The sequence below is a fragment of the Gossypium arboreum genome, chromosome 7 (genome assembly GCF_025698485.1).
Source record: "Gossypium arboreum isolate Shixiya-1 chromosome 7, ASM2569848v2, whole genome shotgun sequence".
NCBI lineage: Eukaryota > Viridiplantae > Streptophyta > Magnoliopsida > Malvales > Malvaceae > Gossypium > Gossypium arboreum.
The window spans coordinates 17,212,091-17,284,179 of record NC_069076.1 but is presented as its reverse complement, the minus strand read 5'-3'; the positions used below and the strand labels follow the sequence as shown (position 1 = coordinate 17,284,179).

The window sequence follows — 72,089 nt, the reverse complement described above, 5'->3', positions numbered from 1 at the left end:
GTAATGGAACTTAGATTATGATTTGATTAGATCATGTTTTAAGCAAATCAAAATCATGCTCTTTGTGTGTGGCTATTGAGCCGAAATTGCAAGTGTGATAAGTGCCTTGTGTTTGAGTTTTGCTAATGAAAATGAAATACGAATGTGTCATGATTTTTTTTTTGATAAATGTGCATGGTTATTCGAATGATGTCCGGGCTAAGTCCCGAAGGCTTTGTGCTAAGTGACTATATCCGGACTAAGATCCGAAGGCATTTGTGCGAGTTACTAAATCCGGACTAAGATCCGAAGGCATTTGTGCCAGTTACTAAATCCGGACTAAGATCCGAAGGCATTTGTGCGAGTTACTAATCCCGGGCTAAGCCCGAAGGCATTGGTGCGAGTTACTAAATCCGGGTTAAGTCCCGTAGGCATTTGTGCGAGTTACTATAACCGGGCTATGTCCCGAAGGCATTTGAACGAGTAGCTATATCCGGTTAAATTTCGAAGGTACGTGATTCGGGAATGAATGATCTTGCTGTAAAAATTTCAGTTAATACGCTTGTAAAAATCCCAACAATGAGGTATGTTTCGTATGTGCTTTGGAATAATTGATTCCTTGAATAATATTATTTCATTGATAAATGAGCTACCGCCTTTGGCTAAGTTGATCTTTGTGTATGAATATAAGGGTTGGTAATGTGAAGTAAGTATGATATTGAGAATTTGGGCATATGAAACTATCTGTTTAGCTACATGAATGCTATACTTTGGTTGTGTCTAAATTCATGACTCAAACTTACTAAGCATTAAATGCTTACTCCGTTTCTTGATTCTCTGTTTTATAGATTTTGGTTCGTCAGCTATCGGACTCGGGATTTTGAAGTCGAAGTCGCCCACACTATCAAGGCTCCTTTTGGTATACTTTTGGCTGAACTTTAAAATGGCATGTATAGGACTACCCTTTTGTTGTAGGTCATGTACCTTTCGGTTTTGTGTAAATTTGGATAGCCATGCGAAAATGGCTTAAGTATACTTTGATCATAGCATTATAATCGTTTTGTATGTTGTCCGTCGAGAGGTATGGAAATGTTGGTAACGGTTAGTCATGGGAATGGTTATTCATGATCACTTTTGGTATATGTATGACAAACTCTAGTTGATCCATGGAGGATCATGAAATAGGTAAAGTTTACCTTAAAAATAGATGCTGGCAGCAGCAGTGATGTGGATGTGAAAAATCTCTAAAAATATTAGGAATGGAATTAAATAGTGAATAAATTATGTAAACGAACCTCGATGAATCTATTTTCATAGGAAAGTAATGAAAAGATCATATGAATAGTATGTTAAGAGATATTTAAGTTTTCGTGAGATAGGGCTAGAACGGTTTCTGGAGTCCCTGTTCCTAATTTAGAAATTCATTATAAATTGACCAGAGATAATTAGAAGTCATGCCATATATTTACAGATTCCTTTTCGAGTCTAGTTTCTGTAGAAACAAACGGCATCAGTATTGAAGCCCTGTACAGGGAGATATCCAAGTCGTAATGCGCAAAGGTCAGTGTAGTCGATCCCTGTAACATGGGAGAATTTAACTAATAAACTGTACTAATTGGCCTGACCAAAAATTATAGAAAAAAATTTGTAGATGCATATATGAGTCTAGTTTCAGGGAAAAATCACAAAACTGATTTTCGAGTTGTGGAACTCAAGATATGATTTTTAAGGTGACAGTGACACGCTTAGCCGGTTGTCTGGAAATTTTAAAATGAACTGTGAAAGCAAGTGATTTAAGTCTGCAAACCCCTCGTGTCCGACTCCGGTAACGGTCTCGGGTACGGGGTGTTACAATTTTATTAGTATCAGAGCCACGGTTTAGTCGATTCTAGGACTACCGTAATACGTTTGGGTCTAGCTATACATGCCATTTTGTGATTTTTTTTATAGTGTGGTGATTTCTGACAATTGAAAATGTGTTTATTTATAGTAATGGATCCCGATCCCGACCGAGAGGTAGCTGATGATCTTGAGAGTGTAGCGCCTGCTCCCGCACAAGGGTCAGCTCTGGCGGACTCTCAACCTATCGCTAGTAATCCGAATGATGAAGCTAGACAAGCTTTCTATAGCGTGATGAATGATTGGTTCAACCAATACATTCGAACTAATACGGCTGTTCCACAACCTCCATTCCCGAAAGACACAACCCCCGCACCTACCATACCTCCGGTATCTGACCAAATAAGGTCAAATAAGCCCCTAGTTGACAGAATCCGAAAACACGGGGCTACTGAATTTAAGGCTACGGATAGCGATGATGCCGAGCAAGCTGAATTTTGGTTGGACAACACTATTCGGGTACTCGATGAGCTATCTTGCACACCCGATGAGTGCCTAAAGTGTACTATCTCCTTGCTACGTGATTCTGCCTACTATTGGTGGAACACGTTGACTTCTGTCATGCCCAGAGAGTAAGTAACTTGGGAGTTTTTCCAAACCGAGTTTCGAAAGAAGTATATCAGTCAAAGATTCATTGACCAAAAACGGAAGAAATTTCTTGAACTCAAACAAGGTTCCATGTCGGTTACCGACTATGAACGAAAATTTGTAAGGCTTAGCCGGTACGCACAAGAATGCATTTCCTAAGAAGCCATAATGTGTAAATGTTTCGAGGATGGACTAAATGATGATATAAAGCTGTATGTTGGCATCTTGGAAATCTGAGAATTTGTGGTACTTGTTGAGCGAGCTTGCAAAGCCGAGGAGCTCAGTATGGAGAAAAGAAAAGGCGATATGGGAGCAAGGGAGTTTCAGAAGAGGTCTTTGGGAAGCCCTTCCCACACCATCGAAGAAATTTAGAGATGGCTTAGGCCGATCTAGAGACACTACGGGCCTTTCTAGACGAGATCGCGATCGACCCCCTGTGAGCACACGAGTCACTTCGATCGTCAGTGTTGGAAATGACCGTCGAGACAGAGCGGAATGCCAGTATTGTGGTAAATGGCATTCGGGGAGTTGTAGGTTCCATGACCGCCTGTTATAAGTGCGAGTCACCGACCACTTTATCAAAGATTGCCCGAGATTGTCTGAACAGAATGTAAATCAGAGTGGGAAACCGGGTGCTACCACTGCTCGGGGTAGACCATCTAGGAATACGGGCAATGCTAGCGGCGGTCAGAGAGGATCTAGAGATGCTACCACTAGATCTGAGGCTCGTGCTCCTGCTAGGGCTTATGCCATACGCGCACGCGAGGATGCTTCCTCGCCAGATGTTATTACCGGTACTTTTACTCTCTTTGATACTAATGTGATTGCTTTGATTGACCCTGGTTCTACTCATTCTTATATTTGCGAAACCTTAGCATCCAGTAAGACTTTACCTATTGAGTCTACTGAGTTCGTAATTCGGGTGTCAAATCCCTTGGGTCGTTACGTGCTTGTTGACAAAGTGTGTAAGAAATGCCCCCTAGTAATTCGAGGTTCCTGTTTTCCGGCGGACTTGATGCTTTTGCCGTTCGATGAATTTGATGTTATTCTTGGTTTGGATTGGTTGACCGTGCATGATGCGGTTGTGAATTGCAAAAGCAAGACTATTGATTTGAGGTGCGCAAATAACGAGATAATCTGAGTTGAGTTTACGGACTTAAAGGGGTTGCCAGCTGTAATATCAGCAATGTTGGCCCAGAAATATGTAAGAAAGGGGTGCGAAGCATACCTTGCGTATGTACTTGATGACAAGGAATTTGAAAAGAAACCCGAATCTGTGCCGGTGGTTTGTGAATACTCGGATGTTTTTCCCTAAGAATTACCGGGTTTACCACCTGTTCGGGAAGTAGAGTTTGGTATTGAGCTTGTACAGGACTACGCCAATTTCGATAGCTCGTGATCGTATGGCACCAACCGAGTTAAAAGAATTGAAAGCTCGGTTGCAAGAGTTGACGGATAGAGGTTTCGCCGACCAAGTTTCTCACCTTGGGTGCACCAAGATTGTTTGTGAAAAGAAGGACGGAACCATGAGGATGTGCATTGACTATCGTCACCGAATAAAGTGACGATAAAGAATAAATATCCGTTATCGCGTATTGATGATTTGTTTGATCAACTAAAGAGAGCCTCAGTGTTTTCAAAGATAGATTTGAGATCGGGTATTACCGATTGTAATTCGAGATTCGGATATACCCAAACCGCTTTTAATGAGGTACGGTCATTACGAATTCTTAGTGATGCCGTTTGGGCTCACTAATGCCCCTGCGGTATTTATGGATTTGATGAATCGGGTCTTTAGACCGTATTTGGATCGGTTTATAGTTGTGTTTATCGATGATATTTTGGTCTATTCGAAAAATGAAACCGAACATGTGGAGCACCGAGATTAGTATTGCAAATTTTACGGGATAAGCAATTATATGCTAAGTTCAAGAAGTGTGAGTTCGTTAAGAGAGGTTAGCTTCTTGGGTCATGTGGTATCCGTGACGAGTATTCGAGTTGACCCGAGCAAAATTTCAGCCATACTTAACCGGAAGCCTCAGAAATATTAATGAGGTTCGAGCTTTTTGGGACTTGCTTACATTACCGACGGTTTGTAAAGGTTTCTCGATGATAGCCACACCCATGACAAAGCTACTTCAAAAAGATGTTAGGTTCGAATGGACAAAAAAATGTCAGAAAAGTTTTGATCAACTGAAAACTTATTTGACTAAAGCTCCAATTTTAGTGCAGCCCGAATCAGGTAAAGAGTTTGTCATCTATAGTGACGCCTCCCTACATGGGTTATGTTGCGTATTGATGCAAGAAGATCGAGTTGTGGCCTATGCGTCGAGACAATTAAAGCCACATGAGAAAAATTATCCGACCCATGATCTCGAATTAGTCGCCATCGATTCGCTTTGAAAATATGGCGACATTACTTATTTGGTGAGAAGTGCCATGTATTTTCGGATCACAAAAGTCTCAAATATTTGATGACTCAAAGAGACTTGAATCTGCGACAAAGGCGTTGGCTTGAGTTGTTGAAAGATTATGAGCTGGTCATTGATTATCACCCGGGAAAGGCTAATGTGGTTGCGGACGCCTTAAGCCGGAAATCACTATTTGCTTTCTGACGATGAATGTACACTTGTGCGTTTCTACCCGACAATGTGTTAGTAGCCAATTAAAGGCCAAACCATTATTGATTCATCAAATTCGTGAAGCTCGTAAAGTCGACGATGAGTTGGTTGCAAAAGGGTGAATGTGTTCGAATGTGGAATCGGAGTTTCAAATTGATGATGACGATTGTTTGAGGTACGTAAATCGGTTGTGTGTTCCAAGAAATTCGAACTCATTTCGATGATTCTGAACGAAGCTCATTGTAGCTGAATGTCAATTCACCCGGGGAGTACGAAAATGTACCACGACCTAAGACGTCAGTTTTGGTGGCATGGTATGAAACGAGACATTTTCGATTTTGTTTCGAAGTGTTTAATATGTCAGCAAGTGAAGGCGGAACATCAAGTGCCTACGGGTTTACTCCAACCGATCATGATACCTGAATGGAAATGGGATCGAGTTATGATGGATTTTGTATATGGGTTGTCAGTGTCGGCAAGTAAGAAAGATGCGATTTGGGTCGTTGTTGATAGATTGACTAAGTCGGCTCACTTTATCCCCATACGCACGGATTTTTCAATGGATAAATTAGCTGAATTGTATGTTTCTCAGATTGTGAGATTACACGGGGTACCTATTTCTATCGTGTCGGATAGAGATCCGAGATTCACCTCACGATTTTGGAAGAAATTGCAAGAAGCTTTGGGTACCAAGCTGCATTTTAGCACCGCTTTTCATCCACAAACCGATGGTCAATCCGAGCGGATAATTCAGATACTTGAGGATATGTTGAGATGTTGCATCCTCGAGTTTAGTGGTTCATGGGAACGGTATTTACCTTTGATTGAATTCGCCACAACAATAGTTTTCGGTCAAGTATTAAGATGGCACCTTACGAGGCTTTGTATGGTCGAAAATGCCGTACGCCATTGTTTTGGACCGAGCTCGGTGAAAGTAAAATTTTTGGAGTGGATTTGATTAAAGATGCTGAACAGGAAGTCAGAATAATCCGTGAAAGTCTGAAGGCAGCCACAGATCGTCAGAAATCGTATGCGGATTTGAAACGAAAAGACATTGAATATCAGGTGGGAGATAAAGTGTTTCTTAAAGTTTCGCCTTGGAAAAAGATACTCGATTTGGCCGTAAGGGCAAGTTGAGCCCAAGATTCATTGGGCCGCATTGAAATCTCCGAACGAGTTGGTCCATCGGCAGATAGATTGATTTTGCCCCGAACTTGAAAAGATTCACGACGCCTTTCATGTTTCGATGCTTCGACGTTATAGATCCGATCCGTCACACGTAATTAATCCATCAGAAGTTGAAATTCAATCTGACTTGAGTTATGAAGAGGAACCAATTCGTATCCTAGCTCGTGAAGTGAAAGAGTTGCGAAACAAAAGGGTTCCATTGGTAAAAGTGTTATGGCTCAAACACGGAATCGAAAAAGCTACTTGGGAAACCGAGAACTCTATGAAAGAACGATACCCAAACTGTTTTCAAGCAAGATTTTCGGGACGAAAATTTCTTAAGTGGGGGAGAGTTGTGACAGCCCTAAAGTGACCCTAGTCGGAAAGCGGTTTCGGGACCGCTAAATCGAGTCACCAAATTATTTGAATGTGATATTTATTGTTTAAAATATGTGAATATGAATGCCCGAAAATTTTTAAGCTTTGATTTAGTTAATTGCATGTGAATGGAGTACATAGGACTTATGTGAGAAAAATTAGAAATGTGCTAGGCAAATGTAAAGTGGCTTAATAATGCATGTTATAGAAATGGTGGGTTTGCATGTCAAATTGCCCAATATTTGAGCTAATGGCCGGCCATGCTATGAGTGGAAACATGTCACAAACATGTTATGTAGTGATGTATGTTAGGAACAATTAAATAATGAGTATGGGTAATAAAGAAATGGAAAAAGGAAAAGAATGGAGAGATTGTTTCTCCCCTTCCCCATTGCCGTGAGTGTAAGAAAGAAAACAAAAAAAGTGTCCATCTTTCTTCATAGCTCTTGGCCGAATGTTCTAAGGAAGGAGAAAAAACAAGTTGTGTTCTTTGGTTTTCTTGGCGAATTGAAAGGAAGAAGAAGGAGTGAAGCAATCGGTCATCTTAGGTCATTATTAAGGTAAGGAATATTGTACTAGCTCTTGAAATTTTAGTTGATATCAAGTGATTTTGTAAACCCATGTTGAAATTGTGATTTTGGAATAAGTAAGGTTTTCGCTATGGAGATTAATAAGGGTGATGGTCGTGTTTCATGCTAAATCTAGATGAACAATGGTAGTTTGCTTACATCTTGATGATTATGAGTTCCTTTTTGGTTCTACCTTAGATCCATGAAGTATATTTTTTATTTGGTGTTGTTGGAAGTATCGGCCATGATATATCTATAAGTATGACTAATGCTTATTGCATGGTAGGTAAGATTTATGTTTTGGATATATGTTTATATTTGGTTATAATCAACTTTGTGATTCGGCTCTTGCACATATATATATATATATATGATTGCACACGATGTATTGGTATGACCTATATATTATCTCAAGGTATATATTTACATATGATGGTGTTTCGGTTATGGAGTAAATGATGGATGCGTATTGAGTTATAATATGTAATGCGTTAGTTAGTAAAATGTATGCCATTTATGTGTGGTATTAAGTATATAATTGGCCTCAACATAGACATGCATATTCGGCCATAGGAAGAAGATTGGGGTTGCATGTATCCGGTTAGAGGCAAGCATATTGATGCTTTTATCTTAGCTTAGAAAAATTCGGCCAAGGGGGAGATATTAGCTAAAATGTTGAGTTTGATTCGGGATTCCATATATATATATGTGACTCTAATGCCTAAAGTATATATGGGCTAAGTACCTTAAGGTTTCCTTTTTGATGTTCGAATGAATTGTATTAAATTGCTTGATGTGATTAAAAATGCATATGACCATTGTGTAGTTGAGCTAGAAGGTGGCCATATGACCTATCAAACTCCTTGTCATATTCGGCCATAAGCTAGCATAACGAGACTTTAATAAGTTAACTTTGTTTGAATTAGCTCAAGAGCTTAGAGGACCACAGTTGGATAAGGGAAAGGAAAAAGTTATCGAATAGCCGCCGAAAACGTTCGACCACATCCGAGGTAAGTTTTCGAGTAATGGAACTTAGATTATGATTTGATTAGATCATGTTTTAAGCAAATCAAAATCATGCTCTTTGTGTGTGGCTATTGAGCCGAAATTGCAAGTGTGATAAGTGCCTTGTGTTTGAGTTTTGCTAATGAAAATGAAATACGAATGTGTCATGATTTTTTTTTTGATAAATGTGCATGGTTATTGAATGATGTCCGGCTAAGTCCCAAGGCTTTGTGCTAAGTGACTATATCCGGACTAAGATCCAAGGCATTTGTGCGAGTTACTAAATCTGGACTAAGATCCAAGGCATTTGTGCGATTACTAAATCCGGACTAAGATCTGAAGGCATTTGTGCGAGTTACTAATCCGGGCTAAGCCGAAGGCATTGGTGCGAGTTACTAAATCCGGGTTAAGTCCCGAAGGCATTTGTGCGAAGTTACTATAATCGGGCTATGTCCCAAGGCATTTGAACGAGTAGCTATATCCGTTAAATTCAAGGTACGTGATTCGGGAATGAATGATCTTGCTGTAAAAATTTCAGTTAATACGCTTGTAAAAATCCCAACAATGAGGTATGTTTCGTATGTGCTTTGGAATAGTTGATTCCCTTCGAATAATATTCGCTCAGTTGATAAATGAGCTACCGGCCTTTGGCTAAGTTGATCTTTGTGTATGAATATAAGGGTTGGTAATGTGAAGTAAGTATGATATTGAGAATTTGTGCATATGAAACTATCTGTTTAGCTACATGAATGCTATACTTTGGTTGTGTCTAAATTCATGACTCAAACTTACTAAGCATTAAATGCTTACTCCGTTTCTTGATTCTCTGTTTTATAGATTTTGGTTCGTCACCATCGGACTCTGGATTTTGAAGTCGAAGTCGCCCACACTACCAAGGCTCCTTTTGGTATACTTTTGGCTGAACTTTAAAATGGCATGTATAGGACTACCCTTTTGTTGTAGGTCATGTACCTTTCGGTTTTGTGTAAATTTGGATAGCCATGCGAAAATGGCTTAAGTATACTTTGATCATAGCAATATAATCGTTTTGTATGTTGTCCGTCGAGAGGTATGGAAATGTTGGTAACGGTTAGTCATGGGAATGGTTATTCATGATCACTTTTGGTATATGTATGACAAACTCTAGTTGATCCATGAAGGATCATGAAATAGGTAAAGTTTACCTTAAAAATAGATGCTGGCAGCAGCAGTGATGTGGATGTGAAAAATCTCTAAAAATATTAGGAATAGAATTAAATAGTGAATAAATTATGTAAACGAACCTCGATGAATCTATTTTCGTAGGAAAGTAATGAAACGATCATATGAACAGTATGTTAAGAGATATTTAAGTTTTCGTGAGACAGGGCCAGAACGGTTTCTGGAGTCCCTGTTCCGACTTTAGAAATTCATTATAAATTGACCAGAGATAATTAGAAGTCATACCATATATGTACAGATTCCTTTTCGAGTCTAGTTTCTGTAGAAACAAACGACATCAGTATTGAAGCCCTGTACAGGGAGATATCCAAGTCGTAATGCGCAAAGGTCAGTGTAGTCAATTCCTGTAACATGGGAGAATTTAACTAATAAATTGTACTAATTGGCCCAACCAAAAATTCTAGAAAAAAATTTGTAGATGCATATATGAGTCTAGTTTCAGGGAAAAATCACGAAACTGATTTTTGAGTTGTGGAACTCAAGATATGATTTTTAAGGTGACAGTGACACAGTTAGCCAGCTGTCTGGAAATTTTTAAAATGAACTGTGAAAGCAAGTGATTGATGTCTGCAAACCCCTCGTGTCTGACTCCGGCAACGGTCTCGGGTACGGGGTGTTACATAATATAAATGTTCATACAATAAAGATGGCATGCACAACAGTCATACAACATATAGGGGTATATCCGTTATTTATCTCATAGGCATAACAGTCATAATATAAATTAGGGTTTAGGTATTCTTACCGACCCAAAAGTAGGTCCACAGTCGTCTCGTTCGACTCGTGCAACCTTAACAATTAAACAACAAAAATGGGCCCAAGCCCATCAAATGGCCCATGTGGGCCTACATGCTCGTGTGGCCCAATAAGCCCAAGTAATGGCCTTGGCCTTGTTTACAACACAACCAGCCCAACAGTCTTCATACATCTGCGCGGTTTGCCTGTACGTGCCCATGAGGTCGTAGGGCCCACACAGCCCATGTAGGCCCATCGAAGCAAAAAGCGGCCTAAGCCCATAAAATCTCTCATGGTGGCCTCTTCGGTCGAATGCTTATGTTTTGTGCATTCGGCTCACCACATGAACAAACTTATGCTCATTTGGTGTCAACTATCGAACATTTCCAACTTTTGTCGTTCTATGCTAATAGCAGTGTGATTACACACCTTATTGCGGTCAAAAGCGAATAGCTTAAGTGTTTTCCCCAACCTATAACCATATGATACACTGTCAGTTTTTTAATCTATGGGGGTAAACAATCCCTTAAATAAACTTAACTTAAACTATACCTTATCACTTGCTTGATCCAACGATTAAGAGTCCCCACACTTCAGTCGATACCAAAAATCGATTAAAGGCTCTTACAGACCATCTGCACCCAAACCGAAATCCATTAACCTTAACAAGAACATTCGCAAAAGTAGTTGATCCGGTATATAGCACTTACCCAAAACCTTGAAACTGATTCAAGAGAAGACACAATCGGTCTTCTATTCCAGACGCAAACTCACACCAAAGAGGTAAGATGCGTACCCACGCTTCTAGCCATAAACAATAGTAAAAGAAGGAATTAGAACAATATTATTTCATAAAGAAATAGGGCGAAAGATTAGTGAAAAACCAAGCACCAACCGATTGCTCCAAGAAAACCGCAATAGTCGATATGACAGGAGAGAGAGTTGAGCAATAAATGGCCCAAGTAATCAAATGAAAGGGGGAAGAAGATGCTATCGTGGTTAGGGAGTCGACAGAGAAAGGGAGAAAAGAAGAAGGACCAAACAAAACCAAGACTAAAACCCGAGCAAGTATGATTGGCCAAAGAACAAACGACAAAAAGAATAACCACAAAGGTGGAGAAAAAAAACAAAAGAGGTCGGCTACAAAACACTCTTGAAGAACAAAACCCAATGACTAGTTTCCCAAATGCACACACTCAATTTCAGCTACCAACAAGACCCCAAAACCAAAAGAGAGGAAAAAAGCCAAAGAACAATAGCTAAAAAAGAAAATGGTAAGCAACACTGCCAAATTTTGGCACCCAAAGAACTATGAACGAATTTGCCTAATGAGGAATCCCCCTTTCGACCAACCACTCCTACCTCACCCACTCCTTAATCTACTCCTCACTTCTGTCTCTAAAACTCTCCTCTTCTCCCTCAATCGCCCAATTCAAACCCCTTTCAACCTCATTCTAAAATTCGGCCACACACCCCACTACCCCTCAAACACTCCACCGTCCACTAGCTCAGAGTTCTATTGCCTCTCATCCTCTTACACGGCCCAACAGAAAAAATGAACATCCTTAGTGTATGACAAGACTCAAACCCAAGTCCCTTAGCATTAGTAACACGCCACTTACCACCAGATCAGTAGGCTTTTTATGACACAACCTACTCACACTTATTTAAGACCCCAACTGTCAAGAGACAGGGTTTTATTCAAAGAAGGACAAAATTATGTACAAGCCAAGGCTTGAACTCAGGACCCCTCCCTCACTCCTCAGGACACTTAACCACTGTAACAAACATATGTTTGTGCAACATAACATACAAAAATAAATACTTAACTTTTGGGGCGTTACAGTATTTTTGCTTAAAGTTTAGCCAGAGTTGTGCTGAACTGGAATTCTGAGTGGTGGACGTGTTGTGGGAGTTAAGGGAGAAAATTAAGAGATTAAAATGGGGTAGGTAGTGGGATTTGAGTAAAACAGTTTCCCAAGGATTCTTTCTGCAAAAAAAAAACTGATCATCTTCTCCTCCACTTCTTCTTTTTTATTTTTTTCTTCTTCTCTATTCTCTGTTGAATTTTTGGTTCTTTGTCCTCCCTCTCTATTCAATTTTTCCTTTAGTCTCCATTCTGATTAGAAATTGAAGGCACATGGTCTCTCTTCCACTGTTTTTTCCATCGCCCCTTTCATTCTTTGCTACCAATTTCCTTGTTTGATTCCCCTTCAACTACTAAATTTTCTGTGGCTCATTAATTTAACTTTTGCACGATATCGATAACTTTCGGTTCTTGCCAGTCTTAACATTTTTGGTTGCTTTCTAAGAGGGGTTCTTTTTTAATGTTTAGGAGTTAATCAGGGGACTGAAAATCGTTCCCAATCGACGAGTTGAGTGCGTGGATTCCCCGTTTCAATCTAACGTAAGGGTTTCGATAGTTATGGATGAATGTCTTGTTACAATACCGTTTAAGTCTCAGTTATGTTACTGATATTGGGGCTTTGATTTGTTGATTTTAGGTATTGGGATGTTCGTGAGTGATTAGGCATCAAAAATGATACAGTGTGTACTCGATTGCGCAAAAAACGAGGTTTCAACAAAAGCTGAAAACCTTACTGTCGATGCCACCCAGACGTGTGGTTGCCCATGTGGTAGGTCATGTGCTCTAACACGTTCGTGTGATCGACAAGGCCAGGCCGTCACGACCAAGGCCAATTTGGGCCGTATGGGCCCACAAGGGCTGTCTACATCGACGTGTGAGCCCTTTTTTACTGAAATAACTGCTAAGGTTACACGGGTCGCCCAAGTCGACTGTGAACCTTTCGTAGGGTCAGTAAGCACTACTTAAACCCTTAACTGTGTGATATTGATTGTGTGAATTATGTACTGAGCATGTTATATACAAGCATGTATACTGAACTGAATGTGTAACTGACAAACTTGTGATAGCATGACATTCCATTTTATGTTGCATTGCATTAGGTTGGGTTGATATTATTTGGAAGAAGTGTACTGAAAGACTTTTAAGCCTAATATACAGGCCGCTCAGCTGTAAATTACTATTTTGTGTCGCATTCGGTACTATCTGGAGTGTAAAGATGGTTGGGTTGATTTAATCCCCACATGGAGTATAGGGTTGGACAGAGATGGTGTGTAAAGGCTGGTTGGGTAGGACTTTGTTACTGAAAACTGCATGACTGATACTGATACTGAGATAGGCTAAGGCCCAAAACATTATTGATACTGAAAGGGGCTTAGGCCCAAGACTGTTTGATTGTGCACTGTGATTACTGATTGTATGTTGTTTTCTGCGGGATTACACATTGAGTTTACAAAAACTCACCCCTCTCTGATTAATGTGTACAGGTAATCCCCATACCTAGATGGGTCGGTGCAGCGGAAGACTCAATGTTGACCATAGTTCTGGACTGTCATGGTTTTAATATATGATTATTAGTTTTATTTTTAGTCTAGTTTTTACTGGTTAAATTTTTAGGTTGTAATTGGATTTTGGACTTTGGTTTGGTTTTAGGTCTTAATTATCTTTACCTTATAGATTACAACTGCTAGTAGTAGGAAACCTTGGTTTTCAAAAGAAACAAATGATTTTTGGAAACGCTCGATTGTTTAAACTGTTTTAAAAGCTTCCGCAACAAATAACGTTTTCAAACTATCGACTAAATGAGTAACACGATTTTGGAACTAATAAGATATTAAGATAAGTAATTCAATGGAAATGGTTTTATTGTGACGGCACGGTTTTCAAACACCCTATCATGTGACATCGTTAGATTCGGCCATAACGTCTAGGCCGGGTTTAGGGTGTTACAATTAGAATTTATCCTAGATTGGTAATCCTAATTGAGCTCTTCTGAGCATATGTTACATAAAGGATTTCACCTGGACTGGTAATCCTGTAATACGATATGTGGCTCAAGAGTGTGTTTTTTGATTAAGTGCCCTAACGAGTACTCTTGAATAAAAAAATTTGAGGGGTGATTGAATTGTACACCTTATGTGTACTACTTGAGTATCCATCGAAATTTCAATGATTCAACGGACAAAACTCTTAGCATTATAAGAGAATTATGGGATGAAATGAATAATGTCTTGAAGGAATATTGTATGATGAGCTCATCTATACTTATTTGATGTATGTTTGAACACTTATGTAACTAAATTGTTTGATTGAGTTTATGTGTATAGGTAAATTTTCCAAATTGATGAAAAAGCATGTTATTGAATGCTTAATATTAATAAATGTATATTAGTAATTTTTAAATTTTGTTATACGAACTTACTAAGCATGTAATGCTTACTTAGTTTTATTTTCCCTGTTTTATAGTACTCGGAAGCTCGAGAAGGTTAGAGATCGGTGGAGCATCATTACACTATCTATTAGTTTATTTTGAGTATATATAGTAACATCATTTTGGTATAATGGCATGTATAGAATAACTTGGCCAGTCGTCGCTTGAAAATGATGCTTGTAATCTAGCCATTGGAATGGCTAGTAATGGTTTGTTTTGTTATACTTGTAATGTTATACTATGGCAGCTACATATATGTTAAGTAGTTAATCAACTTATGTCAACATATGGACTAAACCAAGGTGATATCATAAACATGTAAACATGTAATGATACGCCATGTTGAATGATAGAGTTTGCTTAATTTGAATGCTTGAAATGGTTGGTAATTGGATGTGAGTTTTAGTGCAGGTCATTGGTATGATTTTGGGTGAGAAATGAAGCTAGAAATGGCTTTATTTCATCCATACGGGTAGGCAAACAGGCATATGTCTAGACCGTGTGTGACACACAGCCTGGTACATGGGCATGTGGTTAGGCCGTATGTCCCCTGTACCTTAAATTTGAGAAACAGAATGCTTAGAATTGAGCACATGGGCAGAGACATAGGTGTGTGTCTCAGCCATAGGGGCTACACGGCCTAGAATACAAGCGTGTGTCTTGGTCGTGTGAACCCTGCACCTAATTTTTGAAGATTAAGTTGATCACACGGCCTACTCACACGGGCGTGTAGCTGGCTGTGTGGCACAAGTCAGAGAGTTACACATGCCAAACACGGCCTGTAGCACGGGCGTGTCCTAGGGTCATACGGGCGTGTGAGCCCTACACCTTAGAAAATGTTTGAAAATTAGTGAACATATTTTAAAGTTTTTTATTAAGTCTCAACTTGATTCCATTGCTTATTTTGGGCCTCGAGGGTCCGTTTAAGGGACGTTATGAATAATCTCAGATAATTAACAGTGATTGACATGATTTATCTATAAATATTCTATAAACTCTGATAATGCTCCGTAACTCTATTCTGGCCATGGCAGGTTAGAGGTGTTACAAAATGGGTATATGAGTAGATCTTGATGAGTTTCCTTATCCTATAAAAGTAATTACTGATGATTGTTTGATAGAAGTGTGGAGCTTGGAGCTACATAAGGCGAAAGCCAGGTGAGTCCCTAAGCCAACTTTGGTATGTGTGATTGTGCATTGTAGAATCTTTTGTGAAAAGTAAATAAACTATGGAACCAAAGCTAGGGAAGCATGGTGTGATGATCCTGAGTAGAATAAATGTTTGAGGGACTGTGTATGTATAAATTACGTGAGATATGATAGTCTAAGTATGTGATGTGAATCTTGAGGTTGGAGGATGCTTGTATATGAATGCTTGAAAAGTATATGTGTATCTTAAGAGCATGATATGAACTATGTCTGATAAGAGTAGGTCAACATATAACGAGTTTGAGTTTGTCTCCGCGGAGTCATCTAAGGGAGTCCATCGGGACTTTAAACATGATTCTCTGAAAGGAAAAGTCTATGACAACATATCGTATAAGACCATAACTAGAGGGTTATGGCATCATATGTAAAGAACTAAAGGAATGTTATTATCTAATGAAGTTCTCTACGCGACCCAAGATGATGAGGGGCAAACCTCATGTAATGTGAGTCTAGGTGAATCCCTATCGTGAACACATTGAAAAATGGAAGCTTTTGTGGCAATCTATGAAATTGATAGCTTGGAAGGATCAATTCGAGATCGTCGGTAGGGAGGTTGAATTGGCTTTTGAGAAATTGTGGTGGAAACAATGAAAAATATGCAACAAAGAACATAAGGATTTATAGTGGTTCAGCCCAAATTGCCTACTCCACTCTATTCGCTTACCACAACTAAGGATTTCCCCAAATTCACTAATTCGGGAACCTTTAAGGACAAGGTTTAACCTTACAATATCTTTTAAGATTTATGACCTAAAATCTTAAGATACAACTCCCTTAAGGCTTCTACCTAAACCTTATGGATTAACCCTCTCTCTCAAAGAGAAACAAATAAGCAAGTAAAGAAATAATCCTTACAAGATTAGGATGTTTGCCAATGAAGAACAAATACAAAGAAGAACACTTGAGCTAAATGAATACAATGAAAGCACACAAGTGTTTACAAGAAAAGATATGAAAAAATTAAGATCAAGGTTATTTTGATTGATCTTTAAGCTTTGCATATGTTTCTTGTTGTTTCTTAACCTTTGGAAGATGATATTTATACCCTCTAATTGATTTCCAACTGTTGTGGTTTTTGTAGAAGTGCATGTAGCCGTTAGGGATGAAATACCAGGTCATTAACTTCACTTACAGCAACGAGTATCGATACCTATAAAAAGGGTATGGTTATTTTTTTTTTGTAATTAATATAGATTTCAATGACTGTTGGAGCTAGAATATTGATACATTAGGAAAATATTTTGATACCTTAAGAAAAATATCGATACCGGATCGATACCTACCAGGTTTGAAAGAAACATAATGTCAATAATATCGATTATTAGAAGAGTATCGATTTCTTGTAAAATATCGATACTTAGAGAAAAAGTATCGATACTTTTTGTCCTCGAGCAATTCTAACTTGTTTGAAAATGGTTAAAACATATTTGAAAATGTTTGACTCAATTAAAACCATTTTAACTTGATTTTATCAAATTGCTCGACTTTAGTTTTATTCAAAAACTCTTTAATTTGTTATATCAAAATATATCATCCAAAAAGGCTTAGTTTAATAGAAATGGAAGCCTTTGTGGTAATCTATGAAATGGAAAACTTTGTGGTGATCTATGGAAAGGAATGCTTTTGTGGCTTATTCTAAAGGAATGCCCTTGTGGCTAACATCTGAAGGAAACGCTTTTGATGCGAACCCGGTCATATCATGTTACGACACAACTCAACGCCATTGAGATTGGCCTAAACGCGAGGGGCCCAAGTGCAAAATGAAATCTAATTTCAGTTTGTTAATTTGTGTATAGGCCTTAATTAAGCGAACTTGGGTTGGAACCCATTGCTGGACTAATCGAACGATCAAAGATATTCGATTCAAGTGTTCCATGCAATTTGCTACAAGCTCATTTAGGTCGTTCATAGCTCATTCAAGTTTATTAATCCCAACATTATTCCGTTTGAGCTTGTGCATCAATTTGCTAGAATATTTAATTTGGTTTCAACTCAATTTTAGTTTAATTTATGTGTTTTGAGGTAAATAATTGCTGGATTGAACTTTTAATATGTTTAGTTTAATAATTCAATTGTTTTAATTGCTTAAATACTTAGTTTAATTAATTAAGTTGTTTTGAATGTTCTTTAGTTGCTTAATTAATTTCGACATTTAATATGTTCCAACTTAATTAATTTGCTACAGCCATTTAACTTGTTTAATTGTGCTTATAGGTGAATTAATCATTGAATCAACTATTACATGGATTGGCATTAAAGGAAGAAATGAATTCAGCTATTTTGAAGATGAATTAAAGGCCAACAGCTGTTATGAGCTTATTCAAGTAACCGTTTGGAGATTTTAATGGACAAGGAGTTGATTACACAAGCCATTTAGCTTCCAAACGTTTTTTTTATGTGATAGTGGTTGTTCAATTTCGTTCATTTATACATTGCATCAGTTTTCTTCAAGCATTCATACAAAGAAGTTGTTCGTGTGCCAAATTTAAGCCAATTGTTGCTGTTGTCCTTTCAGCTGCTCAAAGGAGAATTAATGGGTTGTTCAACTCATTAGATTTCATTATTAGCTGATTTAGAAGATTAGAATAAGCTGTTCATAGTCATTACATATGTTAGAGTTTCTCAAAGGTCTTTTAGTTCTAATTAGCTTAATTAAGCCCATCAATAACTCATTTAAGCTGATTAGTTTGTGTCCGTTTGGCTAGAACATGTTCAGCCTATACATAGTTTGTTTTGTAATTATTTTAAAAAGACTTTTTCCAAATTATATGAACAAGTCTTTTTTGTGAGATTTCCAATTCTCATAGTTCTTTTAGGGTCTGACTTGACTTATCAAGCATAGCTTGTGGCGTCAATCTTTCCTTTGTAAAATGAACTTATCACCTTTTGGTGTGGTGTTCATTATACCTGTGGTTCCTATCTCTTCAGGTAACGGGTCAAGGTCTATCTACCGTCATCTTTTTTCACCTTAAGCAATATAAGTCCCGGGGCAATACTCTTTATAGCATTAAATCGTTCTTGAAGCTTGAATTCTATTTTCCATTCCACCCAATCTATCAATTATCCTTTTAATTCTTTTGTTAGCTGAATTCCCTATCCATTGCTTAATTATCTTTCTTTTCAACCTTTGTTTGTAGCCATTGTCTATCTTTTCCATTCCTTTTGGAACGAATCAAGTCTTACTCAAATTCACAATTGGGCAAGCTAAACGACTCAAATCATCACCGAAATGAGTTTGTATCAGTTTTTGTGGTAGACCCTAAAAGAAAAGGATGGTAATTATGAGAAACCCCAAAGAATTGATATGTGTGTCTAACTTTGAAGGAATAGTACACATGGAAAACTCTAAAAGAACAATGCGTATGGCGAACACTGAAAGAATAGTACATATGGAAAACTTTGAAGGAATAGTACAAATGATGAACACTGAGAGAAACAGTTCTGTAAGAAATGTTGTGGCGTATCCTGCATAGTCTTAAATTATGTATAGAGAAAATAGATTGTGCCAGGGATGTAAGGAATCCATAGTACGAACCAAGTATATTAGAAGAACAACTCGATCAATAGTGTTTTATAGGTATGGGCTCTAGAATGGGAACAATTAAGGAAATCATGAAAAGGCTGGTTGAAGAATGTAAGTAATGTACTCAAGATGCTAAGGGATAGGAATGGTCACAAAGCAAGGTATGCCGTCTATGATATGAAGAAGATAGGTACTTGCCAAAGTCAATTCGGAGAATGGAGATCAATGAAATGATAATGAAATTCCTAGATGTATTAAATTGAGTCAATATAGGTAAATGGAGGTTAACTCTCAAAGTTCTCATAAAGTTGTATTGTGTTTTGGGTAAGTTGATTAGGTTTACACCAGGAGAGACGATGCCAAGGCTATGCCAGAGGTGGCAGGAAAGACTATTATGCATATAGAACATGTTGGTAGCACAATTGTAGTTGTAAACAAAAAAATATATAAGATTTTTCCGATGTAATTTATCACCTTTTTACTTAAATTCGTTGTTAAAACTAAGTAATTATTTAATAAATTAATAAAATATGTGAAAATATGAAATTAGGACATAGAAAATAGTAAAATGTGATTTTATGATTTATTATATAGTTTTCATGCATAAAATGGATTATTTTATAATAGTTTGAGCATATTATACTTTTAAGACATAAAATGGACCATGAATGATTAAATTAAATAATAAAATATAAAATTATATTTAATAGTTTATTTAAAATATTTCATTAATTATTTGGGTTTTAATTAATTAAAATTGTTTAAATTTTATTCTTTGGTCCTTTAACTTATTAATTTATTTTGGACAGGTCTGATAGCTTTGCTGGATTACAAAACCGTCCAAATTGAAGACCAAGTCAACCCAAATTCGGCTATACATGGCTGTTCTTTTAAGCCACTTTTTGGTTTAATTACACAAGGTCCTTGTGTAACAGACCGATTTAGACCCTAATAGGAACGGTAGTTTCGGGACCACGAATCTGAGTCAGAAAAATATTTAAAAATTATTTTCCGTGTTTATTATGTGTGAATTTATGTTTGTGAATTTTTTGTGATTTAATTTTATCGTTTGAGTGTCTGATTTAATAAAAGGACTTAATCGCGTAAATTAAAAACTTGATAGTTAAAAGCATAACGGCCAAATTGTTAGTGGCTTTCTAAGTTGGAGTTTTTATGTTGTAAATAACCCATTTAAGTTGGTAATGGCAGGTTGTGTCCTTGATTAATACATTTTGGTATTAAATAGTAAAGGTTAATAAGGTAAAACAATAAGTTAATATATATGATATAATATATGAAAATTAAAAAAGGTGTTCATATTATTATATCATTGCTGAAACTAAAACAAGAGAAAAAAAGAAAAGACAGCCTAGGTTCGGCACTTTCAAGCTTGATTCAAGATCAAGAACTAAAGAAATCGGATTTGGATCGGGGAAAAACGAAAGTTATCAACTAGACGCTCCGTTCCGTTTTATATCGTCTGAGGTAAGTTTATAAGCAAATATACGTGTTTAATTGTAGTTAAATGCTAGATATATATGCTGTTATAAAATGTATGAATTTATATTTATTATGGTCGAACATGAAAAGGCTTGACTTCTACATTTCTGAATTTGTTTCGACCGAGTTACGACGTCCGAAAGCCCTGTATGAACCTTAGGAATAGTTAGGATACATATGTCATGACATAGGATTTCGATTTATGTATGCGAGTAAGACCATGACATCGATATGTGATTTCGATATATGTGTGCGAGTAAGACCCTGTCAAGGAAAGTGGCATCGATACGTGATTACATGTAAGACCATGCCTGGGACATTGGCATTGTACGATGTGTGGGATTATCTGAGTGTCCTATCCAATTCCGAATGGTTCATCAGACATCGATAAGTGGTGAAAAAATATGTAAAATTAGCTAAGTGATCAGGTTTGTATTAGCTTGGTACTTAATTGAAATAAGGTAAGTGAGTATTATGATATTAGTTACAAATATGTGTAACATGAATGAAAAGTATATGTGAATATGATATGTGTATTCGGCCTTGTGAACAAGAAGTATGATTCTTGTTGAAATGATTTTTATTATGCATATATATATGATCTTGCATATTCAGCCATTTAGTTAATGTATGTATATAAAATTTTATCTTGATTTAAGAGCTTACGTATACAAATGTATGTGCATTAGGTTTTATAATGACAATTTGGATTTTGAAAATTGAACAATGATTTGATGACTTAACCTTGTGAATATTCGGCCAAGGTAATGGTTATGTGTGCAGGTATATTATTCATGAAACTTGTAAGTTGAGAATAAGCTTGATATTGAAAATGTAATTTGGTTAGATAAAATGAGTTGATTACATCATCTATTTGTTTGTTTGCTTATGACTTACTAAGCTTAAATAGCTTATTGTGTGTGTATGTTTGTCTTTGTTTTATAGATTTTGGATTCAAGTTACAAGCTCGGGGATCGTCAACAAAGCCTATCATACTATCGACCGTCTTCGGTATTTTATAAGTTACCTTTTGGAACTATGGCATGTATAGGCTGGAATATGTTTTGGAATGATGTACTTCAGTTTTGTATAAAGGCCATGCGAAAATGGCTAAACTTTTATTGTTAAATTCGATTATGTTAAGTTCGGTTTATGCTCACTTTCGTTTTATAGTTATGTGCCATGTATGTGTAATGTATGTGTTAGGTACCATGTACTTTGAGAATAGTTTGCTTGTTATGTCTAAATTTGGTTTTATATGCTCTTGTTAAATGTTCATGGAGCTTAATAGTTGATAAATATTGTATATGCTTCATGGATAAATTTGGCCTATTGTATGTACTTTATGTTAAATGTGATCATTATTTTAGGTAAGTTGTATATATTATATATGTGCAACATTATCGTGTTCACTATGGTATAATGATGGAAAACATATATGATTGTTTTTAGATTATATAAAATGATTGTATGTGTTAATTTGGTTACAATGGAATTGTTGTATGATTTAGGTCAAGAATGTTAATAAGTAATCAATAATTTCTAAAAGTCCAAATATTGACTAATATTTTGTTATTGAACAAGTAATTTTAGATGTATTAACTAGTATATGTAACAAGTGTATATTAAATAGTGTGAGCATAAAATAGTTAAATTTACTAAGACCAATTGTTTATAATTTAATGATTAAATAGTATTTATAATCTTTAATGATGACTCACTTTAAGTAGCGTATTTAGAACCATACGAACGCTTTAATGGGTATCAAAGTGATAGGCACACATGTTTAAATGGCACATGATCTAAACCGTATAGGTAAGTACTTTAAGACGAGTATTATTGCTTGTTAAGTTTTGAGGACGTGATCATGATTCGGTAGCTACATGTATAGATACATAAGTGATATTAGAAATATATTCAGGCATGTTGATGATAGTTTAAGACATGCATATAAATACATTATAGGTACTGTTAGTTGTAAAATTGAAATTGGTTGTGACTTATATGCAAGGTGTACATGGATATATATTCTGAAACAGGAATTGATTGTATTTTAATTATAAATGAGTTTGACTTGAGTGAATATATATATATATTAGTGTTTGAAATTTTGCCTTTGATCCATAATGCTTCGCAACCCTTTACACCTTGCACTGTTGAAGAAATTAGAGATTTACCCAAAGATTTACGATTGACCGAGTCTTAGTCCTAAGTTATTATGGCATTTAATTTGCTTAAAAATCTAGCAAAAATCAGCTCAAATTCTACTAATTGTGGCTGGCCATCCAAGGAAGAGATTTCAAGAGACTAAACCTAGCTATTTTTAGCAAACTACCCACCTCTCTTCACCTATAAATATGACCCCTTCATTCCCTCATCCCTCATCATTCATCATTCTCTCTTCTCTCCAAATTCTCTTAGCCTTTTCTATTCCCCACGCCTAGCATCATCTCTTCATAGAGATTTTAGCAATTAAGCCTCTTAAAGAGCCCTTGGTTGACCACCTTGGAAAGCCATCAGCAAAGGAGCAAAGCAAAGAAATGAAGGATCCTAGTCAGTCAGAGTCTTGGGTGACAGCCACTTTGATTTGGGTTTAATTTTTCATTTCTTTAATTTAATCTAAAATGTTTTCTATGTGTTCTTTGTTCTTGTTTACAACAATGTTAGCTTTATTTTATTTATGCTAGGATGATTGCTTCATTTAAATAATATTTATTTGATTCACGCTTCTAATGTTTGTGCCACAATTGATCATGTTTTTAATTAAAATCAAGTATGTATTTCGTTCATATGTGATTGAAATGCACCTAAATTAGCTGAGCAATCCTAACCAGACGACGACTAGGGGACACATAATTGAAATGTGCATGCCCAATTTAAATCCTAACCCAATTAAATTGCAGGTTGCATAACAACTCTAACCAAGCTCTGTTATCTGCATAGTTTTTAGATTTGTGTGATTAAATTGTTTCAAACCTAACACATCCCTGTTACCTTACATGAATGCTAAGAAAACCTTAGTAAATAAGGATCAGTAAAATGTGTATTTACTAAGTAAAGGATTCCGAAAGGACCTAATCTGGTTTCCAAACTCATGAAAGATTGAGTTGCCATGGAATGTTTTTTCGAATGTTATTAAGCATGTTGATAATAAATTAAATTTAATTAAGTAATTGTCCTAGTCTATTTATGTTATAATTGTCGCAAATTGTGTTTAATTTTGCTAAAATCGTTTTCGTTCATATAGTTTGCATACTTAGGATAATTTGAATTAGGGGGTATTGCATTTAGTTTAATATATTTTAATCAGCACTTCTCAACTATACTGTGTTTATTTACCAATTTGTTAATATAATTTTACAAATTAGATGACTTAGCACAAATACAATCCCTATGGAGACGATAACTCGATACTTACTTATTACTTGATAACGACTGTGTACACTTGTACAAACCTACACGTTACAAGTTTTTGGTGCCGTTGCCGAGGATTGTTAACTGGTCAAAATCATTTCTTTTTGTGAAATTATTTACTTCTAATTTGGTTTATGAGCATAGATCGGATTATTGATTTACTCCCTGTAGACCCTGAAATTGAGCGAACTTTCAGACAAACAAGACGTGAACGAATAGCTCAAAGACAAGTCGAGATGGATCCTGGAAATCATAATCAAGACCAAGGTAATAAAGCTGATCGTGTACGAAATCTCATCCTCATTGTCAATGATAGGGATCGATGCATCAGACAATATGTTGTGCCACTTTTCACTAAGTTAAATCCAGGAATTAGAAGGCCAGATATTGAGGCAACCTAATTTGAATTGAAACCAGTGATGTTTCAAATGCTCCAAACGGTGGGCCAATTCAATGGTATGCCCACGAAAGATCCACATCTCCACCTTTGATTGTTTATGAAGGTGAGTGATTCATTTAAGATAGCCGATGTGACTAAAGACGCACTGAGGTTGAAGTTATTTCCATACTCGTTATGAGATCAAGCACGAGCATGGCTCAATTCATTGCCACCAAGTTCTATATCTACATGGCAAGAATTAGTAGAGAGATTTTTGGTTAAGTATTTCCCGCCTAGAAAAAATGCTAAGTTGAGGAACAAGATCACAACCTTCCAACAATTGGATGACAATTCTTTGTATGAGGCTTGAGAGCGATTCAAGGAGTTACTTCGTAAGTGTCGTCATCATGGGATTCTTTATTGTATTGAGTTGGAGACATTCTATAATGGTCTCAATACATATATAAGATTGATGGTAGATGCTTCTGTGAATGGTACAATTTTGTCTAAGTCTTATAATGAGGCTTATGAGATCATTGAGAGGATAGCAAGTAATAACCATCAATGGCCAACAAATCGAACAGCTGCAGGAAGACATGTAGCTAGAGTTCATGAAGTTGACACCCTCACTTTGTTATCAACTCAGGCATTGTCTATTTCCTCTATGTTAAAACAGTTTACCGCTAATAGTGCTAATCATTTTGCTGCTCAGCCACTAAGTCTGTTAGAAGTAGTTTCCTATGTGTACTGTGGGGAATGTTATTTTTCTGAGAATTGTCTATCAAATCCCGAGTCAGTGTACTATGTGGGGAACCAACATCAAAAATAGGAGTTGACAAGGACCCCAGTCCAACTTCTACAATCCTTCATGGCGTAATCATCCTAATTTTTCTTGGAGCAACTAAGGAAATGGACCAAACAACAACTTCTTGTAGCATAGACCTAACCAATCTCAAGGGTTTAATCAACAAGCTCCAAAACCACCTCAAGCTAAGGCATCAAACAATTTAGAAAACTTGTTGAAAGCATACATGGAAAATAATGACACTTTGATCCAAATCCAAGCAGCAACATTGAAAATTTTGGAAAACCAAATGGGTCAGTTAGCTACGGAGCTTCGTAATAGACCACAAGGAACTTTGTCGAGTGATATTGAGAATCCAAGAAATTTGGGTAAAGAACATATCAAGACAGTGGCATTGTGAAGTGGTAAAATTCTGGACCCTGATTGATTGATGTCGAATATAAGCCTGTTGAGAAGAATCAACCAGCTGTTGAAATTCCTACACCAAAAAAGTTAGAATCTGCAAAGACTGACAAGGTAAATCCTAACTTAGTGAATTCCTATGTTGATTTACCTATTTAGAAAAGTTATCTAAATTAACAGAAAGTTCTATCATCTCCATATCCGTAAAGATTGCAGCAACACAAGTAGAAACATGGGGTGCTATTTAAGAAATTTATGGATGTTCTGAAGCAGTTATACATCAATATTCCATTAGTGGAGGCTTTAGAACAAATGCCTAATTATGTGAAGTTTATGAATGATATACTGTCCAAGAAGAAACAACTAAGTGAATATGAGACTGTTGCCTTGACAAAGGAGTGCAGTGCGTTTTTGTAGAACAAACTGCCACTGAAATTGAAAGACCCAGGGAGCTTTTTTATACCCTATAACATTGGTGAATCTTAGTGTGGTAAAGCTTTGTGTGATTTAGGAGCGAGTATCAACTTGATACCTAAGTCTATTTTCAAGATGTTAGGGATAGGTAAAGTAAAGCCTACAATTGTGATGCTTCATCTAATGGATCGATTTTTAGTATACCTTGAGGGAAAGATCGAGGATGTTTTAGTAAGAGTCGATAAATTTATTTTTCCTGCTGATTTCATTGTCTTAGATTTTGAAGCAGATAAGGAAGTGTCAATCATCCTTAGGATTTCTTTCTTAGCCACGGGAATAAAGTTAATTGATGTGTAGAAAGGTGAACTCACCATGCGAGTTCAAGACAATCAGGTTACCTTTAACATTCTTAAAGTGATGAAATTTCCTGATCTGGAAAAAAAGTGTTCAGTTATGGAAAAGATAGAAACCTTGGTTTCTATGGAAAGTAATTTTGAAGAAGATCCATTGGATAAAGCCTTAGATCTTGACCCTTTGAAGGATGAAGAAGGTGAAGAAAACATGGCTTTGATGGAAGCCAATCCAAGAAATTTTATTCAATTCACACGGTTTGAACCGTTAGAGTTAAAAGTTAGAAAATTTGTGCAACCCGAGTAGTCAATTGAAGAACCACATAAACTCAAACTAAAGGTACTTCCTTCCTATTTGAAATACATTTATTTAGGTGACTATTCCATTTTGCCTGTGATTATTTCATCAGAACTGACGAAAGATCAAGAGGAGCAACTAATTACTGTTATAAAGAAATTTAAGAAAGCAATTGGTTGGACTATAGCTGATATTCGAGGTATAAGCCCCTTTTTTTTTTTTGCATGCATAAAATTATTTTAGAAGAAAGTGAAAGAGATCGAATTGATGTGCAAATGAGGCTCAATCCTACTATGAATGAAGTTGTCACGACTCCCATTACTTGCCACCCAAGTAACCCTAATGTAGCTAAATTTTAGCTATATGTTGCCCTAATTTTTCCCTATATAAACCCCTTTCCATTCTACTAATTTTCATATCCCTTAAAGAAATTTGCTTAAACCCTAAATTTCCCTTTTGTGTCGTCAACCTCAAATCCTGAAAAAAACCTTAGTTCTCTTCCCTTTTTGTCGAAATCACCTATTGCTGCCGTATTATCCTTACCGTCTTACGATTTTTACCATGGCAAGTCTTTACCACTTTTTCGATTTCTTCCTTTTTCCCTTTGTGCAGAAACTTTGCCAGTTTTCAAGAAAAGATATCATGTCTCACAAAAGAACCAAATCTTCAAATACTACTCCTGAAAACTCGATTTTAATCAATGAAAAAGTGAAAGAGAGATTTGATTCAATCTTTAGGCATCAACCAATAATGTCGGAAAAAGGTTTTGACTTGAAGAGTGATGATCTAATGGTTGTTCCTATACTGATTAGAAAGAAAATCAATGCTCTCAAGTGGGAACGATTTTGTGATGCTCATTCACTTCCCGATGATGAACTAGTTCGAAAATTCTATGCTAGTTTGACTATGCAAGATGCTACTGAAGCAATCGTTCAAAAGAAAAATGAACCTCTTACTTCTAAGTCCATCAATAATTTGTTTAACTTACCTGATGTTGAAGAAGATGAGTACTACCCTATGATGAACAACATCAATTGGGATTTTCTTCAACAAGTGCTTGATGTTGTTGTAACACCCCTTACCCGAGTCTGAGGCCGGGACTGAGTACGAGGCATTACAAAACTTAAACACATGCATTCCAACATTGAAAAATCATAAAAACATGATTTAATCTAAAACTTTTCAAACTTTGTCTAGAATTCCTTATTACGACCAAACTGGGTCCTTTAAAGAACTCTAGAAATTGACTTTTGAAACAGGGCACACGCCCGTGTGGCAGGGGCGACACGCTTGTGTGGCCTTCTTGACATGGCCGTGTTAAAGGCCCGTGCATTCACAAGACCTAAACACATTGGGACATGCCCGTGTCCCTAACCCGTGTGGAATTAATTCCTAATTCGAACCTACAGGGGTTTTCACACGACCTGGCACACGCTCGTGTCTCAGCCCGTGTCCAAAAACCTTGACATTCTGTTTCTGACATCAGCAACCATTTAGGGGCACACGGCTAAGGCACACGCCTATTTGTTAGGTCGTGTGGTGAATTTAATTCCACATTTAAGGTGCAGACTTCACACGACTGAGACACATGGCCGTGTCTCTGCCCGTGTGTTTACTACTATGCATACTAACTTGAAATTTTAAGGTGCAGGGGACACACGGCCGAGCAACAAGCCTATGGGGCTGACCGTGTGTCACACACGGCCTAGACACACGCCTGTGTGTCTACTCGTGTGGACAAAACAAGGCTATCTACCAAGCCTTTTTTCCACCATTACTTGCACCAGCCTACAGAACAACAAATATATCCAATTGCAAACCTCATAACACTCTAACAACCAAACATGCACTTGATCATTCATACATTTTGTTCATCCAGGGAAGCATCATCATTTGCAATTATCAATAATGAATATTAGCCATTAACCATAGCCTTACACAAAAGAAGGTTTTCGTCCTAAGCCAACACAATTGGTTAGCTTAACAATATGGCACATAACAAAAAGACTCAATCCCTATACATGCCATACTCAAGATAATAAAACTAACTATACCAAAAGCTTTGAGTGATAGTGTGAGTGATGCCTTCAACGTTCTTTGATCCATGGGCTAATTTGGTGGCACTATAAGAAAATGAAAAGGAAAAGGGTAAGCACAAAGCTTAGTAAGTTGCATGTAAATATCGAAATAACAACCATGTTACCACATGTGATCATACTCCCAATATATCATAACTCGCACAAAGAGTAAATGTTCATAACACAACTTATTTATGTTCATTCCTCGCTATTCATGCAACAAAAATAGAGTTCACATAACATCAATTTCATATAAGTACTTGTACCACTCACAACAAGGTCATAAGCGCTATCATTTTGACATAAACCGTAAATTTCCCATTGAACCATTTGGAATACTACAGGATAATCACTCAGTCTCAAACATAGGGTACGATACCGACGCCATGTTCCAAACATGGTCTTACACTGGCTCTCATATCTAAGTCAATGCCATGTCCCAGACAGGTCTTACACTGACTTCCATACGTTGAGGCTGATGCCATGTCCCGACAGGTCTTACACTGGCTCTCACTTATCTATGTCGATGCCATGTCCCAGATAGGTCTTACACTGACACACCTCAAACTGATGCCATGTCCCAGATAGGTCTTACATTAGCTTGCATATCTTGAGGCTGATGCCATGTCCCAGATAGGTCTTACACTGGCTCTCATCTATCGGTGCCGATACCATGTCTCAGACAGGTCTTACACTACCATACACATCACCCAAATGTCATGGCATTGATATCCAAATTATTCCTAAGGTTCAATAGGGAGTCTTTACTACATCAATTCTCATCATGCACATTCACAGCAATAATCCACAATTTATGCCATATTAATTATACAATACATAAATACAGATAAGTTACATTATTTACGTACAACTTACCTTGGTGCACAAAATGTAGGCGACTAGTTGTATTTAATCTGCTTGCTTGGCTTTTCCCTGATCTAGGTCCGGATTGCGTATTTCTTTATCTATAACAATAAAATTTCATCGATTTAATCATCACATTAATAAAAACATACTACAATTCACAATTCAGCAAAATGACCATTTTGCCCTTATATTTTACAAAAATTACGATTTTTCCCTTAGGCTCGTAAATCATTTTTTATCGAGTTTTCTCATTAACCAAGCCTATCTGAACTCTTTTTATACCTATAGCAACTCACAATTTCAAACATTTCACACAATTACCACCTATTTTACAAGCTTTACAAAATAGCCTATTTAGGTGTTTTCATGAAAACCCCTTTCACAAAAGTTGTTTATTTAACAACCATGATTTATTTTCTTCCATGAAAATTCAGCAAAAAATATGAACACTCTCATGGAAAATCCCTAGTCTCTCAACCATTTTGCAAAATAGTCCCCCCATTGGTTAGCTTAAGCTATAAGGGCTCCAAAAGTACAAAAATCATTAAGAAAGACCACCAAAATCACTTACTTGCAAGGGTGAAGAGTTGCTGAAATTTGAAGCTTCCAAAACCCTTATTTTTCTAAAAATTTTGATGGAGAGGAGGAAGATGGAAGGTGGTATCCTTTTCTTTTTATTTTATTTTATTTCAAGTCAAATTAGTCACCAAATTTCACCTAACCTTTGACCATTTCATTTTCTTTGTCTCTATGGTCCGCCACCCTTACTAGAATGGGTCTATTTTCCCTTTAAAGACCCCTAATTATGATTCTCTAGTTATTTAACACCATTTTCTAGTAAAACAAAACTTTTGCCCTTTATGTGATTTAGTCATTTTTTGCAATTAAGCTCACAATCGCTAAAATTGATTAACCAAAATTTTCATGCACTCATTTAATCATGATACAACACATAAAATGATATTAAAAATAATTTCTCTGACCTCGGGTTAGTGGTTCTAAAACCACTATTCCGACTAGGCCAAAAATCGGGTTGTTATAGTTGTGACAAATCCGGGATCCTAATGGATTATAAGAAAGTATGGGAGCCATTCTTTTCGAAGGGAATACTTAAAACCAGTAGCAAAGGTATGGTTTTATTTCATTCGCTACAGTTTTATGCCTATCTCACATAGTTCCACCATCTCGATGGAACATATGTTTTTATTATATGCAATCTTGACAGAAAAGTCCATTAATGTTGGGAAAATTATTCTCAAGGAGATTCATGATTGTGCTAAAAAGAAGGCAAGAAGTACTTATTTCACATCATTAATCACTTCACTTTGCTTAAGGGCCCGTGTTAAAACAATCAAATCTGAAGGGGTTATATATTCAAGGTTCATTACAAATTATGATCTTGAAATATTAGCAACGCGAGCAAGAAAAGCCAACTGAGCCAGATACCGAGGAGTCAACAGATGGAACTGAGACTGGAGTTAATTCAGTTACAAACACTAAAGAGGAAGAATTTGATAAGGAACAGAATAGTCCTAAACCAATTGAAGGATCTGAGAACCCTGAAACCAAGGGTTGAGCCAAAAGAAGAACTAGTCAGGATAAGTGTTGAACCTAAACCTACAACTCCTATGCCAACTTCTGCAAGTGCTTCAAGGAAATAGGAGTTGTCAATTTTGATGGATATGTGCAAGTTCATGCACAATCAACAACAAACTTACTGGAAATATGCAAAAATTAGAGATGACTGAATTCGAAATTCTTTTAAGAATATCTCTAATACTTTTGTTCCTGCAGATGCTATCTTTGAGACATGGACGGAAGATATTGATGATGCAAGCAGAGATGGAGCTAAAGAACATAAGACGAATGATTCAGAAAAATAAAAGGAGGGATTCTTATCTTGTTATTTATTTAATTATTTTTAGGTCTTAGGAATTTATTTCTTTCGTAATTAGGATTTAATTTCTACTGAATAAATCATAGCAAGCATGAATAAACTTAACACTTCTTTAGAAAGAAAAAGACTAAGTGATGTGGTAATAGGAATGAACATATCTAGGATTGGGTTATTAGAAAAGACTTGGTATTTAAGCAGTCTTAATGACTCACCTCTCTTTCTTTACAACCCTACCTGGTGTTCAGTTTTCATTCATTACTTTGTTCTTGCAATGAGGACATTACTTCTTTTTAAATGGGGGGTAAGGCAAATAAATTGCTCAAATTTTTAAATTTTCAAGTATGTTTCAATCATTTCTTTCATAAGTATGTTTTCATAAATGAATGTTTAGAGACTTTTTTTGTTAATGAGATAGTTTGTATGCAAGTATGAATGATGATTTTATCTGAATGAAAGTATGTTATCATGAAGAATGGAGTGCTTGTATGATCTTAGCCTTAGTAATGTTTGCCATGAAAACTTAGTTTCTTTTGAGATTAGACATGCATGAAGGTTTATATCTTTAGAATTGACTTAGTAACTTTCTTGAGGCAAAATCCTAGGGGACATAAAAATCTAAAATGATATAGGCACTATTTCTTTGGATCATTTGAGCCTTTTCAAGCCAACCCTATGATATTAAACCCTTGAAACTATAATTTTGAGCTTAAAGGCCTGTTTATTGCAATGAACCTACATTATAAGCCAATTACCATTTTTTTAAGTTATCCTAATCATTTGCACCCATCTTAATTAAAGTTTTCTTGGTAATCAACAATTGAGGAAATTTTTAGAAAGATGTATGTGCTCATGCTAAAAAAAAAAGCGAAGAAAAGTTTGTTCAGACTCCAAAAAGGAAAAATATATGAGCTTGAGTTCAAAATAAGTTTGGGGGTGTTCCAAAGGTTCACTTAAAGAAAAAGGTTGTATTTTAAGAAAACCAAGACAAAGTTAAAGGTTAAGATTTTTAAAATCAAAATGTCCCATCTCTTAAAATCGTACCTTTAACCGAGCCCCATTACAACCTTATAAAAGACCTATTGATTTGATGATTACATCACCTACATTAGTGGAGAGGAAGTCCTAAGTTCAACATATGAAGATCATAAATAAGCCTTATGATTGTTTGCTTGATTGATAAGAAATTATGTTGAATGAAGAATGTTATCTGTGGCTATGATTCATGTTGGCATATTTTGAAACTTAGTATAAAATTCTCAAAATGTTTGTATATGAATTACTTGTTAATAAAAAAGATCGATGAGCATGAAGTTATTAATGCATGATTATGGGACAAAGATTGAAGCTGCTCAGACAATTAGTAATTTTTTCCTTAGCAAGACCTTTTGCTGTGCATAAACATTACTCAGGACGAGCAATGATTTAAGTTTGGGGGTACGTAAACTGAAAAATATATAGGATTTTTCCTATGTAATTTATCACCTTGTTACTTAAATTCGTTGTTAAAGCTAAGCAATTGTTTAATAAATTAATGAAATATGTGAAAATATGAAATTAGGACATAGAAATTATTAAAATGTGATTTTATGCTTTATTATATAGTTTTCATGCATAATATGGCTTATTTTATATTGATTTGAGCATATTATATTTTTAAGACATAAGATGGGTCATGCATGATTAAATTTAATAATAAAATATAAAATTATATTTAATAATTCATTTTAAAATATTTCATTAATAATTTGGGTTTTAATTAATTAAAATTGTTTAAATTTTATTCTTTGGTCCTTTAACTTATTAGTTTATTTTGGATAGGTCGATAGCTTTGTTGGATTACAAAACCGTCCAAATTGAAGACCAAGTCAACCCAAATTCGGCTACACATGGCTGTTCTTTTAAGCCACTTTTTGGTTTAATTACATAAGCTCATTGCATTGTTGAAGAAATTAAAATTTGCCCAAAGATTTACGATTGACCGAGTCTCAGTCCTAAGTTATTATGGCATTTAATTTGCTTAAAAATCAAGCAAAAATCAGCTCAAATTCCACAAATTGTGGCCGGCCATCCAAGGAAGAGATTTAAAGAAACTAAACCTAGCTATTTTTAGCAAACTACCCACCTCTCTTCACCTATAAATATGACCCATTCATTCCTTCATCATTCATCATTCTCTCTTCTCTCCAAATTCTCTTAGCCTTTTCCATTCCCCACACCCAGCATCGTCTCTTCATAGAGATTTTAGCAATTAAGCCTCTTAAAGAGCCCTTGGTGGGCCACCTTGGAGAGCCATCAGCAAAGAAGCGAAGGAGCCTAGTCAGTCAGAGTCCTGGGTGACTGTCACTTTGATTTAGGTTTCATTTTTCCTTTCTTTAATTTAATCTAAAAATGTTTGCTATGTGCTCTTTGTTCTTTTTTACAACAATGTTAGCTTAATTTTATTTAAGCTAAGATGATTGCTTTGATTAAATAATATTTATTTGATTCATGCTTATAATGTTTGTGCCTCAATCGATCATGTTTTCAATTAAAATCAAGTTTGTATTTCGTTCATACGTAACTGAAATGCACCTGAATTAGCTGAGCGATCCTAACCAAACGACGACTAGTGGAAACATAATTGAAATGTGCATGCTCAATTTAGATCCTAACCCGATTAAATTGCAGGTTGCATAACATCTCTAACCAAGCTCTGTTATCTGCATAGTTTTTAGATTTGTGTGATTAAATTGTTTCAAACCTAACACGTCCCTATTACCTCACATGAATACTAAGAAACCCTTAGTAAATAAGGATCAGTAAAATGTGTATTTACTAAGTAAAGGATTCCGAAAGGACCTAATGTGGTTTCCAAACTCATGAAAGATCGAGTTGTCATGGAATATTTTTCCAAATGTTATTAAGCATGTTGATAATAAATTGAATTTAATTAAGTAATTGTACTAGTTTATTTATGTTATAATTGTTGCAAATTGTGTTTAATTTTGCTAAAATCTATTTCATTCATATAGTTTGCATACTTAGGATAATTTGCATTAGGGATCATTGCATTTAGTTTAATATATTTTAATCATCACTTTTTAACTATATTGTGTTTTTATTTACCAAATTGTTAATATAATTTTACAAATTAGGTGACTTAGCACAAATACAATCCCTGTGGAGACAATAACTCGATACTTACTTATTACTTGATAACGACTGTGTACACTTGCACAAACTTACGCGTTACAATAGTCAGTATTATCACTAAAGGATCAAAACAAATAGAAAAATGTAATTAATTTATAATATTTGCTTGTAAGTCCTTGTCATTTGAAGTCTTGTACAATGGTTTTAATTATCTGTAGTACACCTAGTTGTAAGTCAATTGGAACAACATTCTTAAATAAGATGTAAATGTTGAAAATTAGTACATTTTGTTTTTGAGTAAGTCTATAATTGAGTTGTAACACCCAAGATTCTTATCCGTCGAATCGGATCAGGTTGAGGGCACTACATGACCTAACTATAGGTTTTAAAATTAGGATTTGGTCAGTGTTTTTAAGATAACCTTGACACTTATGGGTGGTAGGGTCAATTAAAATTTTCATTTTCCCTTTTAATAATCAGTTACAAATTGCAATCTATGTTTCTTAAAATTTTATAAAAAACTCGACATTAATGGAAGTCAATTTTGTTTTAATATTATCTACAATGGTTAAAAAATTATATTATATTATAATAATTTAAATTTTAAAAGAGCTCGATAAGCGTTGAAGTATTTTCATTATTCCAAAATAATCATCCTAATTACAAATAGGGATGACTTGAAAAATAACTAAACTTTTATTTAAAAAATGACATGACCGCATCACGACCACCGAGTGGGACTTTCACGTTGAATTTGACTCCTGATTGTATCAAGCATTATTACCCCAAAATCGAATTTCCTCATGATGGGTTTCTAGGGTCATGGCCCTATCCCGCCATGACATATGAAACGTATGTGTCCTGAGGTACATTATCACATCCCCAACCTCTCAAAACTACCTAAGAATTTCTGTCTTTTTAGTCAAAAACCCTGAACACTTTAAAAATATCCAAAACTTTTAAAACCTTAAAACCTAATAAAATAAAAACTCTAACCCTAGGAGAGAGAACTGAAAAGCACGTCTAGCTGTATGAGATTTCTGGAAAGTGCGCCTAGCTGACTATGCTTTCCAGCAAAACCGGCTTATATCCCTAATTAAATTTAAAACTGGCATAAAACCTAAATTTAAAAAAAAAACCTATAGACCTTATTTTCTATAATAAATATTAAAAAAAATATCTCAGTAAGAAATTCAACTATTTGCTCAGAAAAAATCAATTTTTTAAAACAATGTGTTTAAAGAATAATTCATTTTAAATCCATTAGTTTTAAAACTATTCAATTAAAAATTAACATTTTATTTAATTTTAAACTATTTATTTATATAAAATTGAAAAAAATTATATTAACATGATTTCAACCTAATTATTAAAATGTGAACTATTGAGAAGATGTAAATTTAATTTTAGATTGAATTTGTGAAATTCTAGTTTGTATAATTTCCGATTGAAAAAATGATTGGGTACGTTCATAATGGAGGGACCCGATTCTAGAAATAACATAATTTGTAAAACTTACTTTGCAAAAATGTTCTAAGTCCAAAGAGCTATAGGTTAAATTGAGAAAATTAAATAAATAACATTAAATGATTAGTTTCTACAAAGAGAAATCGTAATGAATGACGATAAAGAAATCACTGTCAACTCTTACCAGGGATCTAATCTTTTTTAATTAAAACAAAAACACCCTACTAATTACATAATGTGGCATTAAAGTGTTCAATTGGTTGATTGTATCATGAATGAATTTGATAGGTGTTTAGTCAAGTTTAATTATTGAGATTGAGGTGTCGTATTGGCATATGGGTTGAATGGTTTCTTTTATTTATAATATTTAAGTTTGTATATGCATATATTAGGTGTGTTTTTGAGTGCATGAGTATAGGTGCAATTGGTTTGTGCAAGTGGCTAGATTTTATGTGAGAAAAATGGCTTGGAAATGGCCTATTTTTCATCCACACGGCCGCAGGCACGGGCGTGTGTCTCAACCATGTGTGACACAGTCGTGTGTCCCCTATAGCTTTAAAAAAGTTACAAGTCAAGCTGTTACATGGCCTAGCACACGGGCGTGTGAGGCCTTTTCGAAGGGTACACAGTCTGGCACATGGGCGTGTGGCTTAGCCATATGACCCAGGTCAGAGAGTTACACAGCCACGGACTTAGGTTGGGACATAGCCATGTGTCCCTACTTCAAATGTCCACACGGCCTAAGACACAGGCATATCTTTTTCACACGGCCGTGTGACCCCTGCAGTTTGAAAAATTTTATCTTTTTCCAAAAAATTCCATAAGTTTCTGATTTAATCCTAATTCATTTCTAATGTCTTTTTTGGGCTTCAATGGCTCATAAAAGGGACCGTATGTATGATTTTGGATGATATTGCTATGATTTATGTTGTGATTTGTTTGTGGTAGTAAATTTTTAGTTGTATAATGTTGTCTTCTGGTAATACTCCTAGCCCTAATCTGGCTACGGATACGGGCTAGGGGTGTTACAGACACCATATTGTATAAGACCATAACTGGTGGGTTATGGCATCATATGGAAAGAACTAAAGGAAGATTATTATCTAATGAAGTTCTCTACGTGACCCAAGACAATGAGGGGAAAACCTCACGTAATATGAGTCTAAGCAAATCCCTATTGTGAACACGCTGAAAAAATGGAAGCTGTTGTGGCAGTATATGAAATGGAAGACTTTGTGGCAATTTATGAAATGGAAGCCTTTGTGGCGATCTATGGAAAGGAACGTTTTCATGGCTCATTCTAAAAGAATGCCCTTGTGGCAAACATTTGAAGGAAACGCTTTTGTGACGGACCTTGAAAAAGAAGAATGGTAAGTATGAGAAACCCCAAAGAAATGATATATGTGGATAAGTTTGCAAGAATAGTGCATATGGAGAACTCTAAAAGAATACAGCATATGGAGAACACTGAAAGAGTAGTACATTTGGCGAACTCTGAAGGAATGATACGTATGGTGAACATTGAGAGAAACAATTTTGTAAGAAATGTTGTAGCGTATCCTGCATAGTCTTAAGATATGTATAGAGAAAATGGAATGCACCAGGGATGTGGCAAATCCATAGTACGAACTAAGTAGATTAGAAAAACAACTAGATCAACAGTGTTTTATAGGGATGGACTCTAGAATGGGAAAAATTAAGGAAATCACAAAAAGGCTGGTTGAAGAACGTAAGCAATGTATGAAGATGCCAAGGGATAAGAATGTTCACAAACCAAGGTATGGCTATGATATGAAGAAGATAGGTACTCACCAAAGTCAATTTAGAGAATAAAGATCAATGAGATGATAACGAAATTCCTAGATGCATTGAGTTGAGTCAACACAGGTAAATGGAGTTCAACTCACTAAGTTCTCATGAAGTTACCTTTGTGTATTGTGTTACAAGAAAGCTAATTGGATTTACGCCAGGAGAGATGATGCCAAGGCTACGCCAGAGGTGGCGGGACGGACTATTATGCATACAGAACGTGTTGGTAGCACAATTGTAGCCAGTATTATCACTAAAGGATTAAAACAAATAGAACAATGTAATTAAGTTGTGATATTTGCTTGTAAGTCCTTGTCATTTGAAGTCCTGTACAATGGTTTAATTATCTACGGCAAACCCAGTTGTAAGTTAGTTGGAACAACATTCTTAAATAAGATGTAAATGTTGAAAATTAGTACATTTTGTTTTTGAGTAAGTCTATAATAGAGTTGTAACACCCAATATTCGGATTTGGCAAATCGGATCAAGTTGAAGGCGTTACATGACCTATTTATAGGTTTAAAATTAGGAATTGTTTAATGTTTTTAAGACAACCTTGACACTTATGGGTGGTGGGGTCAATTAAAATTTTCGTTTTAACTTTCAATAACATGTTGTTACAGATTGCAATCTATGTTTTTTAAAATCTTATAAAAAAAACTTGACTTTAATGGATGTCAATTTTGTTTATATATTATTTACAATGATTAAAAATTATATTATATTATAATAATTTAAATTTTAAAAATAGCTCAATAAGCATTGAAGTATTTTGATTATTCCAAAATAATTATCCTAATTATAGATGAGGATGACTTGAAAAATAACTAAACTTTTATTTAAAAAATAATATGACTGCATCATGGCTACCGATTGGGACTTTTACGTTGAATTCGACCCTTAATTGTATTAAGCATTATTACCCTGAAACTGAATTTCCCTACGATGGGTTTCTAGAGTCATGGTTCTATCCCGCTATGACATATGAAATGTATATGCCCTGAGGCACGTTATAACATCCCCGACCTCTCAAAACTACATAAGAATTTTTGCCATTTCAGTTGAAAACCCTGAAAACTTTAAAAATACCCATAACCCTTAAAACCTTAAACTCTAATAAAAATCCTAATCCTAATAAAATAAAAACCCTAACCTTGGAAGAGAGAATTGGAAAGCGCGTCTAGCTGGCGGCACTTTCTAGCAAATTCGGCCTATATCCCTAATTAAATTTAAAACCAGCGTAAACCTAAATTAAAAAAACAGCTTATAGGCCCTATTTTGCCTATAATAAATATTTTAAAAAATATATACGTAAGAAATTCAACTATTTGCTTAGAAAAAAATTAATTTTTTTAAAACAATAGGTTGAAAGAATAATTCATTTTATATCCATTAGTTTTAAAACTATTCAATTAAAATTTTAACATTTTATTTAATTTTAAACGATTTTTTATATAGAATTGAAAAAAGAATTATATTAACATGATTTCAACCTAATTATTACACTACAGGAAATTAAGCATTTGGCGGCGTTTTTAGTGGTGTTTGGACTGAAAACGCTGCAAAGGTTATACATTAGTGGCGCTAACTAAAAAATTCCGTAATAAGTAAAGCAATAGCAGCATTTATGAGAAAAACACCGCAAAAGGTAAAGCAATAGCGGCGTTTTCTCATGAATGCTGCAAAAAGTTAGAACTATAGCGGCGTTTACTCACAAACGTCACAAACGTTAAGCAATAGAGGCATTTAAAACACCGCGACTATTTATTAAAGTTGACTGAAATAGTGTCGTTTTGTTAGCCCCGAAATTCCTTTAGTTTTTCCCTAAATCAATTTTCCTCAAAATCCCTAAGTTTTTTTTCCCAAAACCCTTTATTTCTTCCCCAATTTCTTTTCCCCTCCCCAAAATCCCCAACTTTTTTCCCCAAATCCCCTCTTTTTTTCCCCAATGTCTGATGCATCGCCGTCGACAATCCTCTACTGCATTGCCGTCGACAGTCCTCAGCTGTATCGCCGTGTAAGTTTTTAAGTTTTTCATTTTGTTTGTTTGTTAATTTATTTTGTCATCTTTCAAATCTTGAACCTTTCTCTTCCGTATAAACTCTTCACCAGAAACAGCAACCAAAAATTTCTCTTTGTCGTTCTCTTCGCCAAAACTGTAACACCCCCTAACCCGATTCTGCCGCTAGAGGGGTTATAAGGTATTACCTAATGATCACAACAACCTTTGAACATTCATATAGTAAATTATAACTGTATAATAATATGTTGCCAAGCCAAATTTAAATATAAACTTAACAACTCATTTGTTTATACTTACTAACAAGGTCAATTCACCATTTTACGAATTCAAAAAAAAAAAATAATAGGTTAAACCAAATGCCATCAATGCTTGATATTTACTCAACAAAATAAGGTATATATATAAGTACTTAACAAAAATTTAAGCGCATGAAATAAGATTATAACAAGACCAAATGTGCATCATTTGTCATCAATGTTTAAGTAAAATAACCATGTCCATTTCAATCATTTTGAACATCTATACAAAACCATATATATATATATATATATATATATATATATATATATATATATATATATATTCAATATACATAGCAAAATCATGTAGGTAATAATCCAAATATAAATACCAATCACTAAGCTTAAAACATATTCATGCTTGCCATTAACACCGAATATCAATATCCAACCCACAATTGACCTATAAGTAAAATTTTCGATTATAAACCAATAACATATAAAACAACTCACTTACCACAACATATACATACCATATTGATCATTACTATAAACAAATGCACATAATTTAGACATCACAAATAAAGGCAAACTCAAACCACAACCAAATATAACCAAACTTTAACATGTAAATTAAGTCATTTTCGCATGACTTAACCATTAAACATATATGAAATTTAAACATCTCCAAAAGAGTTATTAGCTTATACATGCCATAAGTACCGAACCAACTTTTAAAAGTACCAAAATATTGAAGATAGTGTGGATGACTTTACTAACGATCCCCAAGCACGTAACGATTTCCAAAATCTATAAAATAGAGACAAGAAAAACACATCCAAAGTAAGCTACCATAGCTTAGTAAGTTATAAGCTTCAACAACTCCAAATTAAATTTAATAGGCTAGTATTATCTAACTAAGTCATGCTACTAGATCAATTAATCAATATCTTACCACATTCAAAATAATTTATTAATCATATGCCCAATATGCATCTGCTCAACCATAATATACTACATTACTCACAAACACAAAAAAAATCAATGCATTTAACATTCATCATCGAATAACATTAATATATTCGATCACAAAACCATTAAATCCAATCTATCTTTATACATACTTTCAATTTATAATACTCATCACATAGAATCGATGCTCACCTGCACAAACTTGAGCTATACATCATAGTTATTCATCAAGAAATTTGAAGCTTTAATTCATTCAACCATTTTTGAACTACTCAAATAAATCTCACACCTAGCGCCAATGTTTACTCGGAAAATATATATACAATTTGCACACTTAGTGCTTAATATTTAAACTCGCACACTTAGTGCTCAATAACCACATTCGCACACTTAGTGCAAGATTCACATCCGTAATCGTTTACACTCGCACACTTAGTGCCTAAATTCTATTACTCAATACACGTCAATTTAAGTTCATCAATTTCTTTTAAATTCGCAACATCAATCTTTCATGTAATTCAATTCAGCTCTTCTACTTAATTTGATTTAAATTTATATCAACAACACAAAATTTACTTAATAACTTACCTCGGATATCGACGGACGCTTGAGTTTGACTACTCAACGATTTTTGATTTTCCCGATCCACGTCCGATCTTTTGGTTCTTGATCTAAAAGTTCCAAATTAAGCTCATTCAAATAAAACTTTATTCATTTAAATCCAAATACACATAATTGAGCAATTTACCAAATCACCCTAACATTATACACTTTTACAATTTAATCCAATTTTACAAAATACAAAATATAAAGAATTTGCATGTACAATGCTAAGGCCGAATGTTCACTAGGCTTATATAAGTCCTCCCATTTCACTAATTTCACAATCTAATCCTTCAATTTAATATTTTCAAAATTTAACCCTAAATGCTCAAAATTACCAAAAAAATATTCAATACCACAAATGTTAATCTAACACATTTATCTTATTTTTAACATCAAACATAAATTTCATCAAACTATTAACAATGACACTTCATGAATACATAATCAATTTCAAAATTCCAAGCATGGGCTTTATAATATTCATAGCAACGATCTCAAAAACGTAAAAATTAATAAAAACCGAACTCAAATCACTTACCTAATTGAATTTGCAAGGACCGAAAATACCAAAGCTTAGACTTTCTTTTTCTTTCTCTTAGTTTCGGCCAAATGAGAATAAAAAGATGAACACTTTCATCTTTTATCAAATATAATATATTAATATATATTAAAATATATCATAATGTCATAATATATAATAAACAATTCAAGTTACTATTTCATGCATTTTGGCCGGCCACTAATTCCTAATTATGGCTAAATTGCAACCTTAATATTCCATAGTATAAAAACATTCATAATTTGGCCATTATACATTAACCCTTAAATTTTTATTTTACGCGATTAAACCCTTTTTCATCAATCGACCTCCAAACATCAAAAATTTTTAAACGATACTTTCACAAAAGCAACTTCACACATTTTAATCATAGAAAATAATATTTAAATATTATTTTGACTCAGATTCGGGGTCCCGAAACTACCGTTCCAAATAGGGTTAAAATTGGGCTGTTACAACTACCAAAAAATTCTGGTAATTTTTCACTTCATTCAATTTTCTTTATATCTTTTTTCAGATAATGTTATTAGATTGTTAAATTTCGTAAATGATTTTTTAAAATCTGTCTTAGTTCTTAATTCTTGTTTCATGGTTTTTTTTTTTAAAAAAACAAAATTAGTTACTTTATTTGAAGGTATGAGCTTTAAGCAAATCACTGCAGTTATTGTTGAATAGACAAACGAAATTGCATATTTTTGCGGGTTCTGGGTTATGCATGTGAAATGTTTGACAAAATGACAGTAAGGAAATTTGGGTTTCTTTGGATGAGGGGAAAAACAGTGACTTAGTGAATGAATGGGGGTGAAGATTACATTGATGTTGATTATCCTTTTTTACACTGTTTGCTGGTTTAGTGAAGTATGCCAGTGAAGTCTGCACTTATTTTGTTATTTTGAGTAGCCAAAATTTGAAAAACTTATTGTTACTTTACATAAATATTTCAAATAGTTTGCCAAGCACATATATAAAAGAAGCAGTTAACTTCTTCATTTTGTTTCATTGAATGATTCCAGCCTTAAGCATATGATTTCTAGATACAAATGTTATGGACCAATTTTTCCTTGTGCTGTACAATAAATATAATTAATAGTTTTAAACTAACATTTTTATCATGTGAGATATTCCTTTGCTATTACAAAAATTTAGAAGAGGTTTGAATATTCTCCAATTTTAGATTTGCAGTTGGAGGACTGTGAATTTCATGAAAATTTATTACATTTTTTAAAATTCATATTGTTGGTGTGGCAGGTAAATTGGATGCTCTTTTTCAGATTTTGAAATGTCAAACCTAGCTTTTAATCATTTGGGGTTGCTTAAAATCCTAGGTCTGGTCAAGATTAAGTTCATTACTTGGATACTATATTGAGTTAAGAAGATGTCAATCACCAATCATATTTTTTCATCACATCCAAATCATTTTAATTGTGATTAATTTGGTGTTCTACCATGATTTCCTGTCAAAATATTTGACCAATTAAATATTTCTTATTCAACCATTTAAAATGTTTCAAATTTTAATAATAATTACAAATTTCATAAGAATTTCTTATAAATAAAATTATAGTTACAAAATAACTCAAAGATAAAAATAACTAAAATTTAGTGAAATAATCAAAGTTTTTGTTATAACTAGTTTTTCAATTCTCATCGGTTGAACTTTTCATTTATGATTCAACCGATTAATTTAGTTCGTATATATATATATGAAAATGAAATTAAAATAATTAAAATACAAATGATAAATTAGTTAGTTGTTACATTTGAAATGTTCCAAATTTAAATTTTAGAAATGAGAGAAAAGATATTTATATAAATTTTAAAATATTTTAAATTTATATAAATTTTGATTAATTAAAACATTCTTTAATATTTTATTATTTAACATAGGAGAAAGATTTTAAGTATTTTCTTTATTTAGTTTATGGTTGCCTTGCTTTTTCTATTTTTCTATCATTGTGAGATTTATTTAATTAAGGCTAAAACTTAATTATGGGAGAATTATGAAGCCCATATTTGTAAGCCCAACTGACATACTTGTAAAGGGAAATGAAGCCCATATTTATCTTATCATTTATTTATTATTTTTTTATTGAAACAAGTGAATTGGATTCCTATAGAAGAAGTATTTGATAGGCTTATTTGAATTGCCTAATCAAACAACTCCCTTTTAAGCTCTCCTTGACTAAATTTGTAAGTACCTCATATTACTTACATGTTTTAACTTAATACAACATTTTTTTAAGATAAATCCATGTTAGTGATTTGAATTAAGGCAAAATATTTTACGTATTGAAAGTTTTCAAGAGAGCTTTTAATAAAACTGTTCTATATTATTAACTGAAGAATTGAACTTAAATAGAAAAAGAGTACTAATCCTAATTGGAAAATAGTTCCTTATTCTAATAAACTACTAAAATATAAAAGAAAATAGTTCCATTATTCTAATAAACTACTAAAAGATAAAATAAAAAATTCCTAGAATATGAATAAAACTTATCTACCTAAATAAGATTTATCTACCTAAATAAATTTAAAATATATACATATTTCAACACCCTCCCTCAAGTTGGTGCATATATATCAATCATGCCCAACTTGCTTACAAGAAAATCAAAGTTTGTCTTAGAGAGTCCTTTGGTGAGTATGTCAGCAATCTGTTGTTTTGAAGGAACAAACGGCATGCACACTTGGCCTTCTTCAATCTTCTCCTTAATAAAGTGTCTATCAATCTCAACATGTTTAGTTCTGTCATGTTGGACTGGGTTGTGAGCAATACTAATGGCAGCTTTGTTATCACAGTACAACTTCATTAGTGAAGTTATTGGTTTCCTCAGCTCTTCCATAATTCTTTTTAACCACATCATTTCACAAATTCCTTGAGCCATTGATCTAAACTCAGCCTCTGCACTACTTCTTGCTACAACACTTTGTTTTTTGCTTCGCCAAGTCACAAGGTTTCCCTAAACAAATGTACAGTATCCTGATGTAGATCTTCTATCTGTTATTGAGCCTGCCCAATCTATATCTGTATAAGCTTCAATTCCTCTTTGTTCGGATTTCTTGAAGAATAAGCCCTTTACCAGTGAACTCTTCAAGTATCTTAGAATTCGAAACACTGCTTCTTCATGTTCCTCCATTGGGGAGTGCATAAATTGACTCACTAAGCTCACTGCAAAAGCTATGTCTGGCCTTGTATGTGATAAGTAAATTAACTTACCAACTAATCTTTGGTACTGCCCTTTATCAACTAATCGACCTTCTTTATTTCCGAATTTTACATTTGGATCAATTGGTGTGTCAATTGGGCGGCAACCACTCATCCCAGCCTCTTTTAAAAGATCAATCACATATTTTTTCTGAGAGACTACAAGACCCTTCTTTGATCGAGCAACTTCCATTCCAAGAAAGTATCTCAAAGGACCCAAGTCTTTAATCTCAAACTCCAATGCTAGATGCTCGTTAAGACGCCTTATTTCATCCACATCATCTCCTGTAAGAATGATCTCATCGACATAAACTATAATAACTGCTATTCTACCTTTTTGTGAATGTCGATAAAACATTGTGTGATCAGCTTGCCCTTGTGAGTAACCTTGTTTTTTAACAACTTGAGTGAATCGTTCAAACCAAGCTCGAGGAGACTGCTTCAGACCATACAAAGATTTCTTAAGTTTACATACTCGAGTTCCAATTTTTTCTTCAAAACCTAGAGGAGGATCCATGTAAACTTCTTCTTCAAGTTTTCCATTTAGGAAAGCATTCTTCACATCTAACTACTGTAAAGACCAATCAAGATTAACAACAATTGATAAAAGAACTCTAACAGAATTTAATTTGGCCACTGGAAAAAACGTTTCAAGATAATCTATCCCGTATGTTTGAATGTACCCTTTAGCCACCAACCGGGCTTTGTATCTATCTAAAGATCCATTTGGTTTGAATTTGGTTGTGAACACCCATTTGACCTAATCGTTTTTTTCCCTCTGTGTAATTCCATTGTTACCCATGTATCTGTTTTTTCAAGAGCACGCATCTCCTCTAAAATAGCCTCCTTCCACTCAGGAACCTGTAAAGCATCTTTCACATTTTTGGGTATTTGTACAGTATCGAGACACGAAACAAAGGTTGAGAATGTCGAAGACAAGGATTTATAGGATACAAAGTTAGACATGGGATATTAGACAATATTTCTAACACCTTTTCTTTTGGCAATTGGAATATCTAAATCAGAAAATTCATTGATTGGATTATGAGTTTTACCTGGACTTTTGACAAGATCTTGCGGGTCGGATTCTTGGTGATGAATCTGGTGGATTCCACTTTCTTGATTTCGATTTCTTCTTGAGTAAACAATTAACTCCTTTGTTTGTTTTTTATTCTCATGATTAGACTCTACACCTTCATCCTCATTTTCATTAACATTAACATCATTAATTTCTGTGTTAATTATAAATTTGCCTTCCCCATTATTAGAATCCCTATGTTGTATATTTTTAATCTTTTCTTTATCAATTATATAATCTTCCTTAATCTAATTCCCTCCCTGAAGATTAGAATCAAAATAAGATTGTATTTCAATAAATGTGACATCCATGGTAACAATAATCTTCCTATTAATTGGATCATAACATTTGTAACCCTTTTTATTAGAAGCATAACCAACAAAGACACATTTTTTTGCTCTAGGATCTAGTTTACCTTGGCTGTGAAGATGAACAAAAACACTACACCCAAAAACTCAGAGGGATAAATCTATGATCAATTTAGAGTTAGGAAATTTATCTTTAAAGAGACGAAAAGGAGTTCTATAGTTTAGAATTTTATTGGGCATTCTATTAATAAGATATGTAGCTATTAACAAGTCTTCGCCCCAAAGATAATGTTGTACCTGACTAGTGAACATCAAGGCTCTAGTTACTTCCAAAAGATGTCGGTTTTTTCTTTCTGCAATCCCATTTTGTTGTGGTGTATTTGTACAAGAACTTTGGTGGACTATTCCATGTTTGGTTAAGAAAACACCTAATTGGTCGCTAAAAAATTTCCCACCATTGTCAGTCCGAAATACTTCTATTTTCATACCAAATTGTGTTTTCACCATAGTATAAAAGAACTGAAACACATTTTTAACTTCAGACTTATCTTTTAATAAAAACACCCAACAAAGTCGAGTATGATCATCAATAAAAGTGACAAACCAACGTTTTCCTAAAAAGGTCGAGACTCTTGAAGGTCCCCAAACATCACCATGAATTAACGAAAAAGGTTTGGAGGCTTTATATTTTTGATGTGGAAAGAATGACCGATAATGTTTAGCCAATTCACAAAATTCACAATGATATGAAGAATGACTTTTATTTTTAAATGGATTAGGTAACAAATATCTTAAATAGTAAAAATTAGGATGTCCAAGCCTATAATGTCAAATCATAACCTTATCAGAAACAGAATTTAAACATAAAGTAGTTGTTGGTTGACTTAGATGGTCGTCTTCAAGAAAGTAAATTCCACCAAATTCTTTAGCATTGCCAATCATCCTCCCCGAGACCATGTCCTGAAACTTACACATAGAGGAGTCAAATATAACATGACAATTTGAGGACTGAGATAATTTACTGACCGATATGAGATTACAAGCTAGATTTGGCACATGTAAAACATCATGTAAAACCAAGGAAGATGAAATTTTAACAGTGTCTTTCCCGGCTATTGCCGAGAAGGACCCATCTGCTACTTTGATCTTTTTGTTTCCTGCGCAAGGTGTGTAATTTGAAAAAAGAAAATGACTATTAGTCATGTAATCACTAGCTCTAGAATCAACGATCCATGTGTTTGTTTTACAAGGCTTGACACTGAAAAAAACAGAAAAATCAGTACCTGATTGGGCAAAAGAGGAAGAAGGATTATTGGATGAGTTAGGAATTGAAGAATTCATCCGAAATTGTGGTGATTGAAAAAACTTGTGTAAATGCTCTAATTGTTCCTTAGTGTATGGAGACCCTTCCAGAGAACTTTGGCCCTTATAATTTCCATTAGTTGTTTGGAAAGCTCTGCTATCCCCTGATTGTGAACCACGACCATTGCCACTCTTTTTCCTTCCATTTGTCAGTTTACCATGGAGCTTCCAACACGTTTCTCGAGTGTGCCAATATTTTTTACTGTGATTGCACCAAAGTTTTTTCTTATCTCTAGTGAAGGTTGTTTTAACCATGATGTTACTAGAGATTTTAACCTAGCTCAGATGCCATGAAAATTTTCAAGAGAGCTTTTAATAAAACTGTTCTATATTATTAACTGAACAATTGAACTTAAATAGAGAAAAGAGTACTAATCCTAATTGGGAAAATAGTTCCTTTATTCTAATAAACTATTAAAAGATAAAATAAAAATTCCTAGAATATGAATAAAACTTATCTACCTAAATAAGATTTATCTACCTAAATAAATTTAAAATATATACATATTTCAACACATATCTCATTGTGATATTACTATTTTAGGTTAAATGTATTCATTTAATTATATAAGTAACACATTTCTTATTTTTAAATAGATAAATAAACAAACATAAATAGTAATAAACAGATTATAAATAAATAAAAGAAACACATAAACAATAATAGTATTAATTTTATAATTAAACAATAGTTGGTTTTAAATGATTTACTAAACCAGTTTTAAACTAGTACGAAGATAATTAGTTTGGATATGTTTCAATTATATTAGGTTAATTTTAATGAATAAATTTTAAATTTTTATTAATGTTGATTTATTTAACTTAATGACGAATATAAATAAACAAAGATCCAACTCATAAACTATTTATTTACACCTTAAATTTGACTTATATATATTTAGAAAACTTAAGTAAGCATATTATAAACATGAATTAAATCTATTTAGAACACCTAAGTAACCGTGATTTATTGTCAAATTTAGACTTCAAGAACTACGAAATGGATAAGAGTTGGATAGATTTGTCAAGGGTAAGCAACGAATATCAAAATGCAGTACAAACTTTTCTAAATTTTACATTTCAAAATGCAAGCCAAAAGAATATGATTTTTTACCCATGTAAGAAGTGTGGCAACATCAATTGACATATCCGTGAAGTTGTCTACGAACATCTAATTATTGATGGATTTATTCGGAGGTATAAAAAATGGATTTTCTATAGAGAGTGTACAACTCGTAGAACCTCTTCAACAATTAATCTGGCTTATCCTCATAATGCTTACCATCAATCTGTTAGAGAAGATGACATAGAAGGTATGTTTCGGGATGCATTTAATATGCACAACCATGGTTTGCAATAGTTTCCACCTAAAATTATTGCATCAAATGATTGTGATATTGGTTGAAATGTTTTTACCGAAACGGGAAGAAGTGCACCTCATGAAGAACTAAATGGAGAAGTAGAAAAGTTTTACAAGTTACTTAATGAAATGAATGAAGAACTTTATAAGGGATCGAAATTTTCAAAACTGTCATCCTGCATTCATCTTTTTCACTTAAAATGTTTGGGAGGGTGAACTAGAAACTCTTTTATGCTACTGTTAAAGTTTTTGAGAGATATGTTTTTATTTGCAAAAATCTCTCATTCATGCAAAGATATGAAGAAACTGATAAAATATTTAGGCCTTGGGTACGACAAAATTCATAGTTGCCCAAATGACTGCATATTGTACTGGGGTGATCAAAAAAATCAACAGTCTTGTCATGTTTGCGGTAAAGCTGGTTGGATGAATAGGAATGTAGAAGATGTGAATGAGGATGAAGGTGAGGCACAGTCAAGAAATAAGCCAGTAAAGATTTTGCAATATTTTCCACTAATACCAAGGCTTCAAAGGCTTTTCATATCGTCAAAGACAACCGAGTCTATGAGGTGCCATCATGATCAACGAACCGATGATGGATATTAAGGTATCCTACAGATTCTTTAGCTTGAAAATCATTTGACAGTAAATTTCCAAGCTTTGCAAGTGATACTCGGAATGTGAGGCTTGGGCTAGCATATATGGATTTAATCCTTTTAAAATCATGAGTACTTCATACAGTACTTGACCTGTAGTATTTGTTCCTTACAATTTGCCTCTATGGATTTGCATGAAACAATCTTCTTTTATATTATCTATAATTATTCCTGGAGAGAAAGGTCCCGGGAATGATATTAACATTTATATGCAGCCACTTATTGAAGAGTTGAAACAGTTATGGGCGGGAGTTGAAACATATAATGTCTTGAGAAAGGAAAACTTTTATTTACGTGCAGCTTTGTTGTGGACTATTAATGATTTCCTAGCTTATGTCAATTTATCTGGTTGGAGTACCAAAAGACGTTATGCTTGTCCTTTTTGTGCAGCGCAAACATGTTCGGAGTGGTTATATAATGGGTAGAAAGTCTCTTATATGGGGCATTTTCGGTGGTTAGATGGAAATCATATATTTAAATTTCAGATGACTCTATTTGATGGTACTGAAGAATTCAAAGAAGCTCCTAAGCAAACCATTGGATCTGAAATATTTTTCCTGTTAAAAGATAACAACTTCAGTTATGGGAAGATAAATCAACCACCCAACACGCAAACAAAGCGAAGACCGAGTAAGGCATCTATTGGCGATGTTGACCGGTAGAGTGATGATGAATCAGATGAAAAGGATGATCTTAATGAGGCGAACTTGTGGAAAAAAAGAAGTATTTTTTTTAGTTACCTTATTGGGATCATCACATTTTGTGATACAATCTTGATGTCATGCATATTGAAAAGAATGTTTGCAAGAACATCATTGGGACAATTCTGAATGTCAATAAAAAATTGAAAGACAATCTTCAGAGTCGACTTGATCTAGTTCATGGGAATTCGACGTGATCTTCATCCTCAATTACTTTCGAATAAAAAATCTCGGTTGTCACCTTCTATTTTTGCAATGTCGAAGAAAGAAAAAAAAGTGTTCTACATGGTGTTGAAGGATATAAAGGTCCCAGATGCATATGCATCAAATCTATCTCGATGTGTGAGTCTTAAAGATCGAAGACTATATTCCCTAAAATAACAAATTATCACATCTTGATATAAGATTTACTGTCAGTTGCTTTACGATGTTGTATGTTAACAAAGGTGACATCTTGTATAATTGAACTATCCAACATAATGAAAGCTATTTGTGGAAAAGTTTTGATTGTTGAAGAACTTGAGAAAGTACAAGATCGAGCTGCCTTGAATTTATGCAACTTGAAGAAGATCTTTCCATATTCGTTATTCACTATTATGGTGCACTTGCTAATCCATCTACCTCATGAAGCAAAACTTGGTGGACCGATTTTCTATCGGTGGACGTATCCTATAGAATGGTGCTAATTTATTTGCAAAGTTTTCATTCATTCATGAATATACCTTTAATTAAAACTTTTGATAATGTTTTATATCGTGCTTAGGTTCCTATGAAAATTAAAGTCTTATTGTCGTAATAAGGGTTATCCAGAAGGATCAATTGCTGAAGGTTACCTGGCAGAGGAGAGTATGACTTTCTACTCTAGATATTTAGAAGATGTTGAAATAAGACTGAATAGACCAAGTAGAAATGCTGGGCTCACTAATCATAACTTAGTTGAAACTTATCAATTCCGAAGTTATGGACAACCAATCGGTAAAGTTGAAATTGCACACTTAGATGATAGATCTTGGGTACAAGCACATCAATATGTTCTGTTTCACCACGATTCAATTAAACCATTACGCAAGTAAGTTTTTGAATTTGATAAATATTTATCTTTGTCATTTGTTTATCTTCTACCCAAGTATTCTACTTTTTAACATAGTGAGTACAAACAAGTATTGAGATCTAGTTCACACTTACGAAGATTACAACATCCAGATATTCATAAGTTATTCACAGAATCTTTTCATAAATGGTTAGGGCAAACATTTGCAACTGAAGCTTTCATTGAAAAATAATAATATTTTCGTATAACATTTATAACTAATCAATTTACTTTTAATTCAATAGGTTTGGAGTGAAAGGATGTCAATGAAGAAGTTAAATAGCTTTCCCAAGGTCTGAATAGAGTAGTAAAAAGATATACTGCCTTCCTCATTAATGGATTCAAGTTTCATACAAAATCTCGCAAAAGATTAAGGAGGACTCAACATTGTGGAATAGATGTTAATTCTTTAATTACAAGTTATACTAGTGCTAGGGACAATAATCCTATTGAGGGAAATATGGAGTATTTTGGACTTCTTACGGACATTATTGAGTTGGATGGAAAACGGAAGGTTGTCTTATTTCGATGTGATTGGGCTATTGTTAGTACTACTCACGGAATTAAAAAAGATCAATTTGGTTTTACAATGGTGAACTTCTCCACACTAGACAACAATTGATAGATGAGCCGTATGTATTTTCTTCTCAAGTCAAAAAGGTTTTCTACTTGAAAGATCCAACTGGTGAGGTTGGTACGTTATACTCCGTAACACCCCTAGAGACTTATCTGACATGGGCAATGGAAGTAGATATGACATCAACGAAAGATTAGAAACTTTGCCTTTTCCAGAACAAAATTTAAATGAAACTATCCCTAATACTAGTACACAATTTCAATGGGTTAGCTAGGATGTGGATGAAGATATTTACTAATTATGATATAGTAAGATTTTATGATTTTTAAATTATATGTAATATTATAATTTAAATCTTGATCTTGTTAAATATTTCAACTATTTTATATTACTATTATTGTTGTAATTAGTTACTAATATTTCAACTATTTTATGTGTATTGTAGATAAAACGCTTAGAAGAAGATTGCGAGATCTAAGTATTATTCAAAATCCTCCAAATTCAGAAGAAACAAACAGTAAACAATAGACTGCTATTGGATCTTCGAATGTTCTGAATACAGCTAACGAACCTGCGAAAATTCAAAGTAATGTTAACTTTAATTTACATGTATGTTGACTTTTATTATTGATTTTTGTTTCAAATTCTTATATTATCATATACCATTTTTATAGCTAAAAGTGGTGGGAGGCGCAAAACTCGAGGACGTACGCTATTAAAAGATTTATAAGATCTAAATTTTGTCAAGCGTGTCAAAGTATCTAGAAACAGTCATGGTCAGGGGCATAGCCAGGGGGGCTGGCATGGGCCCTGGCCCCCCTAAAATGTAAAATTATATTTAGGCCCTTGAAATTTTTAAAAATTTTAAATTAGTAAAGGTAAAATTGCACTTTGGCCCCCCTAAAATTGTAAAAATTTGATTTAATCCTTTACAAATTATAAAGAGATAAACTATAGAAAATTAAAATTTCATCTGGCCCCCCTAAAAAAATTTCTAGCTTCGCCCCTAGTCATGGTCAGCCTATTGGATCAAAAGCTTGACTTTTAGCAGGATACTTAGGCATTATAGCACGAAATTACAATCTGTTGCCAATCAACTACGAGTCATGGCATCATATGCCTGATAGTAACAAAAATCAAGCTCTCGATAATATTAAGGTAATAATGTGAATGTAATTTATAATACTTTGGTTTAAGTTTCATTTATATTTACTTTCTAAACTCGTGTTATTTACAGGAGAGATTTGCTTTAGAGGTCTCGGATAATTATGTGAAGAAGGCATTAGGAAATAAATAGAGAGACCATAAAAGTACTTTAAAGAAGTAATATATTAAGAAAAATATAAGCTTCGAAGAGAAATTGCGAAATGTCCCATCGAGAATGCTGAGATACCAATGGAAAGATGCAGTTAGATTTTGGAATTCAAAGAAATGAGAGGTATTACGTACTTCCAAATTCTTATAATTATTTTAGGTATTACGTACTTCCAAATTCTTATAATTATTTTAGTTTGTAGTATTTACTATATACATAATAATAATTTCATAATGTAGGATAGCGAGCGAGTTGGAACTACAAGTAGGCAAAAACAAAATTCACGCACACAGCTGGGTCGAAAAGTTTTGCTTGTGTAGCTGATGACGAGGTATTTTAAATTTATTAATTGTGTCAAATATTAATTCCTTTCTACTAAATAATATTTTTCCTACTATATTGTAGGAACTGTCATCTGGTCAAAAAGTTAGACGCCTTCAGCTTTTTTATATTACCCATTGAAAGAAAGATGAATCTCCTATGACTACTGAAGTTGCAGAAATTATGGTATATTTACTAATAAAATTTGAATTATTTTAAATATTTATCATGTTTAATTATAATGGTTTAATTAGTCATTTGTAATGCAAATAATGCCAAGTTATGTTGCATTTGTTTGATTATATATTTTGTTTCTAACTCCTTGATTGATTTATTAGGAAAAAGGATAAAAGGGCAGAGTATGAAATGATTGCTTCAAGTGATATTTCTGTTAATCTGGATGACATTGATAACCGAATTATTACTGAAGTTTTAGGTCATGAAAAGTATGATTAGGTTCGATTTCAAGGATCTTTTGTTAACCGGACCCAATATTTTAGATCCAGCTCGCAACAATACATGCCTTTGGGGAATTAGGCTCAAGCTGAAGTTCAGATGTTAAGAGACCAAATGGTTCAAATGCAAGCGAACACAGTTGAGCAAATTGCTCAACTTAAAGCGGAGGCGACATCGAGAGAAGCGGAGGCTCAAAGAAAATATGATGAACTCCAGCTTCAACTTAAAGCGAAAGCAGCAGTGAGGGAAGCAGAGGCAACAAGAAAATATGACAAACTCCAGCTACAGGTTCAGAATTTGATGAAAATGTTTTAGCAGTTATAGAATCGCCATCTTAGACTTTTGTTTTCTTATTGTGAGAATATTTTAACAATATAACTTTTGAATATAATATATTTTATTATTTCATTTATTAATTTAAATCATATACATATTTCTTTCATGATAGTATCATTTAGGTTTGAAGTTTTTGGTTGGATTTGATGTTACAAGAAATTATGTTGACAATTTGGGTTCTATATGAATTAAAATGGTTTGGTAAAATCTGCTAAAGTTAGTAGCGTTTTCTCACAAACGTTGCCAAAGAACATGACCTTTAGCAGTGTTTTTATGAGAACCGTCGCTAAATGTCATGTTCTATAACGGCATTTTCTCACATAAACGCCACAAAATTTAGCGACGTTATCTATAGCAACGTTTTTTACAGCGCTTCTAAGTCAAAAAAAGGCCACTAAAAACCTAAAATGTGAACTATTGAAAAGATGTATATTTAACTTTATATTGAATTTGTAAAATTCTAGTTTGCATAATTTCCCATTGAAAAATAATTGGGTACGTTCATAATGGAGGGACCCGATTCCAGAAATAACATAATTCGTAAGACTTACTTTGCAAAAATATTCAAAGTCCAAAGAGCTAAAGGATAAATTGAGAAAATTAAATAAATAACATTAAATGATTAGTTTGTGCAAAGAGAAATCATAATGAATGACAATAAAAAAATCATTGTCAACTCTCACCTGGGATCTAATTTTTTTTAATTAAAACAAAAACACCCTACTAATTACATACATGCTTCTTGTTTTGGAATCTTATGCCATTATTTGTAGTGTCTTGAATTTTTAAAATTAAATATTAGCAACATTGAAAAAAAAAAACCCTGATTTATTATTTAAGATAAATTATGTTCTTTTTTTCTTTTTAATTTTAGCTGGGATGCTAATGTGTTCTTATTGATTGTTGTATAAAGTTGTCTTTAACCTATAAAGCACACCAATAATGTAGGATAAAGAGAAGAAATTTCCCAAAAAATATTATTAAAAAGTTTCAGCAAAATTAAGGGAGGGAGAGAATTAAGGTTATAAATAAATTTCATAATGCTTATGCAGACATTGTTGCACATTATCACAATTCTAAACCAAGTACTAATTTAGTTAAACTTTTAACTAGTAATTAATTAATGAACCAGATTAACAAGTTCCTGGAGAATACAACCCTAAAGTGAATTAAGGTTCCCTAGAAAATGTACCCTCCATAGTACACGTTGCTTGCATCCCCTCCAAAAGAATTATTATAAGCTGTATCTGCTTGGCTTTGCATGGCGATCTTGTTGCAGCAATTACCAGGCTGGTGGTGGTCATCATCTAGGTTCCACAATCCACTCCATAACCCTTCATCTACAAGATACTGATCTATCCAAGAAGCAGCATTAGCAGGCTCTTGAGACATCATAGCCAAGCACTGATCCTCTGAACTAGGGTACATAAAAACCATCTGCTGTTTCCCTTCTGATTGATGATTAGTGATCTCTACTGCTTCACTATTTACTTTGCCATCTTCACCTTCATCTTTATCTGGTTTTTCCTGCTGCTGCTGTTGTTTTAGCTTCAGAATTTCAGCTTTTCTTTTTTGTTGCTTCAGAGTTGATTTTTCCTTCTTCTTATAATGGGTTCTCCAATAGTTCTTGATCTCATTATCTGTTCTCCCCGGCAAGTACCTAGCAATTGTGGACCATCTGTGTTTTTTTTTTTTCACATACAAATTAAACATCAAAATGATAATATATTTTTAGAAAGTACACATCAAATGAAGGAAAATTAGAGAAGAAATAAAAAGCAGCATTGTTTACTTGTTACCCCAAAGTGCATGCAATTCAATAATGATGCCTTCCTCTTGAGGTGTTATTTGACCTCTTTTAAGACCTGGCCTTAGATAATTCACCCACCTAAGCCTGCAACTCTTCCCACTCCTATTCAAACCTTTAAAGAAAGCAAAAAGTAACCCCATAATCTTCATTTAATTTAGTTAAGGAAATTATATATATATATAGTAAGTAAAATATACCTGAAGACCTAGCTACTGAACTCCATCTTCCTTCTCCATGCATGTTAACATATTCAGTAAGCAGCTTATCTTCTTGAGGAGTCCAAGGACCTTTCCTCAACCCTATTTTTGGAACTTCCCAACCCATCATTCCAAAAATTATTACAACTGCTTTCACTTCATAAAATTTGTTGTCTCCAACTTATATGACACAAAGTTCTTGGCTTAACCCTCTTATATATATCTCCGCAATCATGTCAATTCCATGCTTTCTTTATTTTTATTTTTTTTAATACATTGATGATCTCATTAGGAAGACAAGATCTTTGAATCAAATTTTAGCTTGAATTCTTTCCTTTTTGTGATCATTGATATCCTCTCAAATTAACCCAAGTGTTAAACGTCTAGGTGCTTACCAGCTCAGTCCTCCTTTCAATCAATGAGAGATCAACAGGTGTTGGGTTTAATACACAACCGTGATTGCTTAACATAATCTTAAACTACATTGTCTTGTCATAATAACAAGATAGACATCATTTGACTCTTTTAGACAGAACAAAACAAGTCGACCGGTAATTTCTCTAGAAACCAGGGTTTAATTCAGATAATCCCATTCCATAATTTCTAAAAGAAATCCAACTATTTAACATTGGGGGAATAAGATTTAAGAAATAATGACTCGAATGAGAGGGAAAAGCTAGTGGGTTGTTGATGTTTTCCTTGAAAACGGCTTATGATCCAATCTCTATGGAACACTTGTTGGCATAAACAATTCTTAAATGCATGCTTTAGACATTGTTTATTAGTAAAGAAGGTTCTAGGATGCCATTTAAGGTAATGGAGCATTTAAATATATGATAAAAGGGAAGATTTTTGATGAGTCATGCATGCTATACATCTGGCCTTTTACACCTTTACGCCGTATGTATATATATATAGCATATTTGGAATGTTGGGAATTATTTTTTTTGGTTAATTTTTTAATGAACGACAATGCCTACATATAGGGATTGATGTGTACCATTGAAACTATTCATTAATATTATATAAAAAAAAAAACAATGAGGGTATCAAAAGATATAGTGATCAATGTACTCATCAAGATCTTACTTGTAAAAGTAGTAATAAGATCTATAAGTAGTGAGAAATGCTTGATTTGGTAGTGATGAAATAGATATGGACAAAAGAAAAAAAAGTATGGTAATCGGTGTTTTATCTTTTTTTTTCTTTGAGCTTCCCTTCAATTGTCCCGCTCAAACACGGTTAGAAAAAGGATATTGATAAAAATATAAGTTAAATAATACCCATTTTCTAAATTAGACATGTCACGGGTAAGTTTTTTTTAGTCTAGGTTTGATCCGGCCCAAATTTGCAGAAAAAATACTGTTGTTGTTATTATTATTATTGTTTTTGTTTTTTACTACTTTTCATTATTTTACTATCATTTTATTATTATGTTATTGTTATTATTTGGATATTTTATAATTCTTGTTTTATTATTAATTTTGTTACTATTTTGGAGGTATTTACTTACTAAATTATATTCATCTTAGTGTTATTTAAGTATATATATATATATATTTTTTTTTCTATTTGTTAGAAAACACTTATTTTAATATTTTTAGTGAATTTGGTGTATTATATTTTAAAATTATATTATTATATAAAAATTTAATACTAATAAACTGGACCATTGTTAAATTTTAATTTTTTTGTTTAAATTAGACTTAGATAAAATTTTAAATTTATTTTTTAAACCAAACCCAAAAAACCAACTTAAATTTTTTACTTCGTCTGGCACGTCCTCACCCATCCACAACTTTAGATAGGCAAATGTTTTATTATTTGCTCACTCTTTTACTTTCCTTTTTAAGTGGTTCAAATCTATTGTTAATATTAACTTCGTGAAATTCTTCTTGAAGTCTCAATATGTGTAATGATTATGTTAGTGTGCATATTTATATGTTTTTGGGTAGAAAAATGGGAATTCGATTGAGACTCACTTTAGTAAATTATGTTTTTCAGGTAAACTATAAATATGGTGAATAAACTATTACTTTCGTTTTATTTTGGTCCATGAATTATTAATTTTTATTTAATTATTAAACTTTTGAAATTAAATATTTTGATATTTTTAATTGGTCTAATAAAATATTTAGCCCTCCTATGTTTACACATTATCAATTTGATCCTAAATATAAAATATTCAACAAAATTAACCCTTAATGTTTACAAAATTTGACATTTTAGTCATATACTAAAAATTCAATAAATTAATTTTTGGTCCTCTACAAAATGATTAATTCATGCTTTTAACCCAGAAATCTTAGCTTTATGTTTCAAAATTTTATAATTTTATCCTACTCCAATTTAAAATTTTTAAAAACATCTTTGGTATAGACTATTTTTACAAACCTTGTGGACCAACCCAACACACAAAAAAGGGAAAAAAGGAATGAAAAGAACAACGTATAGTAATGATATTTAAAACATTACAATTGATGAAGCAAAGTTGATAACAAATATCTAGCAAAGGTTGCAACAACCAACCAACATATAATAAAAAGGAATCATCGAACAACAAAATTCAATAGCAAAAATAGAAAAAAAAAATGAGCTCAAGTTGCCATCTCCAACTTCAAAACAAAAGATAATTTAATGGGGAATGAATTGTTTAGTTATAGATAAAGTTATGTGAATTTGATAGAATTAGAACTAAATTAATGACAAGTTTTATAAATATTGAGGGCTAATTTTATTAAATATATAAATATTAGAGAGATAAATTTATTATTAAACCAATAAAAAACTTAAATCAACTTTAAGTGACTATAATATTTTATTTCAAAAATTTAATAATTAAATAAAAATTTTAATAACCCATTTACCAAAATAAAACGAAAATATAACATAATAACTATTTTTATAATTTATATGTTGCAACAATGCTAGAATTTGGAGCTAATTTGTGGAATGGACATATAGTAGACATTTGACCGAGGCATAGGAAGCGACATGGTTGGCGAGTGACGTAAGCATGAGAAAAAGGTTAAAATTTATGAACCAAGTTGATAATTATGGAGTTTATTTTAAAATAAAAAAATTTATTTAATCACTTGAAAATTTTAATAGATTAAATCTTAGTTTGATTGATATGAGTATTATTGTCAATATAGGAGGATGTGGGATCGAGTGCACTAAAACGCATTATCCTCCTATTTATGGGTTGGGGAGGGGTTATGGATAGTTCAAAATATTATATCAAAAAAAGAAGATATGACTAAAATTGAGATTGTTCAAAAAATCACTTAAAAAATCTAAAATTATTTTTATCATTTTAGAAAGAAGGTTGGGATAAAACTCCTTTTTATAAATGGGAGAATTCCGATGTCTCTCGCATGTTAAAATTTTGGAATTTTTTCAGAAGAAATTACAAAATTATGAGTAGTTAAATTTTATTATTTTAGTCAATGATAGATATACGCTCAGTTTAATTGGCTAAAATAAAATTTTAAGTCGATGGCTAATGATAATTTTATTATTTAAAGTTAATTAAATTATAAAAAGGGTTTTAAACTGACAAAACTAGTTTTATGATTTAATTAACTTTAAATTGTCATTATAAATATTTTTATGGTTAATATAAATTTAATCTAAAATATTAATATATATTTTTATCTAATCTAAAGTTTTTGAAATGAGCAAAATTAATGAGATTTTAGAGTTTTTTTTTTTGGTAAATAGAACAATGAATTACATAGAGTAGATCATAGACAAATTATCAAAAGTGCAATCTTCCTTCAATATCTCTTTAATCTCCAAAAGGGGCTCCTCAAACGTGCAAAGTTTCATCCCTCATCAAAGTCATTTTTACCAAAGCATCTGTTACCAGATTAGACTCTCTTGGAACATAATTCAAGGACCACTTCTTTTCAAAAGCTAGAATTTGTTGAATCCTTCTTATTAAAGAGCTTTTTGGACCATCAAACTTGCTTTCGCAGATAGAGATAACATTTTCAAGGTTATCAGATTGAATAATGACCTCAATATAACCTTGTTTCTGAAGGAGAAGTAGACCATCCAATATTCCCCACAGCTCAGTAATAACTACTGAACATTTCCCCAAAAAATGATTATATCCTAAAATCTACTTTCCTTTGCCATCGTGTATTACTCCACCTGCAACAGAGAAACCAGGCACAGAGTGAACAGCACTATCAATATTAAGGTAAAAACACATACTTGAATTATGATGAATGGATGTCTGTTTTAAGTGAAAATCCAACGCTGCATTATGGATAGAGAAAAATGCTTCACCCAACTATAAGAGGCGCTGATAATATCCTTAGGACTCATAGAATTCCCTTGAAAAATGATTGAATTTCGGTTCTTCCAAATGCGCTAAAGAAGTATCCCAAAGAGGCATATCCAAGTAGAGTCACTTGTATTAATGGTAGAATAAGATTGCAGATTCGAGAATAACCACTCCGAAATATTACCAGTGAAGAAGCTTCCAAAATGATTAGAAGGGATGACTTGTTTCCAAATTTCCTTCACAAAAGAACAATCCTAAGAGTATGGAGAATATCCTTTGTTAAATGGATACAAAGATGACACGAAGCGTCTTACGCAATACCTCTTCTAGCCTTTTTAGAATTGGTTAAAAATCGCTGCTTAAGAACTAACCAGATAAAATGTTCAACGCGTCGAGGCCTTGGAATTTTCCATACAATACTCCAGTTCACATCCTTCGGATACCAAGACTCTTCCTTAAGCATACAGTAAGCACTCTTCACAGAAAAGACACTAGTAGTCGTTCTAGACTAAGAAAGAATATCTGGCCCCACTAAGTCTAAAGGAGGAGGAATGCTAATGATTCAATTGACCACTTCTTTTGGCATCCACAATCTGAAAATATCAAGGTTCCAATCGTCATTATCCAAAACCATCTCATTAACTTTACTTTGAGGAACAATATTGCCTTCACCTAGTACATACTGATTGAGGGGTCCCACATTGGGAACCCAATTATTCTCCTAACAACGAATAGACCTCCCATTACCAATAGACCAGATCATATTGCTGCGCAACAGAGGCCAAGCTTTGACAACTACTTTCCACATATAGGAGCACATATTCCTCATAATAGAATCCGAAAAACTCTCGTGAAAGCCATACTTAGCTCTAAGGAACTGAACCCATAAAGCTTCAGTTTTAGTAATAAGGCTATAACCAATTTTCATCATGAAAGCTCTGTTTTGATCCCCCCAAACACCGAAATACAATGCCTCTATGTAACTTAGGTTGACAAATATTATTCTACCCCACCAAAGCCAATTTCTTTTTCCTTTCCGCAACCCACCAAATGAACTGTCTTGCTAATTCTTCAATAGAGTCGCAAATCCCCTTAGGGACTAGAGTTGACTGCATGAGATAACTCGGAATAGTCAACAGAACTGATTGTGCTAAGGTAGCCCTTTCAGAAAAAGAGAGTCTTTTAGCATCCCAAATAGATAGCTAACTGCGAACTCTTTCCACCAAAAAATTAAGAATACTATTAGTAACCCTTTGATGAAAGAGTGGAAACCCGAGATAGTGACCCAAATCATTAACTTCTTGAAAGCCAAGCATGTCATTGATCTCACTCTTTAAGGATTCGCTAACACCCGTGGAGAAGAAAACATTCGTTTTCTTGACATTGACCTTGTGACCTGATAACTTACAAAAATTACTCAAAAAATTCTTAAGGAGGTCACTATGAGTCAAATCAGCCCGACTAAATATCACCAAATCATCTACGAAGAACAAATGTGAGAGATTCGGTCTTGTGCGTGATAGTCAAATGGGGCTCCACTCCCCTAAAGAGATACCCGTGTGGAATCTATGTCCCAACCATTCCATACAAAGAACAAAGAGGTATGGTGACAAATGACATCCTTGCTGAATACCTCTAGCCGGCCTAAACTTTTGTGTTGGTGCACCATTTTATAAAACTTGCATAGAGGATGATGAAATAGCATCCATAATAACTCTAACCAAGTGAGAAGGAATACTTGCTACATTAAGAGAAGCTTCTATGAAGTCCCATCTGACTCTATCTTAAGCCTTTTCCAAATCGATCTTGATTGCCATCCACTGGAGCTTCTTCTTGGATCTCATTGAATGTAACACTTCCTGGGCAATAATGACATTATCGATAATGTTTCTTGCTACAATGAAGCTTGCTTATTCTTGACCTATGATCTTCGAGAAGATACTCTTAAATCTATTTGCAATGACTTTCATGACCAGCTTGTACAACACAGAGCAAAGACTAATAGGTCAAAACTGCGAGAAGTTTTTCAGGTTCGGAACTTTAGGGATTAACACAATAAGTGTGTTGATGAACTTTGAATCAATGGTTCTCCCATCGAAAACCTTCTTAACCCACTCACAAATAACTCTCACTGTATTATCCCATTGGTTTTGAAAGAATGTAGCTTGAAAACCATCGCTACCTGTGGCTTTCAAGAGCACCATATCAAAAAGGGCAATCCTGATTTCCTCATTCGTAACACTTTTTCCAAGAAAATCAACATATTCGGGACTAAGGCTTGGAAAAGCATTAGGAGGTAGAAACCCTAACGGACCTGGATTCTCTCCATAAAGATTCTAGAAAAAGTTAACCACTTCGTCTTAAGAACCTCAAGATCAAAAATCCAATTCCAATCAGCATTACACAACACAGTGATTTTATTGAAGTTCATTCTCTGAACTGTACACCTGTGAAAGTAGCTAGATCTCCCAATTTTAGCCACTCACACATTGATTTTTGCTTCCAAAGCATCTCCTCATGGTGAAAAATATTTTCAAGCTCATGACGAACGATCACTTACTGCAAAAAAAGAGAATTAGATCCCGAGAGATTCAAGGTATATTGTATCTTAGAAAACTTGAGCATTAACTACCTTTTCCGTTGATTTATATGACCATAAACACATTTTTTTCCATTTTTTGAGCTTATCCGTAAACTTAGCAACTGCACTTGCCATATTACCATTGAAGCTCCAATTATTCTTAACAAAATCAGAGAAATTCTGATGATGTAGCCAGTCAACTAAAAATCGGAAGGGACTATTAGGAGCACAACTAACATCATAGAAAAAATTCAAAAGAAGTAGGCGATGATCAGATTTAATTCTAGAGAGATGGGTAATCAAACAGTTGGGAAAGGATTTCATCCAAGCGTCATTTCCCACAGCCCTATCTAGTCTTTCAAAAAGATTACCATGATGCCATGTGAATGGAGGACCCTAAAAACCCAGGTCATGCAAATGAGCTTTATTTATAAATTCACCAAAGGACTAGCATCTGCGACCTTTGACATGACCACCTTTTTTATCTTTTGAAGAGAGGATGGCGTTAAAATCTCCAATGGCCATCCAAAGATCATACTCACGTGGGACTGAGTGACTTAAAAAATTTCATAAAAATTTCCTTTTCTGTTTGTCAGGGCTCCCATATAAAAAAGTAATAAAGATCGGATGAGAATGCAAATTGGAGCAAATACGAGCCAAGATGAATTGAGGATAATTACCAACTACCTCCAAATCAATCGAGTTCTTCCAGCGTATCCAAATATTGCCAAAAAATCCTACTGGTTCTACCCGATGAGACTTATCCCAGCCTAACTTAGTAATAATTCTGTCAGCTTTAACCCCATTGATTCTTGGCTCAAGAAGGATAATTATTTCAGGCTTATGCTAATTGTTATACTCACGGAAAGCTCGTAAAAATTTATCAAACGCACACCCCTACATATTCTAAGATAAAATAGACAAATTCATAGTAAAAATTAAAAAAAAAAGAAAAGAAAAGAAAAGAGCTTATCTTAATGGTGAACGATAGAAGAAAACTCATGTGGCTCTCCTTTTTTCCTTGATAAATCCTTAGTAGAATTTCCATCAATTTCACACGCTATAAGCTCTGCTGCCCTTTTCATAAAATTAGCAAAGTGAACTCGGATGTTTTTAAAGTTCTTGAAATGATTACCCGGTCCCTTTAAGGTTTTATTAAGTTTCCAACCTCCTTTAGAACCAGTTACTTTAGCATTTACATTCCGTCCCTTCAGAATCTCTCTAGGCAATTTAATTTCAGTCAAACAACCACTACACCCTATCTCCTCACTAACAGGATGTTGCTCCTTTTGAACACAACTACTGAATGATTTTTGGCCTCCAACACACCTTCCTTCACCGCCACATTAACAAACGAACTCTCCTGAATTGTAGGATTAAAGTGCACTACATGTTCCGCTTGCTTTTGGATCCTCCACCTTCATTTGGTCTGGATCAAAACCATTATGTGAAAACTAAAGGACAAAAAGAGTCAAAAATACCTAAATTTAAGGACTGATTATTTTCTCCAACACTGGGTAATGAAGTGTACATGACATTAGGAAGCTTTGAAAGATCTATTCTAGCCCCCCTTCGAAGCTTGGGTCTCTTGCTGCTGCCCAATACCATAACTACTAGAAGCCTGCTGATTATTATCCAAAGGAGCCTACTAGTTAGCGGCCAAAGAAGCTTGTGGGATCAAGCCCGTCTTAAACCCAACCTTGATATGATCATTTGAGAGAGTAATGGTCTTAGGGTCACGAGCTTAACCTTTAAAAAGCTTCCCAATAGACAGGGCCAAATTAACTCTTTTAGAACCATTAATAGCAGATTTTTTACCCGTTGAAGATTTTTTTTGAGGATTATTTAAAGTAGCTTTCCCTTTTTTCTTCAAATATCTCTGATTTTCCTTAATCAATTCCTCCTCTGTTGAACTCGCCTCCAGACCTACTAACGATTGAAATCATGATCCCATAATTTTCTCCCCTTTAGAATTGTTTCTTTTTTTATCCCATCCAAGGTTTCGCATCTGCTCCTCTGCTCCACCAGCATCCAGACACCATAATCCTTATCTACAGCAACCACAAAAGTTGTAGAGGTTTGTTCCAACATCTTTCCTTTCTCTTTCACCTCTAAAAAATGTGTGACAAACGGACAGGCTCCTTGATGTATCCATAACAACCACACTTAAAGCATACCACAGGTATGTTTTCATACTCAATCCTTTGAAGGTTACCATTGATGAGAATCTTAGAAACTAAAGGTCTCCCTAAATAGACATAAACTGCCATGCGAGTATAACAACCCCGTGCTCTGCTTTTTTAAATCTAATTTTGTAACTTTGCATACCATTCCCTCAATCTCTATTAGAATCTATTTTTTTATAAAAGTGACTAGGAAGACCAGAAAATCGAATCCATGTGAGGACCATATTAAGGTAAGGTAAAATAGCGTTAAATCAATCGTCCATGGTTGAACGATTAGATAATGGCCAAAAGTAACCCATGGAACTTGGGAGAGGATCTTATCATAGTCATCAGTGCTTAGATATTTAGTGAGAAAATAACCATTCTCTATATCTATTAATTGAAAAGGCTTAGATGGTCTCCAAATCCCATTTAATCTATTATGCAAAGTCGTGATTCCAAGGTTTCGACCAAGCATCTTGAGTACCACAAAGGTTGACATTTTTTTTCCTAGAACTGATATACTCTCTCCGAGAAATCGATTGAATGAACACCATTAACAAACGATTTCTTGACATCCTACTCTGTGAGGGAGAAATTATCAACAAGGAAGTGGCCATTATTTGTATTATTCTACACAAAAGTATCCTTCCCCACTAGTATATCTTTTCAAGAAAGAGAAGGAGTTGGTGTGACTCCACAACTATCATATCTTCAGGAATCACGTCCAATTCCGTGAATCGAACCTTCTTTGTGTTGGAATCCTTAGGAAGAGAATCACCTTCTCCATTGTTGTCCATATTAGAAACCGAAGAAGACGAGAGCATATTTTCTATTACCGTCGTTCTATTTTTGCTCTTAAAGTTTTTACATAAAGACATTAGGTTAATAGTTTATGAGATTTTAGAGTTTAAAACACATGAAGAAACAACAAGAAAAATCAATAAAAAAAAACTATTTTAGGAATTTAAAATCGATGATAATCAAAACTAAAAATTTATCATCTTCCTCTCTCATTATTTATTATTATTTTCCTCTAGCAACTCAAGAAGATTGAATCCAACTTTAATTACAAAGAAAATCAGATCAGAATCAAAATTAAATTCAAAAAGTGAAGATTTTTGGAATAATCTTTCTTGCCATCTTTGAAATATAGTTTTAAGGGTAAATTATAAAAATAGTCAATTTTGTTTGCTTTATATTACATTTTAGTTGATATTTAAAACCCATTTGGACTACTATGTAGAATCGTCGTTAGAGATGTAACGGAGTTCAACTGTAGAGTAACTACTTTGTAACAAGATGATAACGTAAGTGACCAAAACGTAACATTATATTTCAAACATAAATGACTAATGTAATATGAGGTAAATAAAATAATTATTTTTATAGTTTACTCTAGTTTTAATTGTTTTAGGTCTACGCATTGTATGGTAGTTTTTATTTCACACTTGTAATATTTTTTGTTAATTTCTCTTCCCATATTAATAGGATTAAAATAAAACCTATAATATATGAAATCATAGGAGAAATTCTTAAAACCCTAACTATAATTTATGAAATTCAACTCTACATTCATGGACATCGAATTCAACTGTGATAGAAATTTTAAACTTAAATATTAATTAATTTAATTAGTTAAGTTGACAAGCTCGCATCCTGAGAATTGTTTATGGCACTTGGAGGGCTCATGTCCAATCTTCAATACAATTAAAAGTAAAATATTCATTTATATATATAAACATCATGCGAAAATATATAAAAAAAAAAACAGAAAAATCAATTATCATATTCAATTACATAGAAAACTATATTATACATACAGATTTTGATTCTTCTCTCTAGTTTACTTTCGATCTAGGGTCCATCTGACTTGATTTTGGATGGACGCAATTGCTTCAAAGGTCGTCGAGACTTGATCAAGAAAATGGGTTGGAACCTCCTTTCTTCATTTCATTTGGATCAAAAGACAATTTTCTTCAGAATTGATATAGTATTCGTCAGAATTTTTTGAAGTTCTTCATCTTCTTCAGAGATTTCTACAGAGATCTTATAGGCTTTTTGAATTTCTTGGCCCTCTTTTTATAGTGCCAATTACTTGAATAAAAGAGAATTTTAGTAGAATTTAACTGCTTCATTTGATTATTTTACAAGAATTTAAACTCTTTTTATTTATTATTTATCTCTTATTAATTTAATTAATTAGAGATAAAATAATCATTTAATATTATCACTTAATTATTTTATTTTTTAATTAGCAATAATATAAAATTTTATTGTTTATCTCTTAATTAATTTAAATTAATTAATGAAAATAATTATAAGTTATCATTTTTTACCTTAGTAATTTTAGCTTTACCCATAATAATTTCGACTTGACATGTGGCGCTTTATGATTGATTCAAAATTTTTCTTTGTCTATATATATATATATATATATATATATTAAATCAAGTTCTAATATCACATGTAAAAATTTAAGGTCTTGAAATCATGCAAAAAAAAAAAAAAAAACCCTACTATTGTATAAAAATAATAATTATAAGATGTTGAGGCAAGTTTTTTTCTTGAAATTATTGGCTAAGTGTCAATCAAATGTGTCAATTCCATCTACAATATGATAGGCTACTTATCATAGTTGAAGCTGGCAATTAAAAAAAAAATTAGGGTTTGAATAGTGTTTATATTATGGATATATGCAAGCTCAACTTTGAAGGTCAATCCTTTTAAAGTAACTTTCTTGGAAGGATGGATTGGTTTGGATCAAGCAATTGCATCCCTTAGATTGTGGAAAACGGATCGAGATCAATTGAAGAATTAATTTTCATCAATCCACTTTACATTGGCATTTATTAGTATATTGTATTTTTCTATTTTGTAGTTGCTATTGTTAAGGGGTTGGATTGTAATTGATCTCTAGTATGTTAGCAAATCTTAAAAAGGCCTATATATTGAGAGACTTGTATAGGTTTATGTATTGAGTATATAAAGCGTTTTATTGTTCATTGAGGAATGTTTTTGTGAGTGCATTTGAGAGTAAACAATTTCAAAGGTGAGTGTTATATGTCTTTAAGGTACAAAAGTAAGGTTGTTATACTAGGAGAGTGATAGAACTTGAATCACTTATTGTATTGGGGATTAAAAATAGTGGAATTAGTCACTGAACTAGACTTTGCAGACATAGGGAAATCGAACTATGTAAACAATCTCTTGTGTCCTTTGTTTACTCTGTTTTAGTTTGCTCATCGTAAAGGCACCTGAAGTTGCCACTTCAATCAAACACTACCATTCAACACTCAATGTTTCAAACTAATTAGCAATTGTTCAATTTGACAATTGGTGTAACTCCCCAAAATCCTATTTATTTATTTTTTGTATGTCTATAACATAAGTGTGTATTTGCTTCAGTGGTTAAATGTTCTGGGTGTGTGTGGGAAGTCTCAAGTTCAAGCCATGTCTTTGGAAAATTTTGGTATTTTTATGAATAAAGTCTTATTCTTGTTCAGTAGGCTTAAGTTTAAATGTTAGTAAGATTATACCAGAATGGGCCTGTTGGTCTGATGGATAAGAGGAGTGCTGGTGTTGTTGGAGGTCTGGAGTTAGATTCCCTGCGCGAGTAAGGGATTTATTTTTACTGCTAGTGCCATGTAGGAGTTTGATTTCAGTGAAATGCTAGCTAGTGGAGAGGTTGATGGAGAAAATTAAGGAGTGGGTGATAAGAGAGTTGTCAGAATCTGAGTAGTTGCTTCAATTAGGAATTTTTGGTTCTCTCTTTCTCTCAAAATTTTCTCCCTTTATTGCCGTGTTCTTCACTATTCTCCTTTGCTGCTGATTTTTGCTTTCATCTTTTTGTTGAGATTACTCTCTCTTTATCTTTTTCTCCTTGGTTGTTACTTTGATTCGTGTCTTGACCTCTCTTCTGTTTTTCTGCGCTTCGCTCCTATCAATTGATCAATAAGTATAGTTTTGTTTGACTTTATCTGAGTTTTGGACGAATGCTAATAAGGTTTCTGACTGGTGGTTATGAGTTATTTAGAGGACTGATTATCGTTCTTGAATGAGTTAAGCGTGTAGAAGTCACCGTTGCTCGTGAAGGTAAGGTTATCGGTATTTTTCGAGAGTTATTTATCCCTTAACAATTCGATTTAGGTGACTGAAATTGGACTTTCTATTGTCAAATATAGGTTCCGGAGTGCTTGGGGTGATTTTATGTAAAAAATGACCAGGTGTTTACTCTAATTGCATAGAAAACGATAGTCGACGAAAGCTGAAAAAGCGTTCTGTCAACGCTACACTGGTGTGTGGTCGCCTGTGTGGTAGGCCGTGTGGCAGTATACGGGAGTGTGACTGACGAACCAGGCCGTGCGCGCGTAACACAGGCGTGATAGACATAACCATGTGAGGACTGGTGAGGCCGTGTGCGAGACACGGGCTCGGCCATTTGGGCCCTGTGGTCCACACAGACATGTGGGTCACACAAGCGTGTGAAAATTCGAGCCAAGCCATGTGGAAATTTGGGCCGTGTGGTCCCACACGGGCAGGCCACATGGGCGTGTGAGCCCATTTTTCTGCAATGTTCTGTAAGGTTGCACGGGTCACCCAAGTCGACTGTGACGTGTCGTAGGGTCAGTAAGCCTTACTTAGACCCTTATTTCTGTGATATGATATTGTGTTGCACATGTTAATATATATTATATCTAGCATGTATCTATGTACTGTTCTAAATATAAACATATGATCTATTTACCTGCATTATAGCATGCCACATTGTATGATGCATTGTATCGGGGTGGGTTTGATGAAGTGAAGGAAGTATCTGAATGGCTTCATAAGCCTGTTATCTGGTAGCTAAGCTGCATATTTATGACATATGCTGCATTGCAGTACTTTATGGTGTGTAGGGTTGGATGGGTCAATTTTATCCCCATATTTGGTGTGTAGGGATGGGAGGGTTGATTTTATCCCCACATGGTGTGTTGGGTTGGACGGAGTTGGTGTGCAAGGTTGATGGACATGTTCTGTTATTCTGATTTGTTATGCATGATATATATATATATATATATATATATATATATATCTGAGATGGGCTAAAGCCTTAAGTCTATATCTGGTTCTATTTCTGAGTGGCCCAAGGGACCCACAACTTCTATAAAGGGTTCAAGCCTGAATTATGACTGTATTTTGTTATTTGACTGTATGCATGCTGAACTGTGAGGATGTACACACTGAGTTGCGAAAACTCACTCTTTATCTGTTCGATCTGTTCAGGTAATCCCCAACAGTATATGGATCAGTGCAGCGAAGGACTCGATGGTGGCCACATACTTTTGGACGATTTTAAATTCAATTTTGGTATTTCTTTCTTAATTATTTCCTGGGTTAATGTTAATGTAATTTGAGGACTTTATGGACTTTAGTTGGATATTTAAAATGGTTTACGGGATTTTAGCTTAAAACTCGGTTTTAAATCAAATGAAACTAATTTTTAAAGATGAGCTTCGACAAAAGCTTTCGCGTAAAGGGAATGTTTTAAAGCTAAGAAATTAATCTACGTTTTCTGAATTAAATGAAAGATAATAACTGACACAGCTTAAGGTCAACACATTTTCAAAAACACTCTTGTGTGACATCGTCAGATTCGGCCATAACATCTAGGCCGAGTTTGGGGTGTTACAATTGGTATCAAATCTTTCCACTTAACATATCTAGTGGTGTTTCTTGGTATTGTTGATTGTTAGATATGGAAGGATCTTCAACTACTTGTCTTGCTATGTTAGACAATGACAACTATAACTATTGAAAGACATGGACGAAAGCTTGCATTTGTTGGAAAATGTCTAATTTGAAAACAGTTTTCTTGCGCAGTGGAAAATAAAA

The 72,089-nt window shown here is 34.0% G+C and overlaps 1 protein-coding gene, 1 long non-coding RNA gene and 1 other non-coding gene across 4 annotated transcripts; 1 reads left to right on the top strand and 2 right to left on the bottom strand.

Moving 5' to 3' along the window:
• Nucleotides 1-24,789: 24,789 nt before the first annotated feature.
• Nucleotides 24,790-24,896, bottom strand: LOC128296199 (small nucleolar RNA R71). The gene has a single exon (XR_008286748.1). It is a non-coding gene; the product is annotated as a small nucleolar RNA R71 (small nucleolar RNA).
• A 31,312-nt stretch (nucleotides 24,897-56,208) lies between these two features.
• Nucleotides 56,209-57,358, bottom strand: LOC128295561 (MYB-like transcription factor EOBI). Its single transcript, XM_053031233.1, has 3 exons — nucleotides 57,173-57,358; nucleotides 56,958-57,087; nucleotides 56,209-56,843 (listed from the first exon to the last, which is right to left on the bottom strand). Exons 1-3 carry the CDS (start codon nucleotides 57,300-57,302, stop codon nucleotides 56,345-56,347), a joined length of 759 nt encoding a protein of 252 aa, XP_052887193.1. The 5' UTR covers nucleotides 57,303-57,358; the 3' UTR covers nucleotides 56,209-56,344.
• Nucleotides 57,359-65,818: 8,460 nt separating this feature from the next.
• Nucleotides 65,819-71,702, top strand: LOC128295221 (uncharacterized). Of its 2 annotated transcripts, none has more exons than XR_008285562.1 (4): nucleotides 65,819-66,124; nucleotides 70,249-70,307; nucleotides 70,397-70,837; nucleotides 71,481-71,702. It is a non-coding gene; the product is annotated as an uncharacterized LOC128295221 (long non-coding RNA). The 2 variants fall into 2 exon arrangements; XR_008285561.1 differs by having other exon boundaries at nucleotides 65,820-66,229.
• The last annotated feature ends 387 nt before the right edge of the window (nucleotides 71,703-72,089 follow it).

Coding starts and splice junctions, on each gene's coding strand:
- LOC128295561 (XM_053031233.1), bottom strand. CDS start 57,302: ATGATGGGTTGGGAAGTTCCAAAAATAGGGTTGAGGAAAGGTCCTTGG. Junction 57,088..57,172: donor TTCAGTAGCTAGGTCTTCAG/GTATATTTTACT, acceptor CTTTCTTTAAAG/GTTTGAATAGGAGTGGGAAG. Junction 56,844..56,957: donor CATGCACTTTGGGGTAACAA/GTAAACAATGCT, acceptor AAAAAAACACAG/ATGGTCCACAATTGCTAGGT.